This window comes from Uloborus diversus, chromosome 9, assembly GCF_026930045.1.
Source record: "Uloborus diversus isolate 005 chromosome 9, Udiv.v.3.1, whole genome shotgun sequence".
NCBI lineage: Eukaryota > Metazoa > Arthropoda > Arachnida > Araneae > Uloboridae > Uloborus > Uloborus diversus.
The window spans coordinates 70,309,137-70,381,225 of record NC_072739.1 but is presented as its reverse complement, the minus strand read 5'-3'; the positions used below and the strand labels follow the sequence as shown (position 1 = coordinate 70,381,225).

Genomic DNA, 72,089 nt, shown 5'->3' with positions numbered 1-72,089 from the left:
TATTTCTTGAGATACAGCAGTCACAATTGACGACAAAAAACGTTCTATAGCTCAACCCTCGTTTGAGTTATTGACACCAAAATTGAATCAGCACCTGTTCCTGTTACTGTCAACATATGGACCAAATTTTGTTTGATTCCGCCTGTTACTTCCTGAGGAATAGCAATCACGCGTAACTCAAAAAACGTCCCATTGCTCCACCCCCCTTGGAGGAATTCGCGCCAAAAACCAATGGGCACAAGTTCACATAGGGGCACATATGTGTACCAAATTTCGTTCGATTTCATGCGGTAGTTTTTGCTGTAGAGCGGCCACAAAAAACTGGTCACACACAGACGTGACACACACACATACACACACACACATACACAAACATACATACACACATACACACACGCATACACACACACAGACAGACAGACATTTTCCAAAAATAGTCGAAATGGACTCAGCACACCTAAAAACGTTCGAATCCGTCAAAATTCGAAATTCGAAAATTTGCACGAATCCAATACTTTCTTCTATATATTAGATATAGAAGAAAGTAAAAATCAATGTCCTGAGATAATATATATACATACATATATATATATATATATATATATATATATATATATATATATATATATATATATATATCAACGCACAGCCAATACTGCTGAAACCTCAGACTTGAAATTTGGCAAGTATGTCCACATGATTACGAAAGTAACCACTAAGAAAGGATTTTTCAAAATATCAATTAGTTCGGGAGAAATTAATTAAAACCCCTTAATTACTGTGAAACTAAAACCTGTAATTGAAATTTAAATCCCTTATTTTCGAAGGCTTTCCTCCATTCAAATCATTATTCAGTACTTCATCTCATCTTTTTGCAGATAGCGAATTTTAAATTTGATATTGTTTTTATTTCTCGCGTGAATCTTCGAGGCTTTTCTCAAGTCAAATAATAATGTTGCTGTCTTTTGCTTTCATTTTTTTAACACTGGAAACGAAGTTTTTGAGAACATCATCTCGGACCGACTATCCTTTTGAATTTAGAAGGGTACAGTTTCCTGTAAAAATTTGTTTTGCAATAACCAACACAAGGTCATACATTAAAAGTAGCAGTGATCGATTTAGGAGAAGACTGTTTTTCACACGGCAAATTTTATGTAACTTGCTCCAGGGTGAGTTCAACAAGTAGCTTAATAATTTTAGCACCAGAAAAAAAAAATGTTGTATACAAAGAAGTTTTTGCTTAAACATAGGTATAATAATAAAATGTGGACGGCCTGCGTTTGCAAAGAAGATCAATTCTTTAAAAGCTATCGTTAATGGCAGTTCAGGATCGGTTAAGGACAAGGGCATATATATATATATATATATATATATATATATATATATATATATATATATATATATATATATATATATATAGAGAGAGAGAGAGAGAGAGAGAGAGAGAGGGAGAGAGAGACGTTCACGGCGTTTCGAAGCCACGGAGAAGTTCACCGCTTATTGAAGCCAGTTTTAAACGGCTTCAGAACGCGGTGAACTTCTCTATACTAGCTTGCAAGTTAACTTGTCAGTGACGTCATTAAGCGCGGAGGAAAAACACTGAGTGAAAAGACCGCCTGTAGGTTTGTAAGGAGGATCTCCGATAAGACACCGCACTCGCAGTTGCCCTGCTTGGCGAATTAATCCGCTTTGGCATACTTCAACGAGAGTGGAGCACTTGAGCAAAATCGCGCCAAACGCAGAATATCCGGAGATTGCCAACTGTTTGTGAGCTCTGATTGGCTGGTTCGTTCAGTTGCAAATGAATGTATGGATCCGCGCTGCACCGCTCTTAAAATTGAAAATATTTAACGATTCACAGAAATTATGACAAAAAAATGTCCCTTTTGCGTCGGTTTAACTAACTAATCCGATTTCTAAAGCAAAGTGCGTAATTTCCCCCCGATTATCTGGCAAAGCGCAAGGAACTATTTCCTTCACTTGGCCGCAGCTCATTTCTCCATAGCCAAGAAAGCTTGCAATCGAGTATAGTTTTTTTTTATATACGAAGACGTACACCGCGTTTCGAAGCCAGTTTTAAACGACCGCGCTGTATAAAGCGTTCACAAACCAAATGCGTGAAATAATTCCGAATTATTCCCAGCTAGCACACGAACATTGGTCCAACGTTATCATATTACATTGGACCAGCGTCGGCATCTTACGTCGGAACGTACCTTAAAACGGTACGTCGGAAAACGGTTATCCAACGGTTGGTTATTGGTTAGTTTCCAACGTTAGTCTAATGTAAAATACAACTGTAAACTAATCATTTACGAACGTAATTTCGATGTAAAATACAACGTTCAACCAATGTTATTCCAATGTAAAATACAACAGTAAACTAACCATTTAAAAACGTAATTTCGATGTAAAAAGCAACACTTAACCAACATTTTCTAATGTTGTTCCAATGTAAAACACAACAGTAAACTAACACTTTCCAAACGTAATTTCGATGTAAAAAAAACAACGCTTAACCTACATTTTCTAACGTTATTCCACTATGAATTTCAACGCTAAAACAACTATCTTCCAATGTTATCTACTTTAACTGTAGCATTTCATTAATAAAATAAGTATTACGAGGAGCTCTTAGAAGAACGAGTGTAAAGAATAATTTTCAGTCATATTAATATAAAATGATAAAATGGCTGAATTTAATACAATTTATCATTTTCCTATCATTTACAAACGTTTAAAAAAATATGAACAAAAATTAAGATATTGATAATTCTTACCTTTTATTTTTCTGAATAATTACTCCAAAATTATCTTCATAAGCATACATTAGTTTCTTTTTTTCTTTTTCAGGAAATATTAATTACCAGCAAGGTTATTCTTAAGACAGAATAAAATTTTTGACTTTAAAATTCTGCCATGAAAAATAACCTAGCTTGTTTGAAGGTTCAATTTTGCTTTGACCTGAAATAAGAATAAAAATTAAAAAAAAAAAAAAAAAGAAAAAACATACGCGTAAACATTTAGTTAGTAAATCTTCATAGCAATTAAAATGACGTGGGTGAAACTTGAATATTATGAAAAGTACTGATTTTATTGTTTTGCCGAACTATTATACTCTCCCATTTCATTCAAAAGTTCATGTTCACTGATTTTTTTTTTAATTATTAGGGAAGGAATTTTAATGTATTTTATCCATCAACGAGAAAAGCTCATTCAAAGACACAATTTTATTTCTATGGTAAATTGCACATGTAATTTGTATGATGAGGAAACTATTTTTAAATATTATGCGTTTAAATTTACCGAAGCTATAAACAAAGAACAACACGAAATTCTGAAACGAATTCAAAGCATTCACAAAATTCTCCAGAAAACTAGTTACAGCATCTATCAAAAAAAAAAAAAAAAAAAAAAACAGTTTGAATATGCGCAAAAATTTTAAGAATTTTGATTCATCGGAGACCCCCCCCCCCCGAAAAAGAGAAAATACCCCTAGAAACAACCTCCCCCTAAAAACCCCTGCCAAGACGAATTTGTAGAAAAAATTCAAGTAGTTTAAAACGAAAAAATCAGGGCCTGCACACCCACAATGATTTGTCGTGCTTGGAAAACAAATAAATGTAGAATGCATTTAATAATCACACACACACACACACACACACACAAAAAAAAACAATGTTTTATCTTAGTTTTAAATTTATTGAAAGAAAGAAAAATAGTTGGAAAAATGAATTGATTTACTTTGAAAGACTTGAGTACTAGCGAGGATTCAACACTCGCCGTTAGCAAGTACGACACGTGTGAATGTGTATGAGACCCTGGAATGAAGAAGAAAATGGCTATGCTCCGGCGCACCCCTCCCTCACCCCTTTCAAGTCCTGGGGTCTTAACAAAACTGCAGAGGGTGGGGGGGGGGGGCTTATGGAACGCATTACGCACGCTTCGCTGAACGTGCAAATCAGCAACGAGCTTGCAATAAATGGGCGTAAATGTGAAACAGGTTTGAAGGTTAGAAATAAGTTGGGAATGCGTTTAGTCGGATATAGGTTGGTTTTAAACCATCCTCCGATGCTTCGAATGATCGGATGAGCGTATGAAAAAAACCAATATCTAACCAAAACATATTTCCAACCATTGCGATGCATTTTCAACCTTTCTCCAACGTAAATCCGATGGTTTGTGCTACCTGGGTTGTTTTATAGTCAGGAGGAAATATATCGTTACATTTACGCTGTTAATTTTGTTAAAATTACTGACTCTGCGGAATCAAAATACTACAAACGATTACATTAACCGATGCGCGTTATAGATATAAAATTATACTCAGGCGCATCGGTTAATGTGATCGTTTTATTATAAAGACACATCGTTTATACGATCAACAGAATGGATTATACGTTGGCTTTTGATTTTTTAGTTGAGGAGGAATAGAATTAGTCCGAAAAACCAGGAGACGTGAAATATTTAATGAGGTTACAGTGAAATAAAATCCCGTCATAAATTGATATGAACCATCCTTTAATAAAATCGCTTTAACATAAAATCAAATCGTTTATACGACACCTCAGAAGAGTATTTGATTAAAATGGAGGCCAAAAATATTTTCGCGCGTTTTAAGCTTGAATCTTTTTTTTTTTTTTTTTTAGTTTTCGCTCGATTTACATATCTTATTACTTTTGATTTACTATATCAGTAAATAAATAAGTATATTTTTAATCTATACTCATTATACAAAAGTTATTTTTCGTATTAGTGAATGCAAGAAAAAGATAGGTGATGTATGTAAGATTGCGTGCAAGTGTAAAATTTTGACGAAGTATTTTTGAGTTACTTTTTGAGGACCTGTGTCAGGTGAAGAGAGGGGAACACTTTACTTGTTACCTATCAACAAAAAGACATTGTACTGTAAAAATCTCTTCGCTGTCTTCTGTGCCGAAATCCGTGCGTTCTTGAACTAATGTTGAAAATGTTTTAGTGAAGTGTTGAATAAGTTTCCCTCAGCATCCGGACACTTGGTTATACTAGCAACTTAAATCTCTATAACTTAAAGCTTTTATCGATTGAATATTTCAGCAATTCGTACAATTTTAATCTCATGAATTCTTCCTCCATTTTGACGAATACTGAGATAGATCCGTTTGTTTTGAGCAGCTCTCTTTTCTGACAGAACTGCGTCTGAATGAATATCTCCTCCGATCCTCGATGTTTGACCTGGTGTACTTATTTATTGGAGGATATCATAAAAAAAGTTTTTTTAAACATTGACATGCACAATTAGGATGCTATGTATTTGCACCCGAAAAATTCATTTCTAGTATTATTTTTGAAAAATGTTAAGGTTCAGCTAACAGGAACGAGTTTGAAAAGAAGGTAAAACATGCCAATTTCCAAAAAAATTTTCAGAGTACAAATGTTTGAAACTCTTGTTTTAAAACCATTCAAATGCTTCATTTTAACTCTTTTCAGATGTCTGTATGATTAAGAGCCATTGTCTGTAAGGATCAGGCAGGTTGTGATTGTTGACATTTTTAATTTTCTTTATTACTTTCTTCTATATCTAATATATAGAAGAAAGTATTGGATTCGTGCAAATTTTCGAATTTCGAATTTTGACGGATTCGAACGTTTAGAGGTGTGCTGAGTCCATTTCGACGATTTTTGGAAAATGCCTGTCTGTCTGTGTGTATGTGTGTGTGTGTGTGTATGTGTGTCACGTCTGTGTGTGACCAGTTTTTTGTGGCCGCTCTACAGCAAAAACTACCGCATGAAATCGAACGAAACTTGGTACACATATGTGCCCCTATGTGAACTTGTGCCCATTGGTTTTTGGCGCGAATTCCTCCAAGGGGGGTGGAGCAATGGGACGTTTTTTGAGTTACGCGTGATTGCTATTTCTCAGGAGGTAACTGGCGGAATCAAACAAAATTTGGTCCATATGTTGTCAGTAACAGGAACAAGTGCTGATTCAATTATGGTGTCAATAACTCAAACGGGGGTTGAGCTATAGAACGTTTTTTGTCGTCAATTGTGACTGCTGTATCTCAAGAAATAATGAACGGAATGAAAGAAAAATTTATCGGCAAGTAGCCCTTAGTGGGTATAAAAGCTGATTTTATTTTGGTGTCAACAGCTAAAAAGGGGGTAGCGCAATCGCCCGTTCTTTTTTTCCATTGTGAGTGCTCTATCTCAAAAAGTAATGCTACGTACTGGTTGAAATTTGGAATATATGTGAATCCATATGTAAACAGGCTTTGGTTCAATTTTGGCGCCAATCGCGCCAAGAGGTGCTGATTTAATTGTATGGAAATGATCGGAAATATTTCCTCATAGACTAATAATAAGAGTAGACCGAGCTTTCTCATTCTTGCTGATGAAGAAAATTGGTTCATAGATGTATCATGTGACTAGTGGAAGGGCTTGGCGAAGACTTTGGCAGCATGGTTGCTAGATGGCAGCATTATCTATAGTTTGGCACTCGACATGTATTTTAAGACAATGTGTTTTCATTAAAAAAAACTTCCAGGTGCAGAGATTGAACTGTTTTTCTTTTAGTTATGCATTATTTTGACATTAGTAATAGTTTTTGATCAGTTTTCGGTAACTTTTATTTCATTTGGAGCTGTCAGCGTTGGCGTGAACGAAATGGCGTAAACGTTTTGCGTTAACGCAAAAATGCACTAATCGGTATCTTAAATTGAAACTGTAGGTAAAAATCTTACCGTTTGCTGATTCTTCTTGGTCGCTTGCATCTTTTATTGCTTAGAGAGTTATTGAAATTGACTAAAGAAAATGCACAATACTATCTAAACGAAAAACTCACTATATTAACAAAATATTTACAACTTAGAATAACAAATTTACAAATTGGACTCCATAAAAGATCATTCTTCCGTGTTCCATCAATTCTATTTATTTTATTTCTCGCGAGCGTTGATCGTCTGCTACGATCAACGCCCGCTGTTGCTAGGATATCCACCAGTCACATGGTTTGGTTTATGAGCAGCAAAAGGGTTGCCATAGCTCGGTCTACTCTTATTATTAGTCTATGTATTACCTCAATGATTTAAAATTTTTAACTGTTGCCATCTTATGTTTGTTAACAAATAAAATATTTGTAATTAATTCAAGCAAGGCTTTTAAAATAACTTTCAATTTTCGCTCTTTGCTTTGCTTTTGCAATTCGCAACTCCAACGAACTGTAGGGGGCACTGAAGTCACTGTCTAATGGCGGAATTGAAAACTAAAACAAACGCACATGGTAACGAAGAAAATGCTAAAAGTGTTGTGATTTTTGTTCGTACGTATGATTTTTTCGCTTTATTCTTTTTAAATTGATTTTCAAAGTCTTGTGGATATTCTGGCCCACGTAGAAAGAAATGAGAATTCAAGAAGCATTACTAAACGTCAAAGATTAATGCAAACTACGTATTTCGTAGTTCTAAGCAGCTATTTCCATGATGTTGAATTCGATATTTATCAATTCTTGATAAAACTAAATAATAATTGTGGCCTGACAAGAACAACAATTAATGCTAGAAAATTCAATATGACATTACAAATTATTATCGAAAGAAGATGATACTTCTTTGCCTTGCTTGGCTAGCGCTTATTTTTTTTCCATTTGTAGCTGAGTTATTTCTCTCGAATTCCCGAATCGGTTCATTTAAAAATTTTCTGTTTCGATTTTTCTAATTTCTGAGTTACGATTTAATTGTGTCATGTTATGCAAATCATCAACAAAATTCTCACGGATATATGGCGGTAGTTTTCTTTTCAGTTGATTGACCATTATATCTCTTCACTTATCGAATTCTGTAATCTTACAACCATTTTATTCCACTCATGATAAAAATTAAAAATGGTTTAACTAAAAACGCGAAATCTCGCCAAGGCTACTTTGCTCGCACAATACCAAAATTATAACCTTAAACAAATTTGGCGAAACCTTTCAGCTGAGAATAAAAGGAATAATGTAAATTCTTTCTAGGTTAAACATTTTTCATTTTGTTCTACGATAATAAATCCTAGAAAATATTTGCATACTGTCCATTCCAACTAAATGCTGCTGTAAAATATGATTAGTTAAATTAATTTAAGATTAAAAAAAACTCATATTCTTACAAATTCATACAATAAAAAATTTTACCTAGTATAACGTTATCCAATTTTGTTAATCCAGAGTTTTCTTGTTTACGCGTCCACCATTTAATACTTTTTTGAAAGAAATAAGGAAAACTAACATTATTTTGAGAAGCTCGAGAATACTCTTAGGGGACGAATTAATTTCTGTAGCTGAAAGCAAACTAAGACACATCGATTGCGTTAATAAATACTCAGAACAAACTGCCTGTGTTTACGTCAACAGACACACATGGAACTAAAACGTGGCAATGTTTTAGTTCCATCGGCAGTTTTGTAAATCACCGCAAGGTATCGTATTCGAGCGCTGGAGTTCCGAATAATGCAGACATTGGGATGGTCGTCAAGTTTTTTCATGTGTAATTTTGTTTTTGTTGGTAATATTGCTTCCTCGTCAAGCATGGGGAGGGATCAGAAAAAAAAAGAAAAATATAGAAGAAAGTTTCGTGATGGCCACAACATGCTAGTTTTTACAAATGTTGTTCCTTATCATGAATGTAATGTTTGTGCAAAATATGAGCTTTGTCTGCCTTACCGTTTTTGGGAAATTAAATTTTTTAATTTAGGGGGCGTGGCACATTTCATTTTTGCGTGTTTTTTCAAATTTGCAGATTTTAAAGTTCTTGTTGCTTTAAGCGCCCCTATAATGACATGGATTTTTTAATTCTATACTATTATATGGTCTTCTTAGGTAACTCCGTTTAAAAATGACCGAAAATTAATTTTTTTCTATATTCAAGGCCAATTTTCTCAAAGCGCCTTCATGATGACACCAACATTTTTAGATCATTTTCAAGCCACACTTACATACATCAAAAATATGTATCAAAATCGGTGTCACTATACGGGCGCCAGAAGATATTGGAACTTTAATTCGATAAATTTCACAAAAACACAAATATTTAAAATCTAACTACAACTGTCGCCCTCATAGCAGAGATCTGATACTAAATTAGGTTGATAACCAACATGTTTGTCTAACATTTGCACAAAAAAAAAATCGGTGTCACTCCTATTATTTTTGGAAATATAATCGTTCGAAGTTAGTACGTTATGGCGTTTTTTTATATTTATTTATTTAATCTTTTCACCCCCAGATAGTTTTTTTGAACATATTTATTTTTAATTTAATACAAAAATGTGTATCTTTTAACATAAATAGCTTTGGGCAGTAAAAGCGTCTTTTTCTTGAATAGAAAATGCCCGTTTTGATATAGGTACAGGCAGATGTATTGTGCATAATATGTCTAGATTATCATACCAATAGTCATCTTGTTTTTTCGGCCAAACAAATCTATTTATTCCAATTGTTCTTGGCATACATTTGACCTCAACTTGAAAATGGATTTTATACGAAAGATGTATAGAGAGAAGCTCTTACAAACATCTTATATAAATGCTTCAAATTTTCAACTAATAAATACCCCTGCATTGCCAAAAGTTCAATTTAATGAAATTGGATGGTCCCTATCAGGGCCGTCGACAGGATTTATGGGCCCCTATGCAACTTTCTTCAGGGCCCCTAACTTTTTACTTAATCTTTAACCTCCTCTTTCTAGGCTCCGTTTTCACATAAATATTTAAAATTGATTTGCGATTTCAGGTATGGGGGACCCTTTTTGTAGCTCGGACAACTTTATATCGGTAGCAAAACAGGCCATTTTATATTTTTTTCTTTACGATGTGTCTTTTCCTACGCACGCGTGTGTATGTGTACTTAACAGAAATGAATAATTAAATAAATAAAAAATATTTCTGCTGTCTGTCTTTTTTTTTTACCTCCTTGGAGGAGGAGGGATATCAGGAGAATGATGCAGGGATCTCCTCCTTTAAGTTGAGGGTAGAATATCTCCAACTTTAGGGGGGTAAAATTTTTGAAAAATACACTAAAAAATTCTGCATTTTGAAGCCATATACGGGATAATAGGAACTACAACATGTGGAAAGAAAAAAGCAAAACAAAAATTTCTTAAACTTTACACTCTTTTGCAAACTAAGACAATACAAAATACAAACTGCTCGTGGTTTGACGAATCGTTGATATTTATCGATAGAGAGGAAGAGCGACGAGGGAGAAACGATGACGCATTGTCACTTGCTCACATCGACTCTCGGTATAATTAATTTTCTATAATCCCTTATCAACTCATCAACAAACGGAACACTGAATTAACTGAAAAACGATCAAGATTAAGATATGCTTTAAAAGAAATGGTGGAAATAACAGCTTAACCATTCGGACAAATCATACAACTGATGGGAAATAAAATTGAAGCACTTTTCAAGCAGTATCAGAAACTTTTTAAATTATTTTCAAAGCCTCTAGAACAATTAAAATTATTCAAAGCAGTTCATTTGTACTTTCCAATCTCTGATATTTTAATACTTGCTCGTATAGTTTTACATTCTAACTTAGTAAGAAACCCCTGTCAGTCTGCACTACTTGTATTTTTAAATAACTGGTGCAGAAAACGAAAAGAAATAGAGGTAGTGTAGTAATTTTTCTCATGTGAAACAGATTGACAGTATGCAGTAGAAGTAATACAAAAGCAGGCAATAACAAAATAACTTTCAAAATGCGGAATTCAGGTTTAAATAAATAGCAAAATGTGAACATGCTAGTCACGAAAATGTATCTCAAGCAAGCAATATGTTGCAGGAACGTCATAACCATACTTTTTTACAGTTTTGATGCAGAATGTAGCGAGGAGCTGAATATGGCACATTTTGGCATCCCTTCTTCCCTCCTCGCATTTGAAGAAGTTTAAAATGCCCCAAGTTCTTTAGGGTTTTAAGCACGTGAAAATGAAATTCATTTTTAAAAGTATTTTTCCTTTTTTTTAAGATCGAATCATGCAATATTTCCGAGAGTTGAGGACCTAAGTTATTATAGCTTGTTTTGCTTATAGGTAAATCCAGCACTGATTCTAATTAATGGTGACATAACTGTGCCCTTTTTAGATATGAAAGGGCGTTCTATGCACTTTGATAAGGAAACATCTTTCAAAGTGCCCCCCAATCGCCCCCTTCCCGTTTTTACTCTAGAAACAACACTAGAACTAGTTTCTATTTGTATCACTGTACTCAAAACTAAATCAACTCACATTTTGAATCTTTTCATCGAACTGCGTCGCTTGCCTATGTTTTGAATTTCGAACGCTGAAAATGCAAGCGCTTATATTTATAAGTCTTTTTTTTTTTTTTTAATTTCTTTGCCCCTTTTCCATTTCACTAAAATTCTGTTTAGCTTTCAAAAAGAAGCAATTTTTTTAGCCTTGGAATTCACGCAAAAAAAAAAAAAATCACATTTATTTTTGGTTTAAGGCGTCGATAGTGGGCTATGAAGATAAGGACAAGTAGAATTTCTCACTTCGAGCCTCATCACTTTCACTGAATTCATTTCGATTGAAAACTAATAATCTTAACTATTAATCTTAACTCTAGGAGAAAGATTTCCTTTTTTTTTTAAGGGGGAGGGGGATTTATCTTCATCTTAGGCCCGCTTCGCGGGCCCCTCAATCTCTCACGGGCCCCTGTGCAATGCATAGGCTTGCCCCCCTCTCTCGACGGCCCTGGTCCCTATCTTTACGAGCTCAGTTCAAGTTCACTTCAAAGCAGAAGGAGTATTTATAAGAACAATTTACGATTGGTGAAAATACTGGGAATAAAAAAATTTTGAAAAAAAAAAAAAATAGAACCGACTTCAAAATTGCTCTAAAAAGTGAAAAATAATTTTATTCTTTAAACACCATCGATAATACTTTTAAACATAATTTTTGAAGTTGGCGCAAAAACGATCGATAAAATCATTCACAGCCATAACTCAACTACAAGTATAAATTTTACCAGGTCCAGTTTCTTCACGACCACATGCATTACGCATTGATGACAGCATATTTGAGTAGCGATATAATTGTTTCGTTCCTAACTTTGGATGATTTTTTGATAAAAACATGAACGAAGCATGGTTACAATGGATTTTACGTTTTGTTTTTGCGCCAACTTCAAAAATTAATGTTTAAAAGTATTATCGATGGTGTTTAAAGAATAAAATTATTTTTCACTTTTTAGAGCAATTTTGAAGTCGGTTCTATTTTTTTTTTCAAAATTTTTTTATTTCATTCTTTTTAGTGTAAATGTAGATATTTCAGTAAAAGTAAGAAGTTACCTAGTAAGAAGTTCGGTTCTATATCACTGTATTGCTTTAGAAAAGCCTTTATTCACAATTATCATTACAATTACTATTAATGTTACTGTTATATGGCACCAAACTTTTATAACAATGAGTTTCATATTGTCGCGTAGATGAAGATAACGAAGACAATGTGAAAGCCAAATGAAGCGAATACTTGAGAAAGTGCTGGATCTTTCCAGACTTGGAAAGATACAGAAATTAATAGAACATTCGAGAAAATACGGGAAACAGTAGAAACGAAATTTTAGTAAAATTCACTTTGTTCTAGTCGGGATTTGAACCCGGGTCGCTCGTGTGGGAAGCGAGAATTCTACCACTGAGCCACCGTTATCCACGGATGGAAAGTGCGAACTTCGCTACAATATCATTTTAATTGCATAAAATTTACTGTTTTTTGCCCATAACTTTTTTTCTAAAGAACAAATATGGTCAAACAAAGTAATGGGACCTAAGTTGAGCCATCCCCTATCCATTAAAAAAAGAATCATCAAAATCGGTTCACTAGATGAGACGCTATGAGTGGACAAACAAAAAAAAAAACATACATACGGTATGAACTGATAACCGCCTCCTTTTTGAAGTCGGTTAAAAAACAACATCCCTGTCAAGTTGCACACTAGATGAGAAATGCAGTTCGTAACGGAGAAAAAACTGTTCGTTGCTTCAGAGTATTGTACTATGAAACAAATCCTATCCTTTTTTTTCGATGGAAGAAACAAAAAAACGAATGCATTCTCAATACATCAAATGAGAACATTGAAGAAAACGAACATTCAGAATCTGAAACTGAATTTGAGGATAACGTAGACCAAAACGAAGGAAACATTAAGAATCAAATTTTAGATCAGAAAATAATTAGCCAGAGACATTTATTATTTGCCAATCTCGTCGAAAAAACGTTACTTCAAGATTTGACTTGAGAAAAGCCTTGAACATTCTCACAAACACATAGAGTAAAGTAATTACATTGAGAAGCCTCGATTCACTGATTCACTAAGAAATTGAAGTCACCAAGTGTTGAACCGCTGTATCCCAAGATCCTTAGCTTCTTGCTAAATATCTTAAGATGTATTTTTATTCAAAACATTCCATTACTGAATCTCATCGCTTTTTTGAAATTGCATTAAAATATTAATTAAAATGCAAAACCAATCCGGCAGTTACTTTATTTGGTCTCTACGCGAGATTGGAGAAAACCATTCTCGCAAAGCGACCATGTTATCATAACCTTGCTCATCATTGCACCGCTGTATCCCGAAATTCCGACTTCAGTTTAATCTGCTTTTTACCATAAACAGCCTCTCTGTGTAAATTGCTTTACTCTATGCACAAAAAGCAGAAATGATAAGCAACTGTAGCTATAGACAAGTTGAAATGATGCACTAAATACCTAATTGGATTGAGGAAAGCCTTCGAACAGGGAATTAAAAATTTATTACTTGTGTTTTGTTCAACTTGGAAACTTTGAACCGATTCCATCTTCAGCAGAAAAATCAGCACTTTCGATGGAGATATAATGTTAATATGTGCAAGTATTTTTTCATCCCCATATTAGGGAATTTATGTGAAAATTGTGTCTTAACCTCCTTTAAGGGGCGTTTTGGCTCCATAGCGGGGCGAAAATTACCCTATGTGAATTTCTGAGCTCCAAAGGACCTCTGTGCAAAATTTGGAACAAATCCGACGTAAACTGTTGATTTGTATAAGAAGCATGCAAACACACACACAAATAAATCTCCATTTTTAACCGACTTCAAAAGGAGGCGGTTATCAGTTCATACCGTATGTATGTTTTTTTTTTTTTTTTGTTTGTCCACTCATAGCGTCTCACCTAGTGAACCGATTTTGATGATTCTTTTTTTGATGGATAGGGGATGGCTCAACTTAGGTCCCATTACTTTGTTTGACCATATTTGTTCTGTAGAAAAAAGTTATGGGCAAAAAACAGTAAACTTTATGCAATTTCCCTATTAAATTGTAGCGAACTTCGCACTTTTCATTCGTGGATAACGGTGGCTCAGTGGTAGAATTCTCGTCTCCCACACGAGCGACCCGGGTTCAAATCCCGACTAGGATAAAGTGAATTTTACTGAAATTTCGTTTCTACTGTTTCCCGTATTTTCTCGAATGTTCTATTAATTTCTGTATCTTTACAAGTCGCTTGAGTATTCGCTTCATTTGGCTTTCACATTGTCTTCGCTATCTTCATCTACGCGACAATATGAAACTCATTGTTATAAAAGTTTGGTGCCATATAAGAGTAACATTAATAGTAAGTGTAATGATAATTTTGAATAAAGGCTTTTCTAAAGCAATACAGTGATATAGGGCCGAACTTCTTACTAGGTAACTTCTTACTTTTACTGAAATATCTACATTTACACTAAAAAGAATGAAATAAAAAAATTTTGAAAAAAAAATAGAACCGACTTCAAAATTGCTCTAAAAAGTGAAAAATAATTTTATTCTTTAAACACCATCGATAATACTTTTAAACATAATTTTTGAAGTTGGCGCAAAAACAAAAAGTAAAATCCATTGTAACCATGCTTCGTTCATATTTTTATCAAAAAATCATCCAAAGTTAGGAATAAACATTTATATCGTTACTCAAATATGCTGTCATCAATGCGTAATGCATTTGGTAGTGAAGAAACTGAACCTGGTTAAATTTATACTTGTAGTTGAGTTATGGCTGTGAATGATTTTATCGATCGTTTTTGCGCCAACTTCAAAAATTATGTTTCAAAGTATTATCGATGGTGTTTAAAGAATAAAATTATTTTTCACTTTTTAGAGCAATTTTGAAGTCGGTTCTATTTTTTTTTTCAAAATTTTTTTATTATACTCGTAAATAGATAGATTACGTATCCATTATACTACGCTGAAAACATTTACGCTTCGTTACCTAACCTCTACAATTTGCTTTTAAAAAGACATGTGCTTTTGAGACTAGTTGTTTCCCTTTTCTCTAGGGTCAGTTGTTCCGAGGAACAAATTTCCCCCAAAAAAAGGAGCAATTTGTCCCATTATAGCGCGAATCATTAACAATAAACATCAAACATAAATAGTACCAGTGACAGAAAATTTAAATTGATATCGCACAAAGGATAAGGTCTATTGATTTATTTGCGTTGTATTAGAGCTATTAATTCAACGACAAACATGCAAGCAGGGGCGTGCACAGAAATTTTGGGGGCCATCACAAATGACTTTTCCGGACCCTCTCTCATATTGTTTACCCCAATATTTCATTCCTAGTTTTAATAATATTGGGCCCCCCTCAAGCTCGAGCCCGGACCAGCATGTGTCCCTCCCCCCCCCCCCCACACACACGCTGTGCACGCCCTTGCATTCTTGGGTGTATCTCTGGAAACATATGGTCGATTCTACTCATTACAACAGCTTTAAATGTTGGACTTGGACTTTTTGCCCTCGGTATAGAGTCTATGTAGGGGAGAAATGGTTACAGTGAGACAACAGTGATATATTTTATGCTTAGATATTTTTAGTCAGGTAAAATTTTTGAAAAGTCAAGTCGACGTACTGTGAACAATAATACACTCCTGTTAGTGAAAATTGCAACACCATGAAGGACGTATCATAGTTGAATGATATTTAATACACAGTTGAGTGGTAATGGTACAAATAAATGATTACATTTTCAAACCAAACAAACAATAAAAAGCGATAAAAATTAGTATTTCGTGTGGCCACCATGCGCCTCAATGAAGTTTTAATATCTGCCTGAGGAAGAGTATTCCATATTGTTTGTATGCGCAACCAAAGCTCGTCTGTCGAAGAAACAGGATGAGGATCCCGAGCGAGACGTCGCCCAGCGAAATCCCACACATGTTCAATCGGTGATATATCCGGGGAATATGCAGGCCAAGGAAGAAGCTGTACCTGCTGCGAATCAAGGCAGGATTTGGCAGTCCTGGCGACATGTGGGTGGGCATTATCCTGCTGGAATACATCCCCTGGCAATCTTTGCAGGAACGGAATAGCTTGGGGCTGTAAAACTTCGTTTATGTATCGGGTACTGTTCAAATTGTCCACAATTCGTAGCAATTGGGATCGTCCATGATGTGCTATGGCACCCCAGGCCATAACTCCGGGTGTTTGTCTAGTGTGGCGTTCGATAATGCACTGCGGAATGTGTCGTTCACGGCATAGCGCCTGACACGAATTCGGCCATCATGGTGCCACAAATTGAAGCGGGATTCATCAGAAAGGACGACCTGCTGCCAATCAGCATGCCAGCTCATATGCACATTGGCCCATTGTAGCCGCAGCGGCGATGGTTTTGCGTGAGAGGAATCTTGTATGGAAGAATCCTTGAGCGCACCCCACGTTGCAGCAGACGTCTTCGAATTGATGAAGCACACAATGAAACATCTGTAGCTGTTAACCACTGTGCTGCCAATTGTCTAGAAGAAGCTGTGCGCCATACGCACCAGGTGTCTGTCATCGCGAGCTGACGTCACATTTCGGGGTCTACTCCCGGATTTCCGAGCTGTCCGACCCTTGTCCGTCCACTGCTTCCAAGTACGCATGATTGTGCAGCTGTTACGCTGCACACGAGCGGCTACTGCACGACGGCCGACGATTCTGCCCCGTTCAAACTCCGAAATTTGCTCAAATTTCACTTTCTTTCGTCAAAGAGGCATGGTAACGGTTCACTTAACGCTTACTCTAGCATATAAACACCGATAATCATACACGCCTCGCTACAGCCGTCTATTTCTATTCGGTTCGATCCGCCGTTCAGAGGGCGCTGCTCAGCATACGCATGCGCTACCGGTCTGCAATTCTAATCATTTGCATATGAGCTCTACTTTACATTTCCTGCAATTTTCAGCTCACTTGCGTAAATCCTTCGTGGTAATGCAATTTTCACAAACAGGAGTGCATTTAAAAAGTTTTCGTTTCAAGTATCATGTAAGAAAAATAACTATGCAATCATATTCAGTAAGGTACCGCCCTATAGCCAGGGCTAAGGCAGAAATGCATGAAATACACCGCCAGCTCAGTCAATTCCTGCCGAGGACTGCAGTTTCGCGCTTATTAGCACTCATCAGCCCGGCATAGGAGTGACTGAGCTGGAGGTGGAAAACCTCTTAAGGAAGCCAAGAGTGCCAAACAAACTGATAGCTAATGCAGAATTAGCACTGACCAGACGAGTGACCGAAACATTTCGGTCACTCGTAATATATAATATCGATAATATATAATATCGTCGATACATAAATTATTTAATATCCTCATTAGTTGCATAGTTCTTTTTCTGCGCTGCCCAAAAATGGCAGTTTTTGTATCGAAAAATGCGAAAAAGTGCAGTTTTCATGGGCCTTTATCTTAGTGCACCGATGGTCAGTGTAAAACTGGATACCTGCATTTCAAACTAGAATATGTGTATTTTCACAAACAAGTGTCAGAACTATGGGCAAATTCTTTTCAAGAACACGTATTTCAAAAGAGTAAAATGAACTATTCAGTTTTTAGTTTAGTCAACATATCCGGGTTTAAACTTTCCTCCAGGGGCTTCCAGATACTGGTTAAAAAACTAGTATGATCAAAAACTAACCATAAAAGAGTTATAAACTTGCAAATAGAATGAATATGCTTATTCGCATACTTCATAATATGATAACTAGAAGCAAAGTGAAAGAAAAACTTCAAAATATGATAAAAAAAAGTACTTAGGGGCCTGTATCTCACTGATGAGGGGCATGTATAACACTGAGGGTTAGTATGGAACTTGATGCCTACATTTCAAACTAAAGTATATGTCCTTTCACAAACAAGTGATATAGCTCTGGGCAATGATTCTGCAGGCTCCTAAAATGCACTTCAAGATGAGGAAATTGCATAAGAGTAATGACGCATCTAGTTAGTTGTACTCAAGCTACAATGCTTTGTTTTGCAATTTTTTATTGTCCCACTAGTCAGTTAGGCAACTATACCCTTGTTTTATAATGTTATAGTACTGCTTTTATCATAAGTAATAAAATATAACTTAGTAATTGTTTTCTATCATTGTAGTTTAGTACAGAGAAGATAATTTTTTTCACTATAATGTACAGCCTCAACGAATGTCCACGAACTATAATGAACAGTATAAAAGAAATAAAGCTACCTTAATGAAAGTAATTAAAAAATATACCTAAAACACATTAAAAAAAGTGTTACAAATAACTTCCGTTTTTACCGCAATTTATTTATTTATTTAGAAGCTAAACAGCTTCACATACGTAGAGGACTGCGTGCCAAGCGCCTTACCTCCGGACATACACGAGAAAGATGTACAATACAACAGAAGGAAATAACACCCGGGGCACCGGCGGGAATCGAACCCACAACCTCCGGTTTAGAAGACGAAGCTTCTACCACAGAGCCACGGCGGCCGCTTTTTACCGCAATAATAACCTTCTTTTTTTTTTCCACTTTGCTTCCAGTTATATTATAAAGTGAACTCTTATGCAATTTCCTCATCTTGAAGTGCAATTTACGAGCCTGCAGAACCATTGCTCATAGTTATGTCACTTATTTGTGAAAGGACATACACTCTAGTTTGAAGTGTAGGCATCAAGTTCGATACTAACCCTCAGTGCTATGAGATACAGGCCCCTAAAAAGTAAATTTTTTCTCACATTTTGATGTTTTTCCTTCACTTTGCTTCTAGTTACCATATTATAAAGTATGCGAATAAGCATAATCAGTCTATTTGCAAGTTTATAACTCTTTTATGGTAAGTTTTTCATCATAGTACTAGTTTTTTAAACAGAACCTGGAAGTCCCTGGAGGAAAGTTTAAACCCGGATATGTTGATTAAATTGAAAACTGAATAGTTCATTTTACTTTTTTGAAATACGTATTGTGTTCTTGAAAAGAATTTGCCCATAGTTCTGTCACTTGTTTGTGAAAATACATACTCTAGTTTGAAATGCAGGTATCCAGTTCTACACTGACCCTCAGAGCACTGATATAAAGGCCCATGGAAACTGCACTTTTTCACATTTTTCGATACAAAAACTGACATTTTTTGGCAGCAATGAGCATTAACCATGCATTTATTGAGCCTATTTAATAATTTATATATATCACTACACAAATTGCTCGCAAAAACTATGGTTGAACCTCAGTGCAGATCCCTCAAACAGGACATATCTTCGCTTTCTTCGGCACAGTTTAGCTACCTCTGCCAGGGTTCACTGAAGTTCAGCCATAAAATTTACAATACATTTCATTTGAGGCACTACATATCGTGTTGTAATCACAAAGATTACATTTGCTGACGCTCAACGCGCAGAGATAATTGAATATTAAAAAATGTCGATTTGAGAAAAACCCTAAGTTTGAAGCAACTTTCAGAATTTTTGTGGGGCACAAAAATTTTTTTTGGGACGGGGAGAATTCTCAATATACCGAAAGAAATCCCAATTTTACCGAATGATAAAATTCAATTATGCACACATATACATACATAACATCTACGGCGAAGAAAAATTGGGCATCATTGAAAATAATTTAAAAATAGAAAATAAGAATATTAAAGTTCAATATTGTCTCCTAATTTATCAAATAAATTGATTAAATGTCCTCTCCCCCCCAAAAAAAATGGAATAGTGAACTTCGGTGACTTTTCATTTGGACAACGCTGGGGAGGGGGGGGGGGGGAATTTCTGAAGTTCACCAGGGGCGCCAGACCCCCTAGTTACGCTACTGCCAGTAGAAGGAACTGAAGGAAAAGCTTGTTGAGCAATACACGTTAGTCCCTAAAACGGGGCAAAAGGAAAACTAAATGCAATATACCGACAGCCCGTTTTTCACATCCTGAGATTGCACTTTCGTCCCTCTTTGGACTCATCATTCAGAAATAGGCAATAACTGAGCTAGAGGCAGATGTCCTCTAATTGAAGCTGAGATTACCAATAAACTGGTAGATGAAGTAAATTAATTTCATCAGCGAGAATCTGTAGACCTGGCGCGTAAACTGAAGGTAAAGCTTGGGGTTTTAGCATATTATAAACTGCAACTAAACATAACTTCAGTGACAATATTTTCTACAGTAATAAGGAAACATTGTCTTTTTTGTTATGCTCAGTTGTAGTTCATAATAAAACAAAGTGGACTGTTTGTTTAATTAAAAAAAAAAAAAAATTCTGTAGAACTCCCTCCTGAAACGTACCTGCCTCGTTTCCATTTCCTCTTACAACGATAAAAAGTTCTTTATCATCCCCCTCTGCAAGCCATGAAATGTTCTCTTTTAGAGAAAAATGTTTTCCTTCCAGCAACGTTCTCTTACTCCCCTTTTATACTGTCACAACTCCTTAATTGAATAATACTATCTGATTATGAAAATTTATCTGAATGAAAAAAATTGCTTCACTATTAATTTCATATGTGATTAATTCAAAAAATGTAAAATCATTGTGACAGTTTCAAATGTTGCTCCGGAATTCCAGCGCTCTTCCTCTCGTGTATGTAAAGCACCCATCTTTATGATTTCATTACTTTTTTTTTAATTTTACGGCCTGTTCGCATGTATGCATGGAAATGTACCTATGCAATCCTGTGCAAAGAAGAAGCATCTGCAGGGCCGATCCCAGCAGGTGTGCAGCTCGTGCTCCGAAATCGAGCGACCGAAAGTAATGGACGGCCACAGGCCACATTTAGTTTCATTAAGGAAGCAAAATTCCTGGAGAATTTTTACTATATAACTTATTTTAAGTCGAATAAACATGCTGAATTATAAACGTTTATTCAAAAACTAGAGTAAGTCCAGATTTCCCCATAGCATAGTACACTTTAAGAATAATAGAACGTTAGTGCACAGCATGTTGCTCTATTGTCTATTAATATCTATTCTTTACATACATTTTTCATTTGATTGCAAAATTTGTGACAGATTCGGCAATGAGGCATGGATACCGAGGAGGAACAGTGAGGGCAATGGATCTCTCCTGAAGCATTAAAGGGTGCCTTGTAAAAGGAGCACCGAGGGCGGCCTCTAATGCTTCCCCCTAAGCTCCTACAGACCCTACACTATGAACACATATTGTAGTTTTAAAAAAAAACTATACTGATAAAATACATTCGCAAGGCGGATACAGGGGGAGACAATAGACAATTTCGACTTCCGTGAGAGTCAAGTTTAATATATGAATAACGAACTAACTTTTTTGTAGTTTCCCCCATTAACAGCAGTTTTTTCTGGAGAAAATTGAAATAACTAATGAGCTGCCCGAATACAGATCAGGTAAGAGGGCAATTCCCGTATCTCAGGTAGCAAATTCAAGTTTGGCAGATCCAAAAGAAGGCCATTATCTCCTTGACGAGACTCAAGAAAGCTTAAAATTGCGTTTTTAAAACTTAATCTCGGAAAATATCTCTCGTTAAACCACCGATCTTAAGTCTCTTACAAACCCTTTCTGCCATAACTTGACCAAATATGGCCTGAAATAGATTTTTTTACAATTTCTAGCAGTTTACAGCCCCCCATGTCTCAAGTCCTTAAAGATGGCTTCTAAGTGTATTCTGTCCTCAAACCCTGACCCTTCTCCTTGTGACATTAAAGATGGTTTAGAGGAATTTTTAGGACTTAAATTTCAAAAATTTTGCGGAGGAGGGACCTAAAACCCATTTTCTATTACCATAACTACCAAAGATAATCTGAACTAGAGTCGTTAGAGAGGTCCTACATCATTTTCTCTCACCTAACGTCTTCCAAAACAGACTAAAATTGCGTTTCTCAAACATCAGTTTCGAAGAAGTTTCGGGAAAGTGTGCCCGGATCCCCCCTTTCTGTCAACGTAATCACGGAAAGCTTAAATTTTCGTTTTCAGACGGACAGAACCTCCCGCGTTATCAAATAATGCCTAAAGTTCGCTTTTGGGACTTCAATTTCTAAAAATTTCAGGAGAAGAACCGAATGGCTTATGTAACTTTAATCGAAGTTAGGGGACCCCCCTAACGTCGCCAAATAATGTGTTTCTAAAACTACTGCTGTACTACAGCACCGAGGAATTCGATTCCGAGTCACAACTGACTACAACTGTATTTATGTCGAGGACTGCATACTAAGTGCCTTGCCTCCATTATTTTTTTATACCGATAGATGGCAGCACCGTCACCGGATCGAACAGTTAATGAGAATTTAGAACTAGACCAGGAGCTAATAGTTACCTGGTGCTAGCACCCCCAGGGGTATCGTTTCACTTGGAGGACATTGAGACCACGAGCATATTTAACGTCGCCCAGTCCCCTTTAATGACGACGGTGGGTCTTTGACCATCGAGGTTCGAACTCAGGACCCTCCAGCCCCGAATCCGACACTCTACCGATCGGGCTACCGCAGCCCCCGCCGAGGAATTTCCGGAGGAAAGCCGCTAGTTTTCCTACCGTTGCCAAAGACATCCTAAATTTGCGTCTTAGACTTTAATTTGGACAACTTTTGATAAAAGGTGAGCTTATCTCTATCTCTCTCGTAACATCAACAAAAATATTCCAAAATTGCGTGTTTAAAACTTTAGTTTCGGAAAAATTTTGGGGAGAACTACGATACTTCCTAAGCTAAGGTCCCAAAAAATAGCCTCAAATTGACTTCAACTTTAATAGAATTTCATAATGAAACCCCAACATTACTTTCCCCTAAAAGTTTCAAAAAAGTTCCTGCAACTGCAATTTTTTTAAAGTCAAGTTAAGTTTGAACATTTCTCCTTGGACCTTGAGTAACCTCGACTCTCTTCTCCTCGCAGCCTAACACAACCAAAGATTTTTTTTTCTTATGATAATTTCGAAAATTTTGTGAGGTATCCCAGCCCCCCCCCCCTCCCACTGCCCCGATGACAGACTTAAATACGTTCTTACGACTAGTAAATCTTGGTATCTATAATTTTTTTCAAAGATATAAGGTGTACCCAAGACTAATATTTTCTATAAAACGCTTTTACTTTTTATAAATTCATTTTTCCGTTTTTTTTTTTTTTTAAATTAGAACTTGATACTGAAATAAGAAGGAAGATGGTCAGACGTTAAGTATTAGTCAAAACGCTCTAGAGGGGCGGCATTGCACACGGGCAACCGACATCCTAGGATCGGTCCTGAGCGTTGGAAAAAAATAGCAATCAAATCAAGTTTTTAATTCTAGGAAAAATTGAAAAGTTTTGCAACGAATTTAGAAATAACCATCCTAAAAAGGAAAAATAATGAATACAATAATTATTTTGATAACAAGCGATTCCATAGTCGTGCATTTTAAATCACCAATACACAGTTAGATCGTTTTTACACTTTTTTTCTTCTAAGTGCTGCTTTGATTCTAAACTAATACCAGTAAAATTGTAACTATAAGCAGCGTAATTTTGTTTATTCATTGTTGTTGTTCTAGTTTTTGTTTTTTGACAAACTGCTCTTTTTAAGCTATCTACGACCTAGCGAAATTTCGAAAAACCTAAATTTGGCGATTCCGCAACATAGTGATATATGATCAAACCGAAATTTAATAGTTCAGTTGGAACAAGAATGTGATTAGAAAAAAAAAATAGTACTGTCGTACAATTTTAATTAGTAAAAGTATTTTTTCAAAGAATCTTCTTTTAAAATGTTTCTCATTTTATTTATTCTGAAATAAACAGGAAAATATGAAACCAAAAATCTATTTAAAAACCATTTTATTTATTTTTTTTTCTTCAAAAATTTACTGTAAAGAATACTTTCATTAGCTATGTCTTCATAAGTAGCTGTGGTTAACTATACAACATTTTCTCTTTCATTGAAATCCTAAGTTAAAATGTTCCAAAGAATTTTCTTTTGTGATATTTTCTGCACAAGAATTTTAGTCATTTTTTAGAAAAATTTATAAAACATTGGCAAGAAAAACTGAATAATGAACTTAGTTTCAAATATGTACATCAATTTAAAACGGCACAAAATAAATTATAAAAGATTAATAGAGCATAAAACAAAATATCTTTCATTGAATCTTTTTTTAAGGCTATTGGGCTTAAAGTGCTGCAACTTTCACCATGGCTTCAAAGCGCGGTGTATACCTCTAAAAAACCTACCTTTTGAAGCCACGATAAATGGCTCCAAAACGCGGTGTGTGGTTAGAGACCGCTTTTTGAAGCCAGTGGCTTCGAAACGCGGCGAACGTCTCTACTGGCTTAATTAAGCGGTGAACGTCTCTAAAATACCGACGCATTGAAGTTGGCTTCAAAACGCGGTGAACTCAATTGTGTATATATATATATATATATATATATATATATATATATATATATATATATATATATATATATATATATATATATATATATAGGGAGTCCAGGGGCCCGGGACCCTCCCACAATTCGAAAAAATTATAGGTAATAAGCAATTATTATAGGGAATTTTCGTAAAGGTTCACCAAGCACTGTTATCCCCTGCTGATTCCAATACCCGAGCAATGCCGGGCACGGGAATGCTAGTGTTAAAATAATGCTTAACATTTATCCAAAAGAGGAATTTGATTATTTTCACAAAAATACATGATTTTTCATTGCGATTCATAAGTTTTTAAAAACATTTGGGCCCCTAAGGAGGAGGGGGCCTCAGACCCAGGTCTAGGATGCCTATGCGGTAATCAGGCCCTGCGTAATCCCAAAATAATGCAAATAGTATTTATTTAATTTCATTTAAAATAAGACATAAGCTTCAGGGATGAATATGTATATTTTACCAGAAGCGAAAGCCGATGAGAAACAGTTGAATATTGAGTTGGGACCAGATTTACCTGAAAGAAAAAAAAAATTCCCCTGAAAAATAGAACTGATACGCCGTTCCGGCATCAATTCCCCCTGTTCTACTCATCGGTTAACCCATGTCAATGAAATTTTACGTTAAAGATAGAAAAAACCTGTCTTTTAACAGCAGAAATAATACGTTAACTAATGTAAACAAATGATCGCTCGGTTATACTACAGCGCACTCTTGCGGGCAAGTCGGCGCCTTTGATCTTTTGAGAAATGACTGAGCCTGATAAGACGCGCATCAAGTGAAACCTTGGTTTATTGGGGTTACGAATACTTCGAGATTTAGAAGCGGTGAAATAAAAAATTAAAAATGCAAGCAGGATTTCCGTAACGCGGTAGTATGGCTGTCGACCGGCCGATACATGACGACGTCATTATACAGTTCTGCGTCATGGTGTCTAGTGTGGTTTTGGTTAGTCTCGGAAAATTCGAAATTACATAGAATGAAAAAAAATTACATAGAAATGAAAAAAAAAAATCAAAAAATCAATTTGTTTTGAATTTTTTACAAAAATGAAAGTACAGTGGAACCTCTCATTAAGGGACACTAAGGTTGCGTTCGATGAGCACGACCGAGAGCGACCGGTTAGTTAATCACGTGACAACTAATGATCACGTGCTCCAATCAATCAATCAACTGCTTAGAATGGTAACCGGTGAGGTAACCGGTTGATCATAGAACGCTGCGGTTTGTAACCGGTTACTTACTGGTCGACTGGTGAGGTTTGTCAAACGCAACCTAAGCGGACCAGAAATTTTGTCTCTTAAATAGAGGTGTCCCTTCTTCGGAGGTATATGAAATGATACATCTTAATATATAAAAATCTTTTTTTCGGACGTTTGTCACCATAAGGCTTTTAAACGGCTGGACCGATTTTGATCTTTTTTTTTTTGTGTGTTATTAAGTTGTGGCAAGCATGGTTTCGAAGCGCGATGGATCGAATCGGAAACGTTTTTGTTGATTAATTAATTAATTTAAACATTGGATGGTTATATCTCCCAAATGATAAATATTTATTTTAACCTATTGTTGAGCGAGAACTGAAATAAATATTTAACCCTTTGCCAAAGGACAATAAGAAAGCCAGCTCTGCTTTTTGTAATGAAATTTCCTACTGTGATACGTCAATAATTGAGAATAGATAAAACGGAGAGAGAGAGAGAGTTGAGTCTTCATAAAGTACTGGAAGAAATCGGGTTTCTTTCACTGGGTTCACGATCGAGCACTATCTCCTATCTCGACTTTCCACTCCAATCAGGTTATCACATTCACAATGCGATGGAGAGGTCGAAAATCGGCGCGGTGCGGTGGATTTCGGCTCAGTTGGATATCCAGCCAGCCGCGTCATGCCTAGGGACTCAAGTAATGCCATCGAGGCGTTCGGCATTCACGGACGGATTTTGGAGTAAAAATACCACTCCAGGTTTTAGCTAAGCAGTTTTCCATTCTATCTCTCTCTGTGACCGCCAGTTATATAATTGCACCCCCGACCCCCCCAGCATGCCGGCATTGTTTTGAATGAAAGTTGTCCTCCGACGAAATCTGATTCAAAACGTGCGTCTAAATAATTTTTGACTGTTCAATCATGACTTCGTCTTTAAGAACTATCATTAGGTGTCATCCGTTTTCTCATTTCAAAACTGTAGCAATCCAGAGGACTCAACTTCGATTTGCATCAACGGCTAGTGGCGGGCGCTCTTTTCTCTCAAAAGCTGCAATATTTGTGGGTACTTTAGGTGTTGGCGGGGGGTTATATGGTTATTTATCTAGTTCTAATAAAAAACATCCTGAGACTGTATCCTTCACTGAAAAGAAGGATTATTCTTTCAACCCAAATGCTCCTGATATAAAGCCTTCTAGAGAGGTAATGTATGGGGCTTTCTAATTAAAGTTATGTAATACTTTTTTGAATATGTATCATTGTTTTTCAATTTGGAATTTTTGTTGTTCATTTTATTATAAAAAGGTCATTTCTGAAATCTTGTTACTCTTGATCTATTTTTACGAAGTTTTCTGATTAAAGACTTCGATACCGAAATTGCTACTAAGTAACAAATGAGTAACTATTTTGTATAACAGGGTTCGTACGCTCCTTCAAAACTCCTCCAATACTCCTTCATTTAGGAAATTTTCTTAAAGGGGCCTTCAAACTCCTTAATTTTGGTTTAAACTCCTTCAAAACTCCTTTTTTATTTCAAGACTCCATAGTCTTCTTCTATGACAATAACTTAAAATACTTCGGTTGACACAACTTTCCTTCATCTCAAGGGCCAAGGTATCAGGGCGATTTTAATGTAGTAATTTTGTATATTTATTTTTCATATAGATGTGATTTACAAATTGATCATAGAAGTTATAAAAGTTGAAGGTGAAAATATTATTAGATGACTAAGACATATCATAAATACAGTAAACCATGCTTAAATGGTGCTTGGCTGTGCTTTTCTCTCCACCACACTCTCATCTACAAAAGTCAATTTTTCTAATTATTATTTAAATATTTAGAAATACATTTAAGCAGATGTACTACGTTAAGTGATTATGTTAAAAAAACAATTGTCTAGCAAATCGCAGTTACGATATTGTAACATCCACAAGTGATGTCATGCCTTGAGAAGGACGGAGGGGTTCATGAAATTGTGACAAGGGGAAGAGAGAGGGTGACAAAAAGTAACCTTGTAGCAGTTATTATAAGAGTATGTTTATAAAAAATATGACATGAAAAGAGGAGGAGTAAGATGAAGTGTGACACTTTGTGACAAAGAAGGAAGGGATCAAACATTTGAAAAAAAAAATGTGACATCATTTAATAACAGCCCATTAGTACTCCTTCAAAATCTCATTTTTCTCCTTCAAAACTCCTTCATTTTATTTCAGAAATTGAGTACGAACCCTGTATAAAATCAAAAACATTTATTGCCAAAATAATAAATTGACAGTAGGAACGATAGCGGTTTACAGTACACAAATTTTTACAAGTTACAGTTTTATGTATTTTGTTTATTAGTAAGTTACAAAAAGTTTTGAAGAGGTTTTAATTTCATAGAGTGCAGTTTCTTTCTTTAGATAGAACAGTTGAAAGCAATAAATGCCATTTATTTGTATTCAATGTTTGAAACAGCATTTTTAAAATTTTGAATGTTTTAAGGTTAACCTTGATAATTCGGAATAATTGGGATCCAACCTAATCCGGAGTATCGAAAATCCTGATTATCCGGAGAATGAAAAAAGAAAAAAAAATAATAAACAAAATATACTCACTAAAAATCACCTTAAAAGGAAACGCATAGACAGGGCCGGATTTAAGGGAGGGCAGGCGGGGCTATTGCCCCGGAGATACGAACCCTGATTAGGGGCCTCCACACTTCCAAATCCGACCCTGCACATAGAATTACACATAAACAGTGAACATGTTTACTTTGTTATTTTTCAAAGTCTGTAATCTTTGGTTGTGACAATTCAATTTTTTTTCCCAATCGAGGAAAAAAAATTGATTCAAAAGTCGCATTGCCAAGAAAAAAGAACTCAATCAAAGTCATAACACGACCTCTCCCAAAAGAGGGTTAGATTAATATTAATGAAATTTGACAATCACACCCCAAATTAAAAAAAAAAAAATCGATCGATTCCGAGATCCGGACTAATGAGGTCTGAATAACTGTATTGCCCATAAAACACTTTAAGCACATGTCATGTTAAAAATTTCAACCCTGTCCTATAGCAGCCATATTACGATGCAAAAGCAAGGACCAAAATCTTGCTAGTTAAGTAGAAAAGAGCACATATTTATTTTATTTCATTATTATAAATGTTAAATAACCTCCCCCCCTCAAGTTTTGGTCTCCTTTGCAAATTTTAAAGCCACTCCATGCATACATAGTACAATATTTAATATATGTCAGGGCTAGAAAGCTAAAATTTTGGATGGCTGCTGGTGGGTGAGGGGGGGGGGGGAGATATTCAATAAAGGTCTCATTTGAAATATCGCCAAATTTTGGGGATAAATCTTTCTCATTTCAACCAAGCGCAGAGCATGGCAACTCTACCCCATTTCCCTTCCCTGGTAATAGACTGCTCTTAAGGAAAACTGGCGCCATTCCGGATACTACAGCAACCTTTCTACTACCCACTTTATGGAGCTCCCCCTGCTTTCGCATTACAGATAGTTGTGTACTAGTTCTTCGAGGTCTATCATTTATCTATTTTAATTATTTCTTTTTCCCAAAAAACTACTCACTTTATGACCAAATGGTACCTTTACCAGCAACCAAAGTATTTGATATCACACAAATACAGAGACCGATTTTGTTGGTTTATTTTAGTAAGTTACTAATAGCTTGGAGCTAAGCTAAAAATAAGTAACTTAATACCAATTTATTTGATGTACTGGTCTGCCGGGAGGAAATAAAACATGAGTCATGTTTAACAAATAAAGCAATTTATTAGATAAATATATTCAACTTTAGTAAATAGTAAAAAGAGTTAAGCTCAAAAAAGGTTATGAAATTTGATCCAATCTTTGCAAAGAAAAAACCCCACAAAATATGAGTTGCAAAAGTCTTACTATACTCGAACATAATAAAGTTAGACTGCTACTTGAAGACAAGTTCAATTGGAGAATCGATGGTACACAGAACGTGAACACACTATATCCACTAGGAGAAGCTATTTGTCCATTGACGCAATCCCTTGCTGGATGACAAGAGAAACTCAGATGAAACTTGATTGAATTCTATGTATCATTTTGGGCATTCCGTCAGTGGGACACGCCATATCACAGGACAGCAGCTCCGTAACGACCGGACATCATCCATGGGTTTGTTCTTACGTTTAGACTTTCACTTTAAACATTTCCCCAACAATGATTAGATGACTTGCTGGAAGCAACACAACAATAAATTTCAAGACTCGGGTATCTTAATTCATGGTTATAGCAGCTATATCAAATCTCCAAAAATACCGGGAAGATAAAATGGCCCATTTCATGCCATTTATCATGCCAATTTCAGGGTTGTATCTACATTATCAAAAGTATCCATTAAGGTCAGTGTGCCTAAATGAGATGCAATTTCCTATGAGTTCGTCACATTTAGGGAATATTTGACCATATTTCGAGTTTGCTGGTGTTTGAGTTGAAAAAGACTGAATATAACTATTCTTTTATTCTTGAACTAATTTTTTTTGACCAAATTATATTTTTAGCTATTAGTAAAAAGACAATAAATCATTGTCACATTTAGGTCATTTTTGTCACATTTAGGATAGCTAAAACCTAAATGAGACATTCAATGTGCCTAAATGTGACAATTGTTTATGCACCTCAGATACCTTTTTATTAAGTCATAACATCATTAGATTTTTAAACATTGACCAACAATTTCATTTAAAACAATTCAGAAAAGAAAATTTTTTTCTATTGACTTAACGATAAAAATATGTAAATTACAGAGACAACAAACACTATTTGCAACAAAAACTATCTTTATTACTTGTGTCATTGCTTCATTAATTAAATTTTTGATACTTAGTTATTTCTGGGACACTGTAGTTATTACGAGAATTTAATAGATGAGGGGATGGGATAATTTCTTGTATTTTTTTATGTCATAAAAAACTTTATCGCAGCGTTTGGTGTCACTTCCAAGTTTTTGGATCATTCATGGCCATGGTATTAACCTCTATTTCTTCACCAAGTACACTTGTAACAATCCCTGGGAAGAACTCCCCCTCATATTCGACTATAACATAGTACCCAGCCTGAACTTTATTTTCAGGCTCTATTGTCGTTGTTTCAGCCATTTTAGCTGGGGATAGGCTTATTCGTGCACAGAAGAATCACAGTGGAGAGAAAAAGCCTCTTCGTCTGTACTTGTTTCCGCTTCCTCTCTTTTACTCTTCACTTTTTTCGTTTTCTTTACTCCGGCTTTTTTAAATTTTGGCTGCTTATTTACTTTCTCTGATCGATCGTTTTGTCTTCATGAAGTCAATTTCGCTTTCATGCGCTTTGCCTGTTTCTCTAATTTTTCTTTTTGTTTCTGTTCTTTTTCTTCCTTCTCTTCCCGCATTTTCTTTAAGTAGGCTTCAGTCGTAAGGCATTCAGGAAAGTTGGCCTCAACTGCCTTTCTCTTCCTAGGAGGATTTGGGGTAGATGTTGATATAGTTTTCAACAGACAGTTTTCAAAAGACTCAGAGGAACCTTGAACAGGAGACATTTGAGGTTGCTGCATTCCTGTTGATTGTTGAAGTTGCTGCATCGCTGACTGTTGAACCAAAGGTCTATCGCAGCAAAGCCTTTTGAAATAATTGTTCATTCTTTGCAGAAATGCAAAATCTTCATCTAAAATGCTACTATCCAATGTGAGATTTGTCTGTACAGACTTGTCACACTTTGAAAAGCTGCTCCTGGCAATTTGGGTACTTGTACTTGCAAGAGGTGCTGGTTCCGGAAAAGGAATACTTTGGGCACTTGTACTGGCGATATTGGCTGGTTCCAGAAATGGAATGCTTGGGACTTCAGTTACAAAAGCACCGAAAGATTCCAAATCATCGGGAAGTGTGCCTTGATTTTCTCTAGCCGGGAGGACTTCAAGGCAAAATTCATCCTCGATAGCAGCACTACCATAATCCTCATTACTAAACGTAGGAGCAAATGTTAAGCTCTCACTTACTTTGCTTTTTTCTGCTTCGGATTTTTTATATCGATTTAACGCAATCAGGTCAAATTGTGATTCAGAGATTGCCATTCTACTGAATGGAAAGATTCCAGTTTTCCTGAATCCGGCTTTGCAGATGCTCGGCGATAGCATACCCCATACTTTACCAATTTCTACGAGGAAACGAGTTTTCCCCATTGGTTTCCCATGACTTGATCTAATATAGTGGGAAACATTAGCCTCCCAAGCTGCTTTTCAAGATTTGAAAAATGACACATCTATTGGTTGTAAAATGTGCGTGGTATGAGGTAGTAATTTTATGATACTTATGTTTTCCTCCACAGCTTTGATGACAACATCCAAGGAAACATGGCTGATGTGCCCATCTAGAATTAAAACACAAGGACGAATTTTAACTTCTGAAATGAATACATTTTTGAACCACCTGAAAAATGAGTCCTGGGTCATCCACCCATTTTCAGTAATGTCCACAGATGTGCCGGGATATTTTTCTAACTCCCCATCAAGCCACGATTGCTGGACTGACTTTGCGGCAAACAAAATGTGTGGGGGTAGAATGCTGCTAGATGCAGATACACACGCTAATACCGTTGTTGATTCTTTGCCAGATCCGAAGATCTGGCGTTTTGCGTTTTCTCCAACTGGAGCTATTACTTTGGTCCTGCTAGGATCAAATCGAACAGAAGTTTCATCTAAGTTAAAAATTGCCCCCGGTTTGTCCCCCACACCGGCAGCTGTAAAGTTTTCTTCTAGAAGATCAAAAAATTCGTATATAACAAAAGGGTCCCTCTGTTGCTTAAATCTTGAAGCCTCCATGTTCTGAGCAACTTTGAGCTTTAAATTATTTCATGCCATAAATGCACGAAGCTATTTCCATCCTGGATGGCCATTATGAAAGGGAGTGGAAAGTTTGTTCTGCAGCACAAACTGCTGCACAGCATCGCACAAATGCTCTTTGCTTAGTGCAAATCCCCATTTATTCATGATTCTCAAACTTGCATTATGAGACAAACTTTGAAGGGGTTGATACCAAATAGGATTTAATAATTTAATATTTTCATGGTCAAACACTTCAACTTTTTTTTTTGCGTGTGTGTGTGGGGGGGGGGGATGACACCATAAGTTACCAACCACCCTGTGTGTCACCCATGCCACTGCGTAGGAGTATACAAGAAATCATTTTTAGTTTCAGTTAAGCTATCACCTTTTCCTCCTGCCTCAATACCAAGGACAATGCAAAGTGCAATTCCTAAAATAAAGTAGGTCCTTGATTAGTGATTAAGTTTATATGTTTTAATTTTTGAAAGATGACAAATACTACTCCTTGACTTGCACATGCTGCCAGCATGCTTCTGTTTCTCTAATTTTATTTTTCTTTTCTTCGAATCAGATATCTGTACGCATGTAGCCATCGTGCAAGAAGTAAATGTTGTAATCAATTATCAGAAGTTGAAGGAATACAATAAATTTTAACCTTGTAAATAATTTAAGTAAGGAATAGCGCATTCAGGAGGAACTTGAAAAAGCATGAGATCACTGATCACAACAAAATTATGAAATTGTCTTCATTTCTCCCCAGGATTGTCTGGACGATTCTGTCAAAACAGGATGAGAGGTACCAGAGCTGTGAAAGAACTCCCCCTCTCCATTTTCTGATCCATCCAAGTTTATTGAGAAGACATAGCACTTGAATGATTTTACAGTCAATTCCTCTGAAACTGCTGCCCATGCAATTTGACACCCATTGCAGCACATCTTGACAGGAGGGCTGTTAGAAATTCCTTTTTTTGTTTTCTCTTCTTTGTGGAGGTAATCTCCACGCAACCCCTGCAGTTAAGCTTGAAGGTGTAGCCGTGCATCCAGCCGTTGTTCGAAGCTGTAGCACGGAATTAACATAAGTAACACGGAGCTGTAATTGTTCGGAATTACAAGACTGGACCAGGTTTTGCTTAGAATTTTGCCCGAAGGCCCTATCAGCATGGGCAATGCTGGAAATTTCTGCCCTGAAGTGTAGGTGCATAACGTAACTGTGAAGCCCGACTTGTTGCACCCGATATTTGTGATATGAACGGTTGATTCACCTTTCGGGTTGTTCATCTGATTGGTGGGCATGTCAAAGCGGTACAATGTCTGGTCCATATTGACTGTGTTGTAATTTGTGCAATCAAAAGTTTTGCACTTTTTTTACACAGTTCAGAAAGCAGGAAACTTCATTCCTCCTGTCTTCAGGGTTTTTTTTTAGTAGTCGGTATTCCCAATTCTCATAGAGACGTTAAAACGCTTTTTAATATCCGCTATTTATTGAGTCGTTGCTTTGGAAATCTTCAATGCTTTTGGCCAATTTTTATGGCTTGTTTGGCAAGCCATAAGGCTCGTAGAGTTCTTCGTCCTCCATCAGATAATGGCTTGCAGTCACTACCAATTTTACGTATCTTTTTGTTTTTGGCAAACTTGTTGATTGCAAGAACATCTTTCTTCTTAAACGAGTCCTACAAACATTTTTGATCAAGTTGCAACTCACTCGTTGTTTTGTGGAAAAAAGATCCATTAGCTTTATGCCAATGCAGTACTTCCAACATTTTTTCCAGGTTGAAGCTCTTCCGAGACATTTTTGAATAGAATAGCAACGTCAGCGCGATTTGTGTACTCCTTCCACCAGGAGATTGCTTTCTCCTTTTTAATTTGGTGTACGTCTCGTCACAATGATTTTGTCCTTTTCTTATTTTTCAAGATATTGTTTCATCTATTTTTTTCTTAATCTACAATTCTCGATTTTAGTATTGAATGAAAAATAAATAGTATGAAATAAAAAATCCCCTAGGGCCCATCATAGCCCTCAAGGGCTGTTGCGCCATTAAAATCAAATAAACCAACCAACCAAAAAGAACATTACAGAAATCAAAGAGAAGTGGAAAAATTGTTATCTATTCGGCTCGTTAAAAATTGTTGCTTGTTAAATTTGTTTATTATTTGAGCTTTTTAAATGAAATTCATGTCGTCCACATCAGGAAAAATCACATATTTTTTTCAAATAGATCACCTTAGAAGTATTTTCCTTGACAGCCATATATTTGCCAATAAATTCTTTCTTACTTTCTTCCCCTTAGTATAATGCTTCAACCCAGGCACCTGTGGTTAAACTTTGCTTCATAAGCACATTTTTAATAGTTTCTGTTCCAGATACTGAATGGAAACTTTCTTTTTTTATTATATTTTCTTGTTTTTTAATTCATTACGTTTAGGCTTTCTGAAACATCTTCGCTTGTCAATACTTCCTGTATTTGCCTTCACACGTTATTTAGTTTTTATTTAACTTTATTCATGCAGATAATTGTCAAATTTGAAGCTTTTGGTGAAATTGCTGACAATATTGCACATTTCAAATCTTTACAAGGTGAGGAAATTGTGCTTTGTGATGTCTACTTTTCAGATTGAGACCAGGATGTGTTCTGAGAATTTAATAGTACATTAGAGAAATTGGTAGCATCTGATTGCAATCAAACACAAATGTGAGGACCAGCTACAAGCTGGGCCCAGCTAGGCTAGTCCTGCGTATTCTGAGGAAATTTATTTTGTGTGCAAGTGCATACAAACACGAGAATAAGTATACCTCTGGTTTATTTATTACGATGGAGCAAAATTTATTTTATATAGTCATGGGATTGCATATTTTTATGTTTCAATTATTTTAAATTTACCAGAAATGAATTAATAATCATTTAAAGGAAAATATAAAGAGTATGCTCCATATTATATCTACTAAAAGCAACTTGCTGAAATGATAAGCCTAACCACATACCTACCCATTTTCAAAATATGAAATCAAAAATAGAAGAATTAATTTTTTTTCTTTCCTGTAAGTTGAAACAGCAACAAAAATGTCCAGCTAAATATATTATGACACAGTAATAAAAATTCTTCAAAAATAAGGAGCTGGTGATAGAAGTTTAAGCAAATAAAAAACATGTGATTTAAATTTATATACTTCAATTTAAGGTGTTACCACTCATTAAGAAAGAATATGTTGAAAGGAATCTGGGTATTTAACTAAGGGACTGAATAAAATCCCCCAAATCTGGATATTCTATGAAAGAAAAAAAAGAGGGAGGGATTTTTTCATCTCGCAATGTAACATTATAAAACATATGTATGTATATGATTTTTAAATAGTTGCTAATTTTTTGAATAATAGTACATACCTGCATTTTTATCAAAAATCAGATACATAAGTCTTAATTGGTGCTAGTCATAAATTTCTCAACCTTTTTAGGTGCCTGGTCCAGCTGTTGACTTGGGCTTGGAGTTGACCCTGTATCAATATCAGACCTGCCCATTTTGTTGCAAAGTGCGTGCTTTTTTAGATTTTTACGGTATACCTTATAAAGTAGTTGAAGTTAATCCAGTCATGCGGCAGCAGCTCAAGTTTTCTAAGTATAAGAAGGTTCCTATTCTTATTGCTCAAGAAAAAGGTTCTTCTGTTAAGGTATGTTTTCTTACATTATTTTATGAAGATAAGTATAATATTTATGATGTACCACATTATGTTCATGCTAACATGTCCTAGACTGAAGAAAAATTATTTTCACTATCAACCTTCTTACGGTGCTAGAATATTTCATGCACCTAAGGTTTTCGGGTCAAAAATCACCCCTGTTGTAATTTACATTATTATCAACGTATAATCCCATTTGATCTATGTTTGTAATGTAATAATAAATTTATATTAAATTTTTATACATTTATATTGTCTATAGCAGAGTACCAATTTAATGAGCCGTTCTGTATTTACCAAATAAGAATGCAGTTGTTCAAAACATTCAGTCTTGAAAATTCCTGCTACATTTCAGGCAACGGAATGTGAAGTAAATTTTTTGCATACATTTAAATTTTTAGCTGGTTTTAAAGCAGAAAAAAGCCAATAAATGCATACAGGTCGGTGCGATTCAAATTCTTCCAATTGGCACTGTTCCGTCGAGCTGGAGATTTGTCGCCCATTATGTTTAGTGGACTGTAATTATTGTTCATGAAACTTGACCCAATAAAATTTTGCTAATGAGCTTTTAATAAACTTCACAAAGACATCTAATTATATACATTAATTTAAACTTGAAGAATTATGGAATGGGCTTCAAAGCGAAATATATTAATGCCCAAGTCTGAAATGCCTTCTCTCTCAGGCGTCCATTCATCAACTCTGTTTACTTCCGAGAAGCAAGCTCGCGCATGCGCAAACAGGCACAGAATGTTTTATTTCCTTCTACGTAACTATTTCTTAGTGTAATATTTGCAATAGTTGAAGGACAAAAACACCACAAACACAGAATAGTTGATGTCAATTTTTAATGGGGTGAATCTTGTAGGTTCTGAAGTCATGTTTACAATATTTTCTACTTCACCTCTTCCACGTGACACCAGTGGTTCTGAATTCCACTCAATTTTATCATCTTTTCTAACAAGACTTGTCGTCTGAATCGTCGCTTGGTCACATTCGTCATTGGATAATAGTTCGCTTCAAAAACATGATCATCGATTGTTGACACTAATTCTTTGTCCAACACAGTAAGCATTAACTCTTTGATTTCATCTTTAGTAAGTTCGCGACTACGACATACCATATAGTAAACTTTGAAGAGTTTCTCTCTGATCACGAAAGAAGTACCAAGAAAATTGAATTCGATTACAGAAACGAAGAAGACTAAGAAAATTTTACCGGAACGGCAAAACTGAAGTCTTAGCAAAAATTCACTGTAGGAAAGATGGTTGATCACATTGAAGAGGAGTTCGTAGAATACTACAGTCGTATATTCTTTTGCTTTCTCTGCAGTTGGATGGATCACAACAGCGATGAGGGTTTCCTTCAGAGCTAATCCAGCATTATTCTCAGTGCAGGGTGAAGTTTCATCAGTTGTTAAAAAACAATTACTTGAATAAAATAATTTAAAAAAATAAATTCTTGGATAATTCATTAGACAACATTCTTGACTTTTTATTAATTAGTATGATGATTGTAGATATAGTTCTTTTTTGTGCCTTTTTCTTATTGGCATGAAAAGCTTACCAATTACTTTTCTCTCACACATCATCTTTGGAAAAAACACAGCAACTGAGAAAAACAATAATTCACATCCTACAAAATGAAAATGGCTAAGGATGATGTCTTTCTTTAATCCAATCACAGCATTGGAATTTAAAACTGACATTTTTCCACGCCCTGCCGTCTACGCCATTACAGAACTGTGTTCTTTATTATATTAGCAGACATATACTACATAAGCTGGTGCTGCCACCTTACGTGCAATTAGGTTGTTAAAGTGATTTTTTAAAAAAATGCACACAAATTGTTGAGAATATTAAATGATTATCATGCCGTGGATCGAAAACACATTTATTAATGTTGAAGAAACTATGTACATAAACAATGACAAAATATGTAATACTTAATAACCAAAGAACCAAAGCTGAGTAAGCACATAGACTATTTATAGTTTTAGTTCAGGATTAGTAAGTTAACCAATTAATATGCTTCTAATGTAAAACAACCAATGAGAAATAATTAAATAAAATATAGACAAAAGAAAAGGATTAACTTAAGAAAATTTAGGAGCTTCAAGTAAGCCTTGACCAATAGCAAAACGTTATTGATCCAAGTTTGCTTTAACCAATTAAAGTGCGATTATAGATATTTCAACACAAATGAACTTTAACAGTCAAGGTCATTTTTGCTGATACCGACATTGTTGCACTCACTTTAAAAAATATTGCACTTCTGGAATGCATTTTTTATTGTGGCTTCAGACACATCATTTCAAGCTTTTTGAACCCAGTTAATGGCAGTTTCATATGTAGCACGTTTTATTTTGCCGGATTTAGTAAATTTTTTTGCTCCATCAGACAGCCGCTGTTCCCACAAATTCCTTACCTTGGACTTGAAAGACCTGTTAATCCTGAGGTCTAGCGGCTGCAGTTTTTTCGTGAGCCCTCCGGGGTTTATGGCAATGGTTGCAGATGCAACTTTGAGGGCATTTTTCATTTCGCCCTGGTCCGCTTTCATCGAGTCCATTAGGAGAAAAGCTTTGGGTTAAAAAAACAAATTTTTCAGTTTTCGGCTCACACTCTGAAGCTATGACAACATCACTTCCTCGTTCATCCAACCCTTAGGATTGACTCGAATTTCCACACCTCTCGGAAAATTTTCTTTTGGGAGTGTTTTCCTTTTGAAGATTACCATCGGTGGTAATTTCCCACCATTCGCTGCACAGCACAAAACAACAGTGAATGAAGTTCACTCATTCCCAGTAGTGTGTATAGGGATACTACTGGTCCCTTGAACATCGACGCTCCTGGTGGGGGAAACGTCGAATTGCAACGGAACTTCGTCCATGTTGAAAATTAAGTCCGTAGTAAAACTGTTGTCGCGGGTGTTTTTTTTTTTTTTTTGCAGTACACGAGGAAGTCTTCTGTTTTTTTCTCCAGTTGGGTAGTTTCTGCCCGACCGTTAAACACGCATGGACAGCCAAGTTGCTTCTCTTCATGAGCCGGTAACACCACCTGGGCCCCGCTGTGAAGTTTTCAATGCTCATAGCACGAGCAATGAGTTTTACCTTCAGTCTGATGTTTACCTTCGAGACAGCTTTTCCATTCTCTCGTTCTGCCAGGATCCATTGATACAGCTGCTTCTCTTATTCCGGCCAGTGAGGCTTTCCACGTCAATCCACTCGTTTCTTACGGTCACAAGTTTCAAATTTGGACTTGTTCTTTTTCCATAACCTAATATTAGATTCGTCGACAGAAAAAAGTCTTCCTGCTTCTCGATTCCTGACCTCAATAGCCTTGTCTATGATTTTTAATATAAAGTCAGCCGTGTAATTAACATGCTTTCTTTTGCACGACAACATCACGAATTCAAGATAGACCATTGCAATATTTCACCACGCTAAGTAGGAAAACACAGAATGTGAAATCGCTAGCGACGATCTTGCTTGCTAAGTTCCTTGGACCGTGACATCACGGTGAGCGGAAGAAAAACCTAAGCAAACTGTGTTAAAAGGTAACACCTCACACTTACTAGCTACCTATCGGCGAATTATAGGAGATCGCTAACTGTTCAAAAATGAGCTCTTATTGGCTGGCGAGTTCGATTCAAATGTCAGCGTTTGATTCAAATTCATACTTCTCCCTGCTATGAAAAATATTGAAAGTATTACATAACTTATGGAAATTATGACAAAGAAAAACTACATATGCATGGATTTAACAAACTAATAGGATTTCTTAAGCAGAATTAAATTAGTTAGTTTTTTTTTTCTATTACGCCTGTAAAATTACCTTAAAATCAAGCGTCTATACAGAGAATATCCCCTTAAGGCACCTAAATGCATTTGACAAATTACACCCCACAGGAAAACCAAAATATTTTTTGTGTGTTAGGAAAAAAAATTGCAGGATGGTTGTTTATACCCGTCTTCTCGGGTAGGGAATTCTCCACTGGAACACAAAACACCAAAAATTTCATTCAAAAAATTGATTTTGATGAGTTTTATCAAAATCAAACTCATCAAAAAGAAATAGTGTCTGACATTGACCTGCATGACTGAAAAAACATGTGCTATGCTATTTTTTCATCATTTTCAGTCTTTTGTTAAAACATTGGAGAAAGGGAGTAATTTCTGTTTGTCTCAAACGGATCTCTTCTTTCTCTAACTTCTTTAAATTAAGAAGAATAAGGTTAAATTTGCCTTCAGTTGCATTTCTTACAGCTGCATTTTCTGTTTCTGAAGGAAATCTGATATTTTCTTTAAAAAAGTGTGGTAATCATCCTTCAAAGAATCCTTGCTAGCACAACTCTATGAAAATGACTTATTCGTTTCTGAAACAATCTACTTCTTTTTCAGTGCTATTTTTTTTTCAATCACATTTATTTCTTTTTCAGCTTTTTTAGCTGCAGGCTCCATAAAATTAGCGAGTGACATCTGTCCCGCACTCTTTTTGTCACCAGAGTAGTTCTGATCATGTTTTCTGTTAAGGTGTGAACCATAGTTATTTTTGAGCAATTTTTCATTTCAAAAATGGCGCTTGACTTTCCGTTTGAATGAGTTAAAATAAGAATTAGCGTGTTAACGTTCAATATCTTCTGGCTGCAGACCAAATTATTCAGAACAGCAAAACTATTCAGTTAATCGAAGCCATACAGAATAAGTGCAGTTAAATTTTTCCAATAGTCTTTAAAAAGACCATTTGCGGTTGTGCTCACTAAGTTACTGAAAGAATAAAACAGGTTCCCGCTTGAACCTTCCATTCTCTAATAAACAGGAGCGAAAGAGGCGGCTAAAAAACACTTGTGCGTATGCATCCAGTTTTTTTCAGAAATGGCGGAGAATCGTTAGGTCTCCTGCTTAGAGCAGAAGATTGCAATTCAAGAATTGAAATAAGTTTCGTAGTTTCGTGTTTAAAAATTTTGCAAAGCTTTTTTTACTTGAATTTTTTTTTTTGAAAAGTTTAATAACAAAAGTTTTCTCGACGTAATAATAAACATTTGGTTTCGATTTACCTAAAATAGTATTCAATTTTGAGTTGAAGCCTTCTACCCTGTTGTTTGTAAGATGTCTATCATTCGATGTATTCGAAATATCAATAGGTAAGTTTGGGATCATTCCTATAGTTTTTAGTTTGGCACAAATTTTGGATTTGTCGCCAAAGGCAAATCGCAAAATGAAAAGTGTTGGCATAATTAAAGTTAAGTTTAAAAATCCAAAGTTTAAGAGATTTAAACTAAGCCAACATTAACCGGCCGTGTAATGTCAAGTTGGAGACAAGCAAAAAACATGTTTCAGAAAAATACATTTATTAAATATGACTAGAACTATAATACAATATCCTCATAAAAGAACTCCCCCAAAATATCACAACAAAAGTGGTTCCAATAAGTAAAAGAAAAATGTCACCAATCAGTCGATGAAGTAAGTGGCCAGTCCGAAGGATTCACTTCCAGGAGCACAGAAAGTCTTCCGGAACACACTTCAGGAACGCCCTTAGCAGGAAGGCAACATTAGACAGTTCGGAGATTCAGCGAACATCTCAGGTAGAATTTTAGGAACTCACTTCCCCGGCATTATCAATTGGCCGGACACAACACAAGTTTTTCTTCACCTGGACTCATTCTAATTCCAGGACTTGGAAAATTTCAATACTTGAAAAGCACGGTGAATATTCATCACCATTTACACACCACTAAAAAACCCCGCTAGCATCGCGGGGAGAAACCCCCCACACGTGAGCCGAACTAGGCTTCATGATCAAAACAAAACTGGGGATCGTTGAAAAGTGAAGAGAGAGAGAGTGCTGCCACTCACCTCAATATATATGTTTCATCAGCCAATGAGATTCCATGCCTCGATGACGTCACCACACTAACTTCTACTTCCACCATCACTCATTTGTTTATTCCACTGCCGCGAATATTCGTACTCCTCTCCATAGCACGTGCAGTCAACAAGTGGAATTATTTCGAATCAATCAGGTGACAACTCAACTTTTTCTGAATCGACACATCGAGACATGCAATCTTCAATGGATTTAGTAAACAGTCGCAGCGTTATTTATGGCGTGGGGGAATTGTCGATTGAAGTGTTAGCACCAACTGGTTGAATTCTACTTTTACCAGACTGGGCTTAAAGTAGGTAACAATTAACTTTAAAATATTTTCTTTAAATTATCGGCTGTGGACTGAGAATAAAAATAAAATAATATTTTATGCCAACAAAAAGCACATCCTGAAATTTTGGTACAAGGGAAAACTTTCTTCATAGCTAAGGACATTGCTGCATCAAAATTTTGTTTGATCTACGTTAGAACCCACTGTGGAGTCCACAGTGTGGACACCATTCTTTGATGCTTTTCAGCATGCAGATGTATGTCGATTCCATTCTTAGGTAAGAGTGTATAAAACACTGGATAATTCCAAATTTCCGAAGTCTACTTGAATGGTATACAACCAGGGTTGGCAAGTTTCTGCCGGAGTGGTTAAAACCACTGGTAGAAACCGGTTAAAACCGGCATGGCAAAAACCACTTTCTGCCACATTTTCGGCAGAAACTGGCAAAAACTCTCAAAATGACAAAAAAATAACTATTGACAGACAGTAGAAAATGCATGGAAAAATAATTGTTAACCAAAGCACAGTTTAATTTACAATATTATCACAATTCAGAATCAAATGTTACATTGTTTGGACCCTGCAGTTGCTTCTTGGAAAAGGTGGTTCCAAAAATCTAAACAGTTTCTCAATTTAATATGCACAAATGAGAAACTTTAGAATATTCTTGCAACAGAAGAGCTAGCAGGCAATGCATCAAGGAACAAGCAATATTCATAAAACTTTCAAATTGTATATTTTTTAAAACTGGTCCATCATGCAGTAACTAGGGTAGTGGTAAAAATTCGACTGGAAAAATGAGTTTCGAGAAGTGGGGCCAATTTGTTTTGCAAAGCTGTGATATTAAGTACAAAATCTAGATTAATATTGGGAAGTAAAATTTGGCAATTTTTTGAAGCACATTATAATTTCAATCACAAGCAACTTAGATGAAGCTTATTTGCGAGCAAATTACAAACAGCAATGCCAGTTTAATTCTGTATGTCATTCCTCTATCCTAAGAACCCATATGATTTTCGTCCTTTGTTAGATTAATCCAAATATTACGAGCATCAGCAATTGAAAAGTTCCCTTTCTGAACTAAATCAAGGGCACTAGCATAACATTTTATTTTTTACAATGATGAAATGAAGTTTAATTTTTTAGTTTAAACAAATATTATTTAGTAATTACTTTAGTTTTTTAAAACAATTTTAAGTTTTTGCCAGTTTCTGCCACTGGCACGGCAAAAACTAGTTTCTGCCGGCAGAAAGCCAACTCTGTATACAACTGAGAGCATTGCTAAGGGCATCTTTTATATGTTCCTCCAAAAAAAGGAGCCACTCCTTGCTGCAAAATTCTACATGCTTCAGTCTGAAAAATGATTCTTTTATCATTGGTGAGTGGTTGATAATTACAAAGCTCGAATTGTCTGAAAATTTAGTAAGATCTGGAGGAAATTGAAGAGAAGTTGCATCTGGAAAATTTTTGCTTGGTGCCCAAAACTTTTTTTCTTATTTTACATAAATAATACTTTAAATTGTAGCATACTTAGGCATTTCCACTACATATTCTTTTTTGTTAAAGATATGAATTCTTCACGGTATATTGAATCAACTGGTACCGACAATTAAATGGTGTACACATATATCCATCCAAAGCCAGAAATGCTTTTCCACTTTGTTTCTAATTGTTGGGTACCGTATATACTCGCGTACAAGTCGATCTCACGTATAAGTCGCCCCCCCCCCCCACCTTCATAGAAAAAAATCGGGAAAAAATTTGAAACCCGAGCATAAGTCGACCCCCCACTTCCGAAAGAAAAAACAGCAAAATATAGAAATCTATCAAAAGCCTTCAAACTCGGATTCCGAATCAGAAGCGCAGTAAAGTTCGCGGAAGTCCTTCTTGTCAGCATTAAGTGTAGTGGAATTGGAATGACTACACCACTAGTAGAAGTGAACCTACAAAACATGTCCACAACCTGAAGTTGAAGAAAATAAAAACACTAGGAGCTGTTTTCCTCAATGGAAAAATCTGTATTTATTATCTTTAGAGATTGCTAAAGTTGTAGTACAACATCCTTATTAGTATTTAAAAACATTTTGAAAATAAGTACAGTGGCTCCCAAAAGTCTTCGTACACCTACGACTTTCAACGAAATAGGCCCCAATCCATTGGTTAGAATTAATATTTCGGAATAGGTATTTAATTATAAAATCTATGATCAATTTTTAACAAAAGTACATGAAAAGTTTTTAAAAAATATTAAAACTTAATTTTTTAAAAATCAAAAACCAAAAAGTGCCGGAAATTTTATCTCACAAAAGTCTTCGTACACTTTATAAAATGTCTATATATTATTGAATAATCTAACTTTTGATTAAGTTATTAATTAGTAGAATATCATACAGTATTCATAACACATTTTAAACGTCTGGGAATAGATTTCTTTTTTTTTTTTGCGTAATTTCTGAGTAAGTGTTCAACCACACTTCGAGTCTCACTGTTTCTAACTCTATTTTTGTCTTCAAGCCCTATTTTCGTAATCTAGCCTCCAGATATCTCTAAATACGTTACATTAAGTTAAAATCTGGAGATTAAGAGAGTATTTTCTAAACTTAAGGACAATTTTCGAGGCACTAGACGCAAACGTTGAAAACCGTGTGCTTCTTATCGTTATCTTGATAAAAAACGAAGTTGTTTCCAATAACCAAATTTTTGGCTAAGAGTTCAAAATTGGTTTTTAAAATATTTAAAGGAACAGCATGATTCATTATTTCATCAAAAAATTACAAACTACCAAGTCCTGATGCTGATATGCACCCTCACGCTAGAACACCTCCACCGTCCTGATAAACTGATCCAAATAAGTTCTTAAGATTAAGTTCCTAATTTCTTCTTCTACTTACAATTATACAACAATTTAACCAAAAATGTTAAATTAATGTTTATCTGTAAGTAAGACATGATTCTAAAATGATTTTAGCTTATTTATCATTGATTTTGCGACGAAAAGCGTAAGCTTTCTGTTTTACGCACGACCAGGAAAATTTCTGCGGGAAGAGGTCCCATTTATTCCAGCTAATCAGAGAACTTGGGGAATAATTTTAGGTGAAAATTAAATGTAAAATGTTTCATTTAGCTCTGCAGAAACTTTTACAACACTCAAATGTGTATTTTTCATAATTTTTTTAACTTTAAATCTCCGACCACGTTTTGTCAACTTTGCCGGTTGACCTTTTCTTACCTTGTTTTCGGTCCGATTCCTTTCTTTAAAGCATTTTATCGAGCACTTTACTATACAACCAACTAAATTAACTAATTTAGAGACATTTCAAACCAATTTACCACTACTGTGGGAAAAAAATTCAAAATTTGAATGGTGTTTGCTGTTTTTTTACGAATACCAGCCTTTTTACAGTAATAAGCACAATATTAAGGAATAAATAAACAAAAAATTAAAGCCAAATGACTTATAAGGGTCAACACAATGCAAAAATATTAATAAAACGACATATGATAATTTTAATCATGAATTTATTCGAAAATATTTGAGTGTACGATGACTTTTGTGGCGTGTTATTTCTCTGTCTCTTCGTTTTCTGACCCATTTCGAAAAAAAGATCCGTCAATATTTTGAAAAAACCAATGGGTTGTATTTAGAATGACATAGGAATGATGTGAAAAAAACATTGAACTTCATATTCGAATTCAGTTTCGAGTTATTTTGGTTTTACTAAAAAATTTCAAAGTGTACGAACACTTTTGGGAGCCACTGTATATCTGCCGCTATGATACAACGAAACAAAGTTCAATTTACGAGCATGCTGGTTCCATAGAATATAAAGCATCTTCATACATACAAAATAGGCCTAAAGGCATTTCAGAACTTTATAATTAACATCACGTTGTAGACTATCACGACCTGCCAGGAGTAAAGAGCTCTGGCGGGCATCAGAAATTACGACAAATTACAACATGCAATACATATCGGCAATGAGAGGTAAGAGAGAGGGCGAAAAAGATCGCCCAAAGTATTTAAAGTCTTCACATGGCTTTCGAATCAAGAATATGCAAAAACACAAGATGTGTTGCCAATGCAAGAAAGTTAAAGATGTGTTGCCAATCAAAAAGTAACTCAATCTAAAAAAACTCTCTCGGTTATAAGATACAATGAACTGGTGACTCGGTTCACCCAAAAGTTCATTCATTTGACTGAGTTATCGCGACCGATCACACGAATGATGTCACAACGTGATGTTTACATCGAAAAAGGATTGATTCTGCATGATGCAAAAACGTATTTTTAATGATTATTTTTCAAATTAAATGATTCTTTCACTTTTTGTAAAAGTTTAGATTAAAAATCTAACACTTCTCCTTCATCATATCATCATAAACTTCGTCCACTGCAGCATCGGAATCGACTCCGTGTCGCTGTTGGCATTGTCACTTAATAATTCATCGTCCTGTGTACCATCCAGCTCGTTGCTGATGCAGCTTTTTGAAAGCTTTAATCACCATTTCTTGGGGGATTTCGTCCTAAGCGTCCTTAACTCAACGGGCGACCAACGCTATATCTGGCTTTCTTAGGTTGCCGCCCTTGGTTGTTGTGGGCAAACCGGAGCTTATCCATTTTGCCCAGTACTTCTGAACATGGCCCTTAAAAGGCTTATTAAGGCACACGTCGAGGGGTTGAAGCACAGATGTCAACCCCCCAGGAATTGCGGCAAGCATTGTTTTGTGCTTTTTCGCTTGTTTTGAAGCAACGTTTGAACGGTGCACAGCAAACATATCCCATACTAAAAGGGAGTCCTTGCACAAGGAGGCGCCGGGCCTTTGTTCCCACACTGTCTTTAACCAGTCGACAACTCCGTCCTTGTTCATCCAGCCACCACGCCAGGAGGAAACACTACATTTTTCGGGAGGGTTTTTCTCTTAAAAATGATTTCAGGCGGTAGCTTGCCATCATCGGCCAAACACGACAGCACCACGGTGAAATTATTCATATCCAGTTGTTTTTATTAGGACAGTTTTTTCCCTCTTTGATTTACTGTTTGGTTTCCTGGCAGATCAAAAGAATTGGGGTCTCATCCATATTTGGGAAAGTTCAAATTGAAACTCCTGCTTCTTGCGTATTATGAAACGCTGAAACTCCATTATTTTATGTTCTAGGTGACTAGGCAGTTTCTGCGCAATTTTAGTACGTTGTCAAAAGCACGACCCGTGTTGAGTCAAGAGTCACATGCACCATCTGTCTGATGCACAAAAAGCGCTGCCCGGAGCAACAAATGCTTTTTCTTTAGCAATTTTCTGCGCATGCAAAAGTGTGAGCATTAAGTGTAGTGGAATTAGAATGACTACACCGCTAGTAGAAGTGAACCGGCAAAACATGTCCTCAGCCTGAAGTTGAAGAAAATAAAAAAACACGAGGAGCTGTTTTCCTTAAGTAAGGAAAATCTGTATTTATTATCTTTAGAGATTGCTGAAGTTGCAGAACACCATCCTTATTAATATTTAAAAGACATTTTGAAAAATAAATATATCAGCCGCTATGATACAACGAAACAAAGTTCAATTTACAAGCAATGCTGGTTCCGTGGAATATAAGGCATCTTCGTACATACAAAATAAGCCTATAGGCATTTTAGAACTTTTAAATTAACATCACGTAGACTATCGCGACCTGCCAGGTGTAAAAAGCACTGGCAGACATCAGAAATTACGACAAATTACAACATGCAACACATAACGGCTACGAGAGGTGAGAGAGAGAGCGAAAAAGATCGCTCAAAGTATTTAAAGTCTTCACATGGCTTTCGAATTAAGAATATGCAAAACACAAGATGTGTTGCCAATGCAAGAAAGTTAAAGATGTGTTGCCAATCAAAAAGTTACTCAGTCTAAAAAAACTCTCGCGCTTATAAGATACAATGAACTGGTGACTCGGTTCACCCAAAAGTTCATTCATTTGACTGAGCTATCGCGACCGATCGCACGAATGATGTCACAACGTGATGCAATGTTTACATCGAAAAAGGATTGATTCTGCATGATGCAAAAACGTATTTTTAATGATTCTTTTTTTTTTTTAAATTAAATGATTCTTTCACTTTTTGTGAAAGTTTAAATTAAAAATCTAACAAAAAGAATTGCTGTTCGCGACACAGCGTAGCCATTTTTACCGCAATCCAAAACCCAATCATTGAGGGCTTCCTCCAGTTTTGCAAAAGATGCAGTTCCGTGCCTAAGCGCCTTTCTTGTCCTCCGAATCTGGATCAATTCCTCCTCTTTCTTGTGCCAGTCTTGAACCAATTTCTCACTAACATTATAAACTCCTGTGAGGCAGCTGAGTTATTAGTGGTTTCAGCAATTGGAAATAACTCTCAGCTTAAATCCTGCAGTATAAGAATTACATTTTTTTTTGTAATTTCAGCCATTATGTGAAAGAGAGCAACACATGCGACTATATATTTAGCAATAGACGATTAATCGAGCAAAGTGTTGCCACTAACAAAGCAAACAAGTATTGTTCACTTATTTGAAATTAGAGGGCGTGATTGTTCAAAATATTTTTTGATACGTTGATTGAAAATAAATATTTAAAAAATAATGATTTCATACCTCTGTATGGAAAGTTTTCCGCGTCAAGAAACGTGTTTTCGTATTTTTAATATTACAATTTCTCTTAATTGTTGATTTTATTCTTAATGAATAAAAATTTTTTTTTTGTTTTGTGGAATTTTTTTAGGCTTGTTTTATTATTTTTTATTAAATCCATTTAATTTGTCACACGATCAACTTTGCGACTCATACCTGTAACCGCATGTCGCCATTTTACGTTGTTTTGATCGGAAAAAATAGTTGCATTATTGAAAGAAAACTCACGTAAAATTGTGAGTGTAAATGTGACGAAAGTTGTAAGAAAGATTCGATTGTATAAAGTAACAAAAGCCTTTATTGAAGCAAAAAGTGTTACATAAAATACATTAAAAACAATAGGTTAATATAAAGAAAGAACTGGGCTATTGGGTATTCTCAGTACTGCACTAATAAAAACAGTAAGAAAGATGTTTAAATATTGCACTATACTATATCCTGAATTTGCTACCTAATACGAATCTCGTTTACAACGGTGAGTACAACTTTCCAAGTAGTAAGCAAAATGACTAGACTAAGTTCCACATCATATACCATCTAGAAATCCATCATGGAGAAATTCCACTTAATATCCCACAACTCAGAAGTATGCCGAAAATACTACACTTTAATGTAACATCATTCTATTCCTCTTCCATACTGCACTCGCGCTGATACAACTATCGTACTAATAGTAAACCAGCTTTCAAACTATTCTAATGGCTCCACACTCACATACTTCTATGGATAGAAAGATCAATAGCCATGAGCGTAACAGCGATTCACCTTAAAAACTCAAGTTCATAACAGGTGCTCAATGCTCATTGGTCCAAGTATATCTAGCATGAGCAATGTGATGATTTCTAGAATATTTTTCAACTTTCCCACCAATAAGAGATCGTGACAAGGGCGCCATCAAGTGGCGATAATATGGAAGCACATATTCAAGCTTTAACTTTTATGGAGGATATTTACCTGATACTTATTGATATAATATGCGGCCGAAAGCTGTAAGTAAATACTCAATACCTTAACATCATCTAATACTTAAGCATTTATGCTAATCTTTAAGTAGTACGCAACGAGATAATATTAAAATAGGGTAAATATACTATTAAAAAGATAACAAAAATTTTTACTCGCGCATAAGTCGATTCCCCATCTCGAGCCTTATTTTTTGGACAAAATTTCTTGACTTATACGCAAGTATATACGGTATATTTTTTTGTTTTAATCTTTAGTTCATTGAACTAAATTAAAGGTATTCAAAACCCAACATCAATAAAGCCATGTGGTCTGCCAGAAGGAAATAAAACACTCCAAAATTTCAAATTAACAACATTTATTTCAAAATATCACAGGTTAAATTTAAATAAACTCATTAGGTAACATGCTCCATAACAATTTGGACTAAACCCCCTAAACATTTGAAAATGTCTTAGTTGAACAACAGGACAAACACTATGTGAGGAAAAGCACTTTTAACAAATAGTAAAATGTCACCTTTAACTAATAAGTTTGCAAGTTCCATAACTCGAAAACAAATGAACACGCAAGCCCAATGTGTAGTTTCGCCTAATTGCACACTTGCGAACAGTTAATCAGCTTCCACAAACTAGGCTTAGCTCTAGAACAGGACGGACCGCGTTATAGGCACAACATCCACTTTGGCTAATATCACTGCACCAAATACAGGAACATTCCTAGGAACTTCGGTTCTATGGTGCACTCTAAATAATTATTTCATTCTTTTTTTTTCCTGTTTCTACACATTCATTTGCAAATTAGACACAAAAAGACAATTGTGCCTTAACTTTTAGTATCCAGTGTATTAGAAACATTGCTAAAATTAAATGTAGCTTTTTCCTGTTAAGTTTTTTGTTTTTAAAAGTCATATTTTAAAATGAACTTAATTTTGCAGCATCAACTCAATGATTCAACTGTCATAATAAGCATATTAGGGACATTTTTGTTCGACATAAATAGTGGACTAGAAAAAGTTCTTCAATATTACGCACCATTTGCTTATAAGAATGAAGATGGTAAAGAAGTTGAAGAAGTTATGAATAAGTACTTCTTAATGTATGGTGACAAATTACCAAAAGGAAGATCAGATGAATTTGTAAAGTGAGTATTTTGAGTTCATATTTTTAACTTCTATTACAAGTTAAATATTTGTTTCTACTCTAAATTTCATGAACATTTGAATTGTGATTAGATAATTTTCCAGTTTTAAAAATTTTATGCTAGTCTTCTAGCTATATTGTGGTAAAAATGAGAGTGGTTATGAAAGTGTATCCTAACATAGTTTCGAATATTTAGAAGGTTTGGTTAAATTAGACAGCACCAGTTTCGGTTAGTGGACAATTTTTATGCGGCAACATGTTTTAGTATTTTGTTGCGCAATTGGTATGCACACACATCAATTGATATGATCTTAAGTGCCATAATTTCAGGTAGATAAGCCGCCCTATCGCATATGCCGCAGGACAACGAATAAAAACACGGTGACTGTGCCGATCATCTAGTCTGTCATTGTCATCTATCTATACATATATTTATATATATAAACAATCATTTATGATAGTTTATATTATTTTATACTCAAACAGCAATAAATAAATTAAATAATTATAATGAAATAAAAACTCACTTTGAGCTATTCCAAAAAAGAACTTCACCGAATTCAAAAACCAATGTTATTCCCTTTTCAATAAACCTTTTTTTTTTAAACTTTTAAAATATTTTATTTAAACATAATAGTAAAAAAATTCAGGTGATAAAAAACAAAGATGTAAAGATGAAATTAAATCAACCAAAATAATCACGTTAAAATCAAGATATAATTCTTTAATATCAGAATTAGCATTTCTGGCCTGATTACATTCTTCCGCATACTAGACTAAAATTTCAACACTTTTTTCTTTTTGAGTGCCAAATACTTGCAGAGGCCTTTGAGGTCTCCAACTCCAGACTTGGCATCTATAGACCATCTTCTGATACTGGCCTTCTGAGACATGCTGCAGCTAGGTTTGATCTGGTAGCCTGTCAAGAAATCAGATTCTCATTAGACTGAGATGTACTCCATTGTTTTGGCCACAATACATGAGAGGTACCCTGATCAGGATTGGTTTAGGGTTTATACTGACGGATCGGCCACTCCTTCAGCTGGTAGAGCAGGTGCCGGTGCCTACTCCAAACATTTTAATCTTCAGGAGCCTCTCGACACTTGGGCGGATAACTTCGATGGAGAAATGAACGCAATTTTTATGGCCATCAGATCTATTGGAGAACCAGCTGAACACAATATTATTCTCTTTGTTGATTCTCAGGCTGCAATTCAGACCATTACTGATTACAATCTATATCCTTCAGAACTTGAGCTTGAGTATAAAAAATCCATTGACTCTCTTTTGCGTTCCGGAAGAGAGGTTGTCTTCCAGTGGATCCCAGGCCATTGCGGCATCTATGGAAATGAACGAGCGGACATCTTGGCTAAAGAGGCTGCGTCCCTGCATAATGACATGAGAGCATCTTTACAGTTGCTCCTCTTTTCATGATATTCATAATTGTGATGACTACCAGGCCCTAACATCCTTTGAAGCCACTTCATTGTTATACTGGACAGCAAGACGCCTTATGTTTGAAAGGTGGGCGTAATTAAAAAAAAAAATCAGAATTAAAGTGTGAAAGTTAATTCATCCAATTTGCCCACACTTTCGTCGCAGTCACTTTCTTTAGCCTCCCTAAGTTCACGTTCCTTTTCAATTATGTCAGATTTTACATAGGCTGAAATAATGGTTGAAGCAATGACGGCTTCCCATGCATCATTCACCCATGTGGCAAATTTCTCTTTTAGAAATTCTTAAGCGTCAGTCTTTGCCTTTTTGTTGCTTCCACTTCCCAATGAATTTTTAACATTTTCTTTGGGCTGTTTTGAGCCTCATGATATAGGTGTTTTCTCCTTTTCAAGTTCAGTCTTGGCCTTTTTATTCAGGATTCGTATGGGTCATAAAAATCCTGGAAAGTCATGGAAAAAAAAGCAAATTTCAGACCTGGAAAATTCATAGAAAATTGAAATTTCTGTTCTAAGTCCCCCCCGTGTCCGTTTACCTTGTCGTGGTGGGGGGGCTTGCGGTGTGGTGAGTTCGGGGCGAGCTCTTGGGAGGAGTAGTGAACCCCCAGTTGCTCAAACAGAATATCGGCGGGAGGGGATTTTTTTCCCTTCCTTCCCTCATCACACTTACCAAATGCGGACGAAAACCCCTAAGCCAAGGTGTGTCAACCGTGCCTATGGCTGCGTGGTACCGGGGGTAGTCGGTGCCTCAAACGGGAGGCTTCAGGGATAGCAGGCGAACCCTGTCGTACGCAGCCTTACCTCTGTGTAGGGGGGCTACACAGGGGCTAGACCCCATTTTTCCCCCTAGTTCTCTGAATAATTTATGGATATAAACTCAAAGAACACCTCTCCCCCTTGTGGGGAGCGTCAGACTGAATCACTTACATCTGCAAAATTCTTTATTATCAAAAGGAACGAAAATCTAACATTCACCGCTGTATCCCCATTCTTAATTAACAAGGCATTAATAAATCTTATCGGCGAGTTTCAATCAGTAAAAAAGCTACGCACTGGCGAACTATTAGTTGAAATCAAACATCCTAAACAAGTTCAACCTATTCTAGCTATCAAACAACTAGGCTCATATCTATGTACAGTTACAGCTCACTCAACTCTAAACTTTTCTCGGGGAGTTATTTCAGAGCCAGACCTTCTATTTACATCAGAGAAGGAAATTCTAGAAGAAATGAAAGACCAACACGTAAGTGGAGTGAAGAGGATCACTATTAAACGCAATGGCGAAATGCAGAATACTAAACATATCATTCTGACTTTTAGTACGCCTATCCTCCCTTCACGTGTCAAAGCTGGTTATCTCTCCTGCCCTGTTAGACCATATATTCCAAACCCGCTACGGTGCTTTAAGTGCCAGCGCTTTGGGCATTCCAGACTGTCATGCCGTGGTGCAGAAACTTGTGCCAGGTGCGCTGAGCCCGGCCACGACAGCAATGAATGCAAAAAGGAATACAAATGTGTCAACTGCAAAGGAGATCACCCGTCCTACTCTAGAAAATGTCCAAACTGGCTCTCCGAAAAGGAAGTACAAGTAATCAAAACCACTCAGAACATATCATATCCAGATGCCAGAAAAATTGTTCAATCTCGTACGCCTTCAGCCGGACTTTCATATGCTGCTGCAGTAAGAAAAATATTCAATTCTACCAGCACACAAACAGACCCTCAAATTATTAATACAATAACCAGCACTAAATCAACTAACTCCCCTAAATCAAAAAATAAACAACTCAATACCCCTAAGCCTCCACAGAAAAATAGTAACGAAACTAAAATATTAAGTACACAAATCCCGAGTACAAGTTACCCATCTACAATAATATCAAAAAAACCAACTGATCAAAAACAAAACAAAACTGTGGAAAAAAAGAAAATTATTCAAACGCGTGCAAAAATTGGGGTAGTCTCTAAACAGAGGCCCCCAAAATTTTATAATTTTAAAAAAGAGGATTTTTTACTTTCTAGCAAGAAAGTAAAATTAACTAAGTCCCAAATTGAAAAACTTCAACAACCTCCTCTCCAAGAGGAGGACGAGGATGTCGAATTCGAAGACCTTCCGCCATCCGACGATGAGGGATGGACGGACCATCCTCCTTCATGAGCTGCTCCCTCTTCTTCCGGCCGTTTCTCCTTCCTCTTTTCTCAATGGCCCTGAGCATTCTTTCTTGGAATTGTCAGAGTTACTCGCATAATGTCATGGACATCAAGGATCTTGTCGAATATTACCAACCGGCCATATTTTGTCTGCAAGAAACATTTCTGTCCCCTGCTGATAGACCGAGGTTGAAAGGTTTTGACATGTACCGCAAGGACTGCTTGTCAGGAGACCGTCGTTGTGGAGGAGTGGCATTGCTAATCAACAATGATTATGCATCTAGCCAGCTCAATATCAACACATCCCTACAAGCAGTAGCTGCGCGCGTTCACCTTCACTTGCTGTTCACAGTTTGTTCTGTATATATCCCACCTTCCTATGACTTAAGAAGCGTGGAGTTGCAGACACTGGTTGATCAACTTCCTCCCCCATTTGTCATCTTGGGGGATTTCAATGGCCATAATCCTCTCTGGGGGAGTCCAGACTCCAACAGTAGAGGTTTAACAATAGAAAATTTTATTGAAGACAATGATCTTTGCATCCTTAATAACGGTGAAAACACTTATTTTCATCTTTCTACCCAATCTTACCATGCCATCGATCTCGTAATTTGCTCACCTTCTTTTCTGCCACGTTGGGATTTTCAGGTGGAGGGTGGACTCTACTCCAGTGGCCACTTTCCGATCAGGATAACCTCTACTGGACGCTGCGGCCATCAGCAGCATCAGCAAGCTCGACTTCGCATTGATCGAGCTGATTGGGCAGCATTTATCCAGTTGGCAGAAATTAAATCAGAAGACGTGACTGATAGTGATATCGATGTAGCGGTAAAGCGAGTAACCGACATCATCTTAAACGCAGCTAACGCTGCTATACCAAAAACCACTAAAGGCAGGATCAAGTTTCCTAAGCCTTGGTGGAACCTTGATTGTCAGGAGGCTCATAAGAAACAAAAAAAGGCATGGAACACGTTTCGTCGTTATCCAACCACACAAAATCTCGTGGCACTTAAACGAGCTCGTGCTGAAGCTCGAAGGATTCGACGGAAGAGCCAGCGGGACTCGTGGCAGACCTATGTCAGCACAATTACGACGTCCACTCCATCAAAGACCGTATGGGGTAAAATAAAAAAAATCGTTGGCAACTACAATACATCTTGTGCACCCATTCTGGAGAATAATGGTCGTATTTTATCCGATTACAAAGAGGTGGCTGACTGCATGGGGACTTATCTGGCAGAAGTCTCCAGTGCAAATAACTATTGCTCAAAATTTTTAACCATCAAATCACGCAAAGAACAAAAAGTTCTAGATTTTAATTCAAACATTTTTAATCAATACAACACAAAATTCACCCTTCATGAACTAAATACTGCCTTACAAAAATCAAGAAACTCATCACCTGGTCCAGATCAAATTCACAATAGCATGTTAAAAAATCTAAGCAGGTCTTCATTAGAAAATATTCTGCAGCTTTTTAACAGAATTTATTCTGAACATAGATTCCCAAAATCCTGGAGTCAAGCAATAGTTATCCCTATACTTAAACCAAACAAACAATCTGATAAACCTGAGAGCTATAGACCTATAGCTCTCACTAGTTGCCTATGTAAAGTCATGGAACGGATGGTAAACGCCAGACTGATGCACATTCTGGAGTCACACCATCTCATATCCTCATATCAAAGTGGGTTTAGGCGTGGCAGATGCACAATCGACAATCTAATGCTTCTCGAAACATCAGTAAGAGAAGCATTTCTTAAACGAAAACATCTTGTGAGCGTATTTTTCGATATTGAAAAAGCATACGACCGTACCTGGAGGTATGGGATCCTCAAAACCCTTCATGAGTATGGGTTGCGAGGTAATTTACCCATCTTTCTCTCCAATTTTATGAAACATCGTTCTTTTCGTGTACGCGTCAAGTCTGTTCTGTCGGATACCTTCATTCAAGAAGAAGGAGTACCCCAGGGAAGTGTACTAAGCGTAACTCTATTCATTATAGCAATCAATAGCTTAATTGACCAATTGCCTCCCGCTGTAAAAGGTACCATGTTCGTGGATGATTTTCAAATTTCTTTCTCATCAACGAGCATGAGTATCATTGAAAGACAACTTCAAATTGCAATCAATAAAGTAACCCAATGGGCAGAAGAAAATGGGTTCACTTTCTCTGCTCAAAAAACATTCTGTATCCACTTCTGCCGTAAAAGAGGGCTTCACCCTGACCCGAATCTTCTCCTCAATAATCAACCAATAGCTGTAAAAGATCAAGGAAAATTCCTTGGTCTCACCCTTGATAATAAACTAAAATTTATACCGCATATACAAGAGTTAAAAAAGAAATGTTCATTAAAATTAAATATCCTTAAAGTCTTAGCGAACACTTCTTGGGGTGCTGATACAGAGTCTCTGTTAAGAATATACAGGGCTCTGATACGCTCAAAACTTGATTATGGATGTCAAATTTATGGCTCTGCTGCAAAAACCTATCTGAAAAGTCTGGATCCAATACATAATCAGGCACTGCGCATCTGCACAGGAGCGTTTCGAACTTCGCCTATCAACAGTCTTCATATCCTTGCACACGAACAATCTCTAAACAATAGACGCCTCAAACTTTCTTTAAATTTTTACTTCAAAACAAAACCCTGCACCAATCACCCACTACATCTCCACATTTTCAATCCATCTAATGTTGCTTTATTTCTACACCGGCCTTCGATGACCCCAACATTTGGGATCCGAATGCGTCGGGTACTCTCGGACCTGCAGCTATCGGATTTCAAAACCGTTAACACAACAAAACTAATTGAACCATGGTGCGAAGTCATACCTTCTATAATCAATGATTTCTCAAAATTCCCAAAACAAACTACCGCTAATACAGTTTATCAACAAGTGTTTCATGAGATCAAAAGCAAGTATTCTGGTTATAAACACATTTTCACTGACGGATCAAAAGCAAACGATCACGTCGGCTTTTCCACAATAATTAATGATCAAGTTACGGCAGAAAAATTAAACACATCTTGCTCTGTATTTACTGCAGAAATAAAAGCTATATTTTCATCTCTAGAATCAATAGCCCAATCTGTTCATAGAAAGTGGGTGATATTCACTGACTCAAAGAGTTCAGTGGAAGCCATCACTTATTGCAATAATAACAGCCATCCTATAGTCATCCAGTCATATCTTTTATACAAAAACCTTATGCAAAATAATTTTCGTGTTCTTTTTTGTTGGATCCCTGGTCATGTAGGCATTGCAGGCAATGAGGCAGCCGACTCAGCTGCCAGAGCTGCAAGTATCCTGGTCGATAATAGTGTCCCTTTCGATGACATCAAAAACGCCGTCGTTGTAAGCGTCAACACGTATTGGCAGGGGACGTGGAATTCAGAAATCCAAAATAAATTGCATTCGATCCAGCCCTCCACTCGAGGTTTTAAATCATTAAATATCACCAGGAGAGAACAAGTCTTATTAGCTCGACTTCGCATTGGACATACCAGATTTACTCATAAATATCTCTTATGTCATGAACCAGCTCCAACATGCATTACATGTGATGTAAATCAGACAGTGTTGCACATTTTATGCAACTGCCCAAATTTTAATCTAATTCGTTATAAATATTTTAATAATTTTAACCCATCTTTGAAGGAGTTGCTGGGGGAGCCGCCCCATCGCAATTTGTACTCCTTCCTCCAGGAGATTGGATTCTCCTTTTTAATTTAGTGTTTGTCTCGACATTATGTGATTTCGTCCTTCCTTTGTTTTTCAAGATATTGTTTTGCCCATTTTGTCTTTATCTTCAAATTGTTTAAATGTTTTTATCGGCTGCACTTTTTAACACTAGCACTTGAAGTTTTATGCTTTCTTCTTCAAAATACGCTTTTATTTACCTTATTCTTTAAAGAAAAATAAATAGCATATAATAAAATATCGTTTGGCGCAGTATAGCCCTCAAGGGCTCTTGCGCCATAAAAATCAAACCAACCAACCAACCAATCTGTTCTAAGTCATGGAAATTTACTTTTAAGTCATGGAAAACGTCCTGGGCAAAGAGAAAGTAACAGTAGCTTAAAGAGCATTAGTAATCTTGAGCCATTCAACCGTACTGCACATTAAAAGTAGAAAATTGAACGATCTGAAAAAGAAATCTGAATTTTGAAATCTCATTGCATCCACTTCTGTAGCTGCCACTCTTCTTCTTTTGCTGTTCACAATTCTGTTCAAATGTGAAAGGACAACTGAGACAAATTTTCTGCAGAAATTCTTCTGCAACTGCAGATTTTCTACAAATATCTTCCAACTCAAGGAAGAATTTTGCACAAATTCTGCAGATTTGCTTAAATTAGAAGAAGAAAAATCTAAAATTCTCGGAAATTACGATAAGTCTGTGGAAAGCTCGCGAAAAATGTGGGATTCGATAAGCCACCTGCAGGAGGAACTTTAGATTTACTTTCAACTTAAAGAAATCTGCAAAATTTGTGCAAAATTCTTTGTTGAGTTGCAAGATATTTGTATTTTCCTTATTTTACCCAATCGATTTTCATCCACCACAATTTCCTCCATAAACGTATGTTTTGGAAGCATGCCTACATTGAAACTGGTCCATCGCCAAAATTGCGTGTCTTGTTTGAGATTTCAATACTTTGCATCCTAAAAATATTTCAACTATTTAGAAAGTTTTGAAGTGTTTTATTATATGCTACTCATCAGTTTAGGTTCCACAGAAATTCATAGCAACAGTGAAATTTTAAAAACTGAAAAAAAGAAAAGAATAAAAGTAAACGTCCTATATGAAATGATTTTGTTTTATGGCTCCCGATTTGTGGAAAAGGTCACATTGTTGGCTTGTGTATACAATGCTTGAAGTACTTGCAGAAGAATTTTGGTTAAATGATTTTAAGTTACAGAACATCGTCAAGTATTTTACTTTGGGGCTCTTATCTGTCTTTGGCCAAGAAAATGCTTAAATACCTAAATTAATGGTATGTTTGGTTTTAAATATTTTATCAAGTTACAAGCTAAGATAAAATGATTAAAAAAAATATGTTTCTATATAGTTAAGCAATTTCTGATATATAGTTCAGTTTGATTATTAAAAACCAGTTCGATTTTTTGATCTCTTACACCTCCCCTCCCCCATGCTAAAAAAAACCCTACGAAACTAATCTGAAATGAGGGATATTTTAAAAATGTGTATCTAAAATTGCAGAAAGTATGAAACCTGATGTTTGGTTATGCATCAGTGCGCAAAATTCATCTTGTTATTCATTCTTAGATATAATTTTTCTTTTCTCTGCAATTTTTTTATTGTTTTAAAATGTCTTTTCTTTAATTGGTATTATATATTTAGAACTGAAAGGAAGTGGCGAGAATGGGCAGATAAAGAATTAGTGCACATCCTTTCTCCGAACATTTATCGCACATTTGATGAGTCTCTTCAGTCTTTCAACTACTTTTCTGACGTCGGAGAATGGGAAAAGAATTTTTCAAGCCTTGAGAGGTTGTTTGTGATATATGTTGGAGCAGCTGCTATGTATTTTATCGGGAAGAGGTTGAAAAAAAGGTAATTCATTTAATCTTAGTTTTTATTTGTTAATCACTCTTTAAGATCCATTGCATGTCTGCATTATTTTCTCTATTCATATTGTAGCCCAAAATGTCCTATGGAGAGTGCAGCTTGATAAATGATAAATTGTCAAGGTGTAAAAAGTTTTGCAGTGAGATTAAATTGATCAGTTTCCTTTTCATTGCTCAGTTTTATTAGTTATTATTATTATCATATTAAAAAGCATTAGGATGTATTCATGCCAAAAGGGTCCACGAAGAAGAAAGGAAAAAAGTCGATAATTAAGACAGCTGCCAATTTGTTTGATTCTTCTGTACAATGCACAAATTTTGATTTGATCATACAATTGTACAGAAGCAGAGTTGGATAAAATGAAAAGCTTTCACGCGAACACAAATTCTAACTGGAAAATTTTCTGAAAATAATTTGCCAAATTCACCCTTTATTTTAAAATTAACTATTTCTGCAAAAACAAATGCATATTAAAAATTGTTTTGACAAAAAGACTGGTCAAGAATGGCAGACAAAAAAATATTTGGAAGAAACAGAAATAAACTGGGATTTTTTTTAAATTTACCCAGTGTTTTAAATTAACGTTAGTAGTTTTAAAAATATTTCTGCACAGTCAAACATTTTCTACGAACATCATTCACGCGTTCGTCTATATTATGCAACACTGTACAGAAGATTGCTGATTTAGGTACCCACAAAAAGGAAAAAAAAAAGTAATTTGGCCAGCTTTTTTGCCAAAAAAAACTTGCTCCATTAGCATACGTCATATTGAAAAGCATGAGTATATGTTGGACTTTTGAAACTATGCTTTGCTATTTCAAAATTTTTTTCTGTGTATTATTACTATATTGAAGTCAAAACAGAAATTCCCAAGTTTAATGATTTTTTTAGAAAAGGACCTAATTTTGTAGGGAATGAAAGGAAAAAATCATTTTGTTTCAATGTATTTTAGAATTAAATTGTACCAATGTTTAACTTACCAGGTTAGTAGCTCTGTGAAGATAATTATCAAAATATAGTACCGATTTTAATCTTTATTGTCTGGAATGCAATATGTTTCAGTCCTAAATATTTACTGATGTGTTTTTGTTAAGTAAATAATAATTATATTTAAAATACTATTTTAAAGGATTTGTTTGTTTCAATGAAAGGATTACCTGTTTAGTTTTGATTATAACAGTTGGATATAAACTGAAGTCAAATCTAACTACAAAACCATTTTATCTATCATTTTTGTTATAATCAGTGCCAGGACTTGCCAAAATCTTATTGTAAAAAGAAGTTCTTATCTCTACATCCAACAGAAAGCAACATTTTTCTTTTAATATGAAGCATTAAAGCTCTTCCCGGAGTGATACAAGATAACTATTTTGAATCTGCAATTTCTGCCCGTTGGTTCAATGGCAAAACTTGCATCATAATCATCAATAATGGAATAAAACTAAAATTTGCTACTACTACCTACTACTATTTTTGAACATGTCGAGAAGATGAAAGATGCAGCAAAGCTATGTTACCAAAACCACAAAACAAAGTTCTGTGTCTAAATTAAAACTCTCAATTCAAGTACAAATGATTGGTAAAATATTGAATTACTGACACTCTTTGCAATAAAATTGAAGAGTAATCAGCACAATGTCATTGCTTTTTATATTTTACTAATTTGCTGTCAGTTTAATGATGCATTAGTTCAAACAGAAATAAAAATGTTCTTTTTGTAGGCATGCATTGAAAGATGATGTTAGACAATCACTATATGATGGCTGTAAGCTATGGATGAAAGAGATTGGTCCAAAAAGGAGATTCCATGGTGGCAATACACCAAATTTAGCTGATTTGGTAAGAATTTTTTTTTTGAAAATTTAATATTTCATAAAAAAATAACATGTTTTACGATCTTTTGTTAAGTTCTCAGATCAATTCACAGTAGGTTGGAACATCATTGTTCCAACTGACCCAAAGTGAGGTACAGGGACTTTGCTGGGGGTTCACTAAGCTAGGTCCTAAGGACTTTACTGTTCTTTAAAAAAGTGGAATCATTTTGAAAATCCTAAAACAATATTGTTTTTAAACATTTAATATTGTAACGAAACTGAACTATTCTCTTTTGTTTCAATTGAAAATTATGAAACATAGGATTGATTAAAAAAGGAAAAGCCAGTACACAAGGTTGCCAAAATCTGTTAAGAAACAGGGAAAATACAGGGAATTTTGAAAATTTCCTTATAAACCTTTCAGACATCCAAGTGGTGGAAAAGAAGCTCCTATCTTGCGTTCTTCTATAATCAGGGGTGATTGTGGTCCGGTATTTTACCAAATATCTGGTATTTTCGGATGTATTTCCAGTATTTTGATGTCTGAAAATACCGGAATTATGTTTTTTTTTTTCGTTATGTTTTTATCTCCCTACCTCCGCAATTTATTTTAAATTATATAATACTCATTAAATATACCTGAAAGAGCCTTAAGATGGACAACTATCCCTTAAGATGGTCAAATGTCAAGATAATTTGTATAACACCAGCTCAAAAGTAACTTTGTAATCCATTAAGAATTTAATTAAATGTGCACGCAATATTTTGACTCGGAACTATTTAAAACTATGGCAAAGATGCACTTAAGTAATAGGGGCCAAAGATACCCCCCCCCCCCCCCCCATTCTCGCTTTGAAACTTTCAGGTATGTTTTGATGAACTCACAATCAGCCCTGTATAATCTACTGGAACAATGAGTCCTCTAGTTTTTTCCCGTGGCAAAAAGTTCTCCTCCCTCTTTCACTGCCGCTGAACTTGTCTTTCTTTCTCCACTAACAGACTTCCGACTCGTCTACGCCAAATAACGTTTCGCCTTCAAGATTTCTGACTTCTTCAGCTTTCAGTATTGCTTTCATTTGTGTAGCTGACTTGTTTAGGCATTTTTAGACTACATAGGCTACAAAACTTTGCCAAAACAGTAAATGGCACTACAAAGAAAGGATCACATCAAAGATAAGAATATGCGATAAATCCACTACTGTTGCCAGATCAGAATAGTTAACGGTTACTTTGTAGAAATAAAAATTAAAAATAGGATAAAACAATAAACAAATCATTTTTGTTTATAATATTTAAAAAATATTGGGGTTGTGAAAACGACATACATCAAGCACACACATTTCAAAATGAGCACCGTCTATTTGCAAATCCTGTTAAAAGTTGATGATCTCTCTGTTGAAGTACTGAAAAAAAGAAAACTGCAGATAATCCCCAGCATGATATAATTCACATCGCGTTGATTTTACACTTTTTTAACAGATTATCTGCAGGAAGTTATGGTAATATATTCAAATTGTAAGTACTTTCATAAATAAATGTATAAACTACAGGGGTCTGACCAGAGGATATTTGGGTCCGTTAACGGACCTTTCACAAAATCCCGATCAACCAAAACGGATCCTTCACAAAATTCTGATAAACAAGAACGGATCTTTCATAAATTCATACCTGCCAACCCTTCCGGATTTCCCGGAAGTTTTACGGATTTTTATGTCCTTTTCCGTTTTTCCGGTTATGAGCAAAATCTTCCGGATTTTTCACGTTTTGTAGGAAAAATAATTATCTCGCCAATTTTGGCACTAACGATACTTCTGTGGAATGCGGCACTGCGTTTTGGGCCAAGTAGCCAAGGAAAGGTTGCCGTAAGAGAATGGCACGAGAAGAAGCAAGGCAAGATTATGACGTCACTGAGTGATACAGCGCATGACTTCATCGGGATCCAATCAAAGCAAGTGTCGCGGCGGGCAACTAGGGGCACAATTTCGGCGCCAATTATCTTCTCATTCTCTCAATTCGAGCTGTTTTTGCTTCGTTCTTTTTTTAATATGAGTAACAAATGTTATTTCCAAACTTTTAAAGAAACCAATAAGAGTAATATTTACTAAACGAAAGTAATTTCAATTGATATGAAATTCATAACTAATATATTGTTAAATGTAAAGAGGGTAGGTGTCCTGTTTGATTTTATTTTGCGTTAAAATCTTGTGGATAGAAATAAAAAAATCTTCCGGATTTTCTCGGAGGTTGGCAGGTATGTAAATTGTTTATTAAAAGAGCAAATCAGAAAGAAAATAACGCATATTTCGGTGTATAAAACGGATAATTTTTAGAACCTTTTTCGAAGTTAAATTAGAAGGATCAGCTTATACAAAATCTGCTAATTATGCAAAGAAAAAAAAATCGGCACTCTTGTCATGCTTCTGCAAGCGATAAATAATTGGTAGTGCCAAATAAATATAATGCTTGTTGTTTGTTTCTTCGAAAGAAATTAACAGCTGAAAAAAGGTTTGGTTTCAAATAATTTTGTTTGTTTTATTACAGCTAATTAGCAGCGGTGTTGTAAACTTTTCTGAAAAGGTGTTGGTAAGCACTTTTCTCAATGCTCATTCAATAAATAATAATAATATATATCAGCGAAATGAACTTAGAACTGCAAAGGGATACTAAGATTGCATTCAGAAGCAAGGATCGGTCGCCTCGGTGCAACAACCGCAAGCGTTTCCGAACGCTTGCGGTGGAACCGGACACGTCACTTATCCGCGTTTGGGAATGCTGCGGTTGTTTTTTGGCGGTCAACTTGGGAGCAACCTGTGACACCGCTGTCTGGAAGCGGTTAGCGAGATCACAAACGTCACTAAGTCTGTGTTGGCCAATCTGGTCCTGTTTCATGCTTTGATCGTAACGCACGTGACTTGCCTATCATGAAAGTTACGCTTTGATTGGAGTGTCGTTTGCTGCTGAACTAGAACTACCGCGGTTTAACCACGTGCGTTCGGAAACACAGCTGTTCTACCGGAATTCTTAGAGAAATTCCAAATACGTCATAACCACACCGGGCTAACCACGAGATGTAACCGGTGGATCGCTTCCGAACGCAGCCTAAGGGTGGGGGGAAAATATGATCGATTCAGATAGGATTTCCAGCTTCAAAATTATTGCCATTTAGTGTCTGGTGTTAAACCTTTATTATGATTTGATTAAAAAATATTCTCATCATTTTACCAGCTTGCATTTAACTGTTATTTTGGGAGAAAATTATATGGTTTTGATTTTTTCGATGCTAACAAGGATGATTAACTTTAAATAAACTCTTATTTACCGTTTTTTTTTCTTTGGATGTCTATGTTTTGAAAAATGCAATTTTTTAACATCCCATATGAGAATCATATTTTATTCTTTTTTCAAGCTAACTTTGCTTTATTAGGATGCAAATAAATGAAAAGTCTCTTTATTTTTGTTAGAACGCTCATTTCAAGTTTTTTAAAGCAAAATTCCATTTTCTTTTATGAGTCAAAAATTAAAATGCTGAATCAATGGTTTAATTTTATTTATTTATTTATTTAATTAATTTATTTATTTTATTTATTTATTTTATTTTTTTTGCTTCAGCTGTGTCGCAGATATTAGTGATATGTTTATCATAGGACTCTAAAATGCAATTTTAAAATAATTTTATCAAAAATATTTCTTTTACAAGCTGTTTTTATACTTTTGATGTCTTCACTTTGAAAATTGCGATCTCTTTGCTTCCGCTATGGGAATCCGATTTTCCGAATTTTTAATGTTTAGTACGCTTTGTTAATTTGTAAACAAATAAAATCTCTTCTTATTTTTGTTAAAATCACGGAATTCATAAGTTTTAAACGAAATTCTGTGCTTTTGAAGAGTGTCTTGGGTCAAAAAGGTAAATGCTAAACCGTTGTCTGATTTTTTTTTTGTTACAATTATTTTAAATACTGTACAGAAATACTTCCAGTATAATTTAACATAATGTAGAATGGTTGATAAATATTGATACTTGAGAGAGCGATGCCACCGCCCACCCCCCTCCCCCGCCAAATACTAGAAAAACACCCCAGAATGATATTCTCAACATAGAAGAGGAAAACACTCAACTTTAAGTTTTAATGATGCAGTTTGTACCATCTCTAAATTCTAAAACGTCTTTTTAACAAATATATATATATATATATGAAATTATTTGAGTTTTCACAAAAAATGGACCCTGTGAAAAATCCTGGACAGACCCCTGAACTAACACATTACTTTTCAAAATGTAGATAACTTGATATGTTAACAAACCTTAACTACAAACAGGTTTTTAGGACTGGAAGTGCAATTTGGAACTGCTAATGCAGTGGTTCCAGGTATTATGAATTGTGTGTAATTGCTACGAAATTTCAGTAAGTATTGCAATTATATATAGGAGGCATATAAAATTAGACTGCCTTAATTGTACCTGCATAAAAGCATATGTACTTGGAAAGAAATATGTCTGTCGGGAAAAAAAACCACACTTGCTTTTACTCAGAAAACAAGCTGACTTAATCTGTTCCCAGTTCATCAATGAAGAAAAGGTCTCTTTCTTCCTACAATTCAAAGCTTGGTGAGCAAACAAGATTTTCCCCAACTTCATCTAGTAATAAATACAGAAATGGACTACTATAACATTTTATTGATAAATTCAATACATGCATTGCGAGCAATTTGATCTTTCAGATATTTTTTGGTTCAAACAAAATTTTGATGGACTGTAAATATTAAAATAATTTTTGCAAGTGTTTTTAAATTTTAATTTTCGTAATTTCTAAACCATGTAAGTAAAATCCAAGTTTTGGCAGCATGCCTAGTCCCTTGCCTACACCAAACTTGTGCAATGCTGATAATTGCTTGTTGAGCTTTTTGTTATTTATTTTTCTGCACAATTTTTAACACTTTATATTCCCAAGTGATTTTCATATATCTTACAGTTATTTACGTAGAAATTAAATATTTTTAAAAATTTTTGCTCTATGTTTCAAGCTAAAATATTTTTGCAATCGTATTTTCAAAAACTAGTGTAATTTATTGATAGAAAATTCATATTTATATAAAACTATTTCCTATAGATAAAAATATATTTTTTCCCTCATAATTTTAAGTTTTTAGTAATTATTTAATGATCTCTTTCAGGCTGTATATGGCTTACTGAATTCAATAGAAGGGTGCCAAGCTTTTAAAGATCTTCTCTTAAATACTAATATTGGCAAATGGTATTATGGAGTACAAGAAATAGTTAAAAACCATGAAGGTTATAAACTAATTTGCTAGTAAATGGAAATCATTGTTAATTGTGATAGGTAGATAATTTAATTGTATCAATTATAAAATATTTATAATCATTTTGTTTCATTATTCCATAATATTGTTTCTCCTTCACCATCACTTCATATATTTGTTTCTATTTCACCCTTATTCTAAACATTTATTTAAAAAGCATGAATTTCTTTGAGAAATTTCCCTTTTATTTTCTAAAATTGATTTATGTTTCAAAGATTTTAATACGTAAAAAAAAATCTACCTTTAACATTTTGTGAAAAATGTAAAAAGTTAGTTATTTTATATATTAATAAATTTAACTTCATTTGTTAAATGAATGTTTCCTTACTTACTGGGAAGAAAATTAATATTGTAATAAAAATAATTTTAAAGATTATTTTTAATAAAGGATTTCATTGACAAAAAATATTAAACTCCTCTGTAGTTTCTAAAGTCGTTTCTTGAGTAGTGTAACTGATGTTATTGAAACTATTTTTCAGAGATCAATAAATCAATAATTATGTTAATTTGAGTCAGTGTGATTTATTTAAATGCATTCACCAAAAAAAAAAAAAAAAAAGTTATAATAAATTGTGTTACACATTATTGTTAAAGTTGCAACACAGATGAAGAAGCAAATAAAATATATATCAAGAACAAAAAGTGCATAAGACCTGGTTTTTTTGTGACAAAAATTGCAAAAATTTAATAGCCATAATCTTCTATAAGTATAGTGTTGCCATGCATATTTAAAATTTACCTTTTCACTCCAAAAAAAAGAAAAGAAAGCAATAGTGCAACTTTACTTTTCTTTGAATAGTGGTTTTAAGAAGAAATATTGTTGTACAAATGGCAGGGATTTTCCTTTTTTATGCTCTGCAGGTCACAACCTGTAATTTGTTGAATCTCCTTGCATCTCGGCAGGTAAGTGTTCTTTGTTATGTATAGGATTTGACATATCAGAGCATTTGCATCCCTGGTCAAAGCAGCACAAAAATGATTTGCAGCAATAGTATGGTTGAGCAGCAAGAGTAGGGCAATACCAAATTGTACTGAAATTTGGTTGGTTTATATTTTGGCATGTGGGGAGGGGGTGTATAGCCTTAAACTTTCTTGCTGGTTCTACAGTGTGTTTGTACTCTATTGTGGCTTTTTTGGTTGAGGACAAAAGTTATGTGATCAATGATAGATTTATATTTATGTGAGTATTAAAATTTGTTCCCAAGATCAGGAAAAATTAAGTTCTACTTTATTACTGAAACGCCGAGCTTTGAACTTCCTCATAGTTTCCAAAAACTTCACACTGTCTTCAGAAAATTTCGAGTTCACTCACTTCTGGATGTGGTGCATTAATATGTTGAAATAATTATGTATTAATTTTGTTATCACTGAAAACTAATATTACTATTAAAATCGGGATTTAGGCTTAATTTATGCAGCATCTTCATGGAATGTACCCCCCACGTAAAATGAGGGTCTACTCTACTTGACCAAACAACCTTTTGATATTCTGGAGTGCTTTTATGTTTTAATTTCTGGAATTGCTTCATTTTGTTCCACATATATTTAATCCAGTGAAAGCCTACAGTCTGCATGAAAAAAGAGAAAAAAATGTAGATTTTGGAAAAGGACATTATATATGCTTTCAACATATATGTAATTCTTTAAACAATTTTTTCTTTATCTCTTCTATTCAGCCGGACATCTTCCTCACGGGGTACACCTTCTACAGGTGTGCAGGGGCTTCACAACCCTCAGGCCCGAGTGATCTATCTCCTTTTCTTATTTTCGCTCTTGCTTTTGACACAACTCTTCATTCTTGTTGTCTCCTTCAAGAAGGAAAAGGAAAAAATACATTCCAAAAGTGCATAAATATAAAAAAAAAGTAACAAATCTAAAAGTAGCAATACAGAAGTCCTTTATGGGGATCATTAGTTTGTTCACTAATTTTCTTAAGGCCCTCAACAACATGATCGTTAAATATTTGTGTTACTAGTTTAACATTTTGTTGCTCCATATTATTTGGGTTTAAAGCTTTAAGTGTTATGCCATAACTATCTTTCATTAACAGACCTTCTTTGAGGGAGTGAATGTTTTTAATTGATTTAAAAGAGGCAGTTTTTTGTTAAAGTGTAATCATTAAAATCTAAACAATACATATTTTGTTCGTCATTTTTCTGGTTAATCCAATTATTTCTGATACATTTTAAAATATGGACAGGGTCGAATAAAAAATATAACTTTCTTCTGGGATCTGCTGGCTGTAGGAAATGTGTACTTAGTTGACCATTTGGTGAGAAAAGAGATAAAGCTTTACCATTTAAAGAGTTATTATCTGATGAGAGACAAATAATTTTAAAACTAGTGTCTTCTAATCCCAAAATAATTTTTCACAGAAATGAATTAAAAAAATTCTTCATTTATGTTCAAGACAGGCAATGTATGTACCACATCATAAAATTTGGACAAAAAGCTTTGTAGCATAAAAGTATATGCAGCATTTGCTGCTTTATCATTATTTTCCGACTTACCAACTATACTACCTGATTTGTAATCAAAATACTACTTTAGATGTATCTCATCTATCATTAAAGATACAATTTTTTCATCGGTGTTTAAAGGTTCAATTTTCATTTTTGCATATGAAAAAAATCCTTCATTAAATTGTTCATTCGCAGGACCTAAATGGAATGATGGGCAAAGGCGTTCAATAGTTGGTGGGGCAAAACTAAATTATTTGAACTTATGATAAATCTATAGCAGTGAGGAGATATGAAATAAATTAAAAAAAAAAAAAACATATCTGTGCTATAACGAAGTAAATTTTTGTTTAATGTTAATAAAGAAATTTGTTCACATGAAAAATCCATTATTGCACTTTTGTCAGGTAAGAAATTTAATTTTAAGTTAGTTTCGAAAGATTGAGTTATATCATTGCAGGAAAATGAATTGTGATTGCTGGAACTTTTAAAACAGTCCAAGATTTCATGCAATTCATTTAGCGTTTTGAGATTATAAGGCATATTATAGCTGCCGACAGAAACGTGCTTTACAGTTTCAAAAAAGCATTCTACTTGCAAATCTTCATTCACTATTACTGATTTAACAATATTAGGATGTGGATCGAAGTTAATGTCAAAGAAACAGGTTCTTTTTTCAACAGTATTCATGGACCAGTAAGAATCAAAAATTGCACCTTTTAAAATATTATTAAATTCTTCATAGTTTGTGAAGCTGTGCATGCTTTCATATTCCTTGGCGACTTTCAAACTTTCCTGGATTGCTATTCGTAAATGTCTTTCCTCGCAACTTTTTAATTTATCTCTCGTGAGTCCTTCTTGTGAAAGTCTCTATCCAACTCAGGGCAAGTTTCGAACTTGCTAGGCACCGCTCCTTCCTTTAGTTCCAAACGCCTTCTTGGTTGGTTGGTTTACTTATTTTTAATGGCCCTAGAGCCCTTGAGGGCTATACTGCGCCAAATGATTTTTTAGTTTCAAATTTATACATAAATAAAAAGTCAGGGTATGATAAAAGTAAAAATGTTTTGGAGAGAAAGGTATAAACAACAGTAGTTTAAAACAAGTAATAAAAGACCTGTAAACATTAAAAAATTTATGAAAGGGTTTGAAACAATAGGTTGTCAAAGAACCTTCAGTAACATGAAAAACGGATAAAATTACATTTTGACGACACGACCACTAAATTAAAAAGGAGAAGCCAATCTCCCGGAGGAAGGAGTATATATTTGGATGGAGTGGGTCCCCCAGCAACGCTTTCAGAGATGGATTAAAATTATTAAAATATTTAAAACGTATTTGGTTAAAATTTGGGCAGTTGCATAAGATATGCAACACTGTCTGGTTGACTTTACATCTAATACAAATCGAAGCTGGTTCACTGCATAAGAGGTATTTATGGGTGAACCTGGAATGGCCGATGCGAAGACGAGTTAACGAAATTTGTTCTCTCCTGGTAAGTTGTAATGATTTGAAACCTTTAGTCGATGGCTGGATCGAATGTAATTTGTTTTGTGTTTCGAGATTCCAGGTCCGTTGCCAATGCGTTTTAAGACATTCAGATATTGCGTTTTTAATGTCAACTAAAGGGACACTGTCATCAACTAGGATATTTGCGTCTTTGGCAGCTGAATCAGCGGCTTCATTGCCGGCAATGCCTACTTGACCAGGGATCCAGCAAAAGAGTACATGAAAATTATTTTGTGTAAGACTTGTATAAATGATAAGACTGAATGACTATGGGATGGCTGTTATTGTTGCAGTGGGTGATTGCTTCCACTGAACTCTTTGAGTCAGTGTATATCACCCACTTTTTGTGAGCGGATTGGGTTATTGATTGTAGAGATATCAATATGGCTTTTATTTCTGCTGTAAAAACAGAGCAAGATGGGTGTGATTGTTCAGCGGTAACTTGACCATTTATTATTGCAGCAAAGCCAACGTGATCGTTTGCTTTTGATCCGTCAGTGAAAATGTCATGATAATCAGAGTATTTGCATTTTGTATCATAAAATATTTGTTGGTAGGCTGTATTGGAGGTAGTCTCTTTAGAGAATTTAGC

The 72,089-nt window shown here is 35.3% G+C and overlaps 1 protein-coding gene across 1 annotated transcript; it reads left to right on the top strand.

Annotated features, from left to right (window-relative positions):
- The first annotated feature begins 26,631 nt into the window (after positions 1-26,631).
- Positions 26,632-67,977, top strand: LOC129229587 (prostaglandin E synthase 2-like). Its single transcript, XM_054863924.1, has 6 exons — positions 26,632-26,996; positions 36,077-36,289; positions 51,000-51,205; positions 60,172-60,384; positions 62,121-62,238; positions 67,386-67,977. Exons 1-6 carry the CDS (start codon positions 26,718-26,720, stop codon positions 67,521-67,523), a joined length of 1,167 nt encoding a protein of 388 aa, XP_054719899.1. The 5' UTR covers positions 26,632-26,717; the 3' UTR covers positions 67,524-67,977.
- Positions 67,978-72,089: the final 4,112 nt, after the last annotated feature.

Excerpts from the sequence above, each read along its gene's own strand:
- LOC129229587 (XM_054863924.1), top strand. The coding sequence starts at position 26,718 with ATGACTTCGTCTTTAAGAACTATCATTAGGTGTCATCCGTTTTCTCAT. Across the intron at positions 36,290-50,999 it reads AAAAAGGTTCTTCTGTTAAG|CATCAACTCAATGATTCAAC; the intron begins GTATGTTTTCTT and ends TTAATTTTGCAG. Across the intron at positions 51,206-60,171 it reads AGATCAGATGAATTTGTAAA|AACTGAAAGGAAGTGGCGAG; the intron begins GTGAGTATTTTG and ends TTATATATTTAG.